The sequence below is a fragment of the Carya illinoinensis genome, chromosome 4 (genome assembly GCF_018687715.1).
Source record: "Carya illinoinensis cultivar Pawnee chromosome 4, C.illinoinensisPawnee_v1, whole genome shotgun sequence".
Classification (NCBI taxonomy): domain Eukaryota; kingdom Viridiplantae; phylum Streptophyta; class Magnoliopsida; order Fagales; family Juglandaceae; genus Carya; species Carya illinoinensis.
In genome coordinates, this window is record NC_056755.1 from 8060347 (window position 1) to 8132435 (window position 72089).

The following is a 72089-nucleotide window of genomic DNA, read 5'->3' on the forward strand; positions in this document are numbered from 1 at the left end:
TAGACCTCCAACAGTGAAGGTTCGGATAAAGAGTCAGAAGCTTCGTCAACAGAGTCGACGGCCTCTGATCCATACAGCAACATTTTTGGACATGACTCGGAACACTATCCCCCTAGGCTGGGAGATAATTAAATCATGCCCAAACGGCTGCCCTCTTCTCAACCCCGGAGTTTCAACTTTTTGGGGGTGGAAAGATGGTTCGACCATTACAAACGGACAGCACATTGAAGACAGAAATGCTTTCGGTGCTTTAGTCATTTCAGTTTGCTTCGATCATTACAAACGGACAGCACATTGAAGACAGAAATGCTTTCGGTGCTTTAGTCATTTCAATTTGCTTCGATCATTACAAACGGACAGCACATTGAAGACAGAAATGCTTTCGGTGCTTTAGTCATTTCAGTTTGCTTTCGGCACGATCAGACAACACATTGAGACAAAGATGCTTTCGGTGCTTGGAGTGCAGGAAAGAATATTGCACTTTCGGTGAAAGAAGACAAGACCACTTTCGACGAGTGCATGCTTTCTGAAAAGTGAATAGTAAAAAAAGTCACTGTTCACTTTTACTGTTCATCCCGTGATTTATGGGATCCTTTGATTGTAAAAGAGCTTCCTTCATCTATAAAAGGGCTCTTCGTTTTATTGGAAAAAACAGAACTTTCTAGCCGAACTCACCTTCAGCAAGAACTGCTTCCCATACAAGCCAAATTCACCTTCCTTCTCTTCTTCTCTTTATTTTAAGTTTGTGTAAGTTTGTTTAAATATCTACTTTCAATTAATAATATTTGAAAGTTTTAGTTTCATTATTTCTTTATTTTTCATATCAAGCATATCATGCATCGGCAGTCTACTACGACTCCAAAGATATCTGTTCATATTTAAATTCTTGTCATTTTCCTTCTATCATACACTTGATTCCGCTTTTATGGTATCAATATATATATATATATATATATATGAGCGAGAGATTCATCCAAAAGCAGCCATTAATTTTTAATTATATTGTTTCACGCGACTCATGAATGGTTGGACAAATTGAGTACTCAGGCCGTTGATCTTAACATGTTCATGCAAGCATGTAAATAAGCAACTACTGCCATAACTCATGTAAGGAAAAAAAATCTTCATAGGTAATTTGAGATTTGATCAGGGCCTAAGTAACAGAGAAAGAGTTATACACAGAATAGAGTATTCTGTAATATTTATTGATTTCCATATAAATATTTAAGGTAATATTAACTAAACAAATAACAAATACATGACGAGTAGGGTCTACTTCATCATGTGTCTCTTCTACTTGAAATTCATTAAATTTTGAGAATAATATGAGAATATTTTAATCCAACTTTGAGAGAGGACTTGCCTCCTCATGATAAAAGAAGTTACAATGATCAGATCTGAAAAATATTTACACAAAATAAGTACAGGTGACCTCAATTTTAATAATGTTTTGTTTGAAGGTGATGCTCAAGTCATAGCGAAAGCTGTCAACGTAGGGAAAGAGGACTTCTTTAGGTATGGTAATGTCATTGAAGATGTAAAGAGAATGCTAAAGGTTAGAGACAAGTGGAGGGTTAACTTTGTTTATAGAAAGGTAAATGTGGCTGCACGTGTTTTGGCAAAAGAGGCTTTATATTTACAATATGAAGTTATTTGGATAGAGGAGGCTCCAAGTTGTATAAAGAGCATCATAGTCAAGGAAAAGTCAGACAAGGAAAAGTCTTGTAGTGAGATTTTAGTTCAATGAATGAGTACAGAGGAATATTTTTTCAAAAAAGAAAAAAGTATATATATATATATATATATTTACAAAAGTAAATTTATAAATTGATTTGATTTTACGTGATGTATTAGATCAACTTTATATTAAAAGTAATTTTACAATCTAACGTATTACATCAAGATATATCAATTTTATGAATTTATTTTTATGTACTCTTTTTGTGATTAAAATATTCTTAGTTAAAAAGATATACATACCTCTATATATTATAGTGCGTAATATTCTTTCTCTATTGTCCACTGAGTCACTTTTACGTTTTTCGTGTTATTTTCTACTTTCTGTTTTTCATGCACGTCCTTTCTCAAGTTTTTAAATTTATATCATTTTCCAATTAACGCTGAACATATATATAAGGACGGTTTTTTCAACAATGGTATAAATAGTAAATATAAGTATTTTATACTTTCATTTCATAAAAAATGCATGCTGATTAATATTTTTAATAATGAGTTTTCTATTATTTAATTTGAATTCCTATTTTTTCATAACTGCTCTTTATTTAGAATAGAATTGTAAAAGAATTTGTAAAATGATGTTCTGTATGTATAATAAAACAATGGGAAATGCTCGCATGCCGCTGAGCGGTATTGCCCAAGTGTACCGTTTATATAAAAATATATATATAGATTTTTTTACTTAATGATTAATAAAATAATTTTAAGTGTATTGATATATTTTTTTATTTAATAATTAAGAAAGTGATTAAAAAATATGAAAAAAAACAAACTAGATGATACACCCAACGATATATTTGAGGCGGCATAGTAGACGCTCCCGGAAACAACTGTACAAATGTATAAGAAAAAACAACTATGCAAACTTAATTTGTTCACAGGAGAGATGAGATTAAAAAAAAAAAAAAAAAAAGACTCCAATTATATTTTCAAGCCGATATCAAAGACAGGCTTTTTAGTCATACCGCTATACGGACAACATGACTTAATTTACAATAAAACTCATTTTTAAATTTTATTTGCAGATTATGTACGTAAAATTATCATTTATCTCAAAAAATTTAGTTAATAAAAAAAGTTTAATTTTATTATTTCTTTTATATCTTAACATTCTTTCTCACGTATAGGCTAGATTCTCTATTAATGGATGGTTCAACATATAAAATATTTAATTAAATGAAATAAATTATAGAATCAAGATTCAATCTCAGATCTAATATCATATAAAAGCACTACTTATCTTAAAAATTTAAACCAATAAAAAGAATTTCATTTTATTATTTCTATCTTAAAAATAATATCAATTCAAAAATAATAACTATGCTCATTAAATTTACTTTAGACCTTTCTACGTTGACTCGCAAAACAAAAGCTTCCGAGAATTAAATGGATTAAATAGGTTGTCATGAAAGAGAAATTTACCACTACATCCTCCAAGAAGATACGGATTTCCTCTGTAACCTCTTCGACAGTCACAAATAATACGAGTAGCAAAGTTTCGCGACGTCATGATATTCGAACAATAATAGCTTGAGTACATGTATTCCCTTGCCGTCGAGTTTTTCATTGTGGGAAGAGAATAGAAAGAAGTATTGTCAAGCCCCCATTCCAATACCACTGGAACGGACATATTTGGATTCGGCTCTGTGAATTTGGTCTCAAACCAATTCTGGTCTACCAAAAATGCATACTTGCACTCATTACTACCATTATAGGGGGAAGAACTGAGTTTCGGCTCTATAATTGTAGAGAATGCTTGAAGATTAGAAGGAATTGAAGTTCGGCAACAATTTGTGGCGTTGCAATGACTTCCATTTGTGAATGGAGCTCTGTCACAAGGGGATTTGCACCCACCATATGAAACCGAGTCATCGGGAAAAACGGACCACATGGAGGCATAGTTGTTGCAACCCATGGCAACGAAGTTGTTGTTGTTGTCGGAGAAGATGAATGGACTTTTCTCTAACTCCAAATCCGTTGTATTGCTCGTGACACTGGTACAGCTTGAAAATATGGGATAGCTGACGCGAACTGTGCCTGGAAAAGCTATGTCAATCTCTAGCACCTCCAGGTCGAAGCTCTTCAAAAATGGTTTTGGAAATCCTCATAAGAGTCATTCAATGATCTGCAAACTATCTCAAACCAATCTCCGGCGTAGCAACCTTTTCCGATTCCAAAAGGGTATGGAATGATAACGTTATTCCCACAGTCTTCTGGACATGAAGTTCTGTTTATTACATTCGATGCTCGCGTGAATGCATTGACTGAGCAGATGGCTAACATAAGCATTCAAAACTGTGATGATCTGTTTTTAAGTGTATTTTCGCTGAAATAATTGTTTTTATTTTAATTAATATATCAGTTATTTATTTTAATTTATTTGCGTTTTAAAAATTGGTTTTTATTTAATTTAATTTATTTGAGGTTGTGTTTTATTTCTTTTAGTTGTTTTGTGGTTTTAATCTTTTTCGGCAGTTTGTTTCGTTTTCCCGGAGTGAAGATTGGACCTCATCTCTTTTCACATCATTTTCCTTTTTTCTCTTTTTCTTCTTTTCTTTTTCTTTTCTTTTCCTTTTCTTCTTTTTCTTTTTTTTCTTTTTCTTTTCCTGCTTCCCGCTCGACCGAACCCCCCCGTGCTCTCTCTCTCTCCTCCCTCTCCCTCACGCCGGCGTTCCCTTCTCTCTACCAGACCGCCGCCGTCCGGCCACCAATCGACCCCCCACCGGTCCCATTCTCTTCCCCTCCCTCCGGTGCACCACCCCACCCAAGCTCACCCCCAACCGGCCGGCCATTTGGCCGGAAAAAGCCCAACAAAGCCGCACTGTTTTGGCTCCGATCCGCCGCCGTCGCTCCACCTCTGGCCACCATTTCTTCACCACTTCATCACCGGTCCCTTGCCGTCCTAACCCACCCATTTCCGACCTCCAACGACCACCGGAACAGCTCCTACGAGCTTAGTTTCCGTTTTGGGTATTTCGGCCATTTCCGGCGATTCCGCCGCCACCCACGGCCAACCACCACTTCCAATAGCTTCACAACCATCCCTAGACCACCCCCTATCAATCTCGTGTCCTAGTTTGTCCCCGTTCAAAAGTGAGTTTTTCAAACCCACGGCCACAGTGAATTTTCACTGTGACGTTGCTTTTCCGGCGCCGTTTGTGACGCCGCTTGTTTTCTAAAATTGCCATATAGCGCTGTAAGTATTTTCCAAACTCTATTTTCAGATTTTAATATATATTGCTCATTCAATTATTTACTGTTGTTGGTTGTTGATTCCGGACTGAGTCCGAGGAGTTTCGGGGGTCGGATGGATGGAGGACGGAGTTGTCTGTTTAATTGTTTTATGTTGTTGGATTATTTTATTATGCATTGTTATGGCATTACATGGTGCATGCACGTGTGTTTGTGGGATTTGTGTGAAAAGCCTGTGTATTGGCGTGAGTGATTTTACAGGTGCGTGTGTATCACGAGCCCAAGCCGGGATGGGTTATTATCTCGGTGGAGCTCCTCTGGTCACTCGGGAGCGGAATAAACTGAGTGATGTCCCCTGAGTTGTCGAGAGAGATGACGGGAGCGGGGCTAGGGGATGCTTGGCTACGAACGCGCCGGGCGCGGAACCGGGCATCGCCCTACTCACCGACTCCGTGGCCCTTCGCTGGCGAGGGCTAGAGGATGCATGGCTACGCACGCGCGGGGCGCGGAACTGGGCATCGCTCGTTAGGTGTCACATGCGTGGTGGTACTCTGCGGTGTGACACTGGAGCCAGGGTGTGCGGATGACCCCTAGGGGAGGTCATGGTGCATACGGTTAAAATTGGATAATGGTTTATGAGGCCAAATGGGACTTTTGGCGTGGGCCGGATGGACTTCTGGCGAGATATTGGGCCAGATGGACTTCTGGCGAGATATTGGGCCAAATGGACTTTTGGCGGCCAAATGTGACTTTTGGCGTGTTTTTCGGAAAAGATATGTTTTTGGGTCAAATGGGTTTTTGGCGTGTGTAGAAAACTGGTGTTTTACGGGCTTTGTGCATTGGGCATGGTTCATGCATCTTGTTTGAGTTTAGTGTTTGGGTTTTACTTACCTGCGGTACCATTCGTGGTTCCGTAGCTTTTGGTGCAGAGTTAGAGGACGAAGAGGAGGAGGCTGAGCCCGAGGATGCGGCTCCGCCGGGTTGCTGATGCTATCTTTTATATTTGTTTAAAACTGTATTTGTGTTTTGTAATATTTTATCTATGTACGTTTTAAACAGCTTGTATTATGTTAAGAAAAATTCTGGTACTTAGTTATGACTTTCGTTATCCGCTGCGTGTTTCTCTGTACACATCTGTTGCCTTGCACACACTCGGCACCCGTCGATGGGATGGTGACCCGGGTTGTCACCATCCGGACGTCTCAATTTCTCCGTGTTCGGGCATGGGGATTTGGGGGCGTCACAAGTGGTATCAAAGCGGTTTGGTTCTGGGTAAAACCACATGTCCCGTAGGTAGTACCAGAATGTTTTTAAAGTTGTGTTTTTGAAAATTATGTTAAGTATAGTTGTTTTATTTGTTTGGGCTTGTTTGCTTGTTTTTATTTTATTTAGTTATGTTTTGGCATGCTGGTTTCTTTTGTTTCTTGCTGTGTAGTGCTGTTTTTGTTTTTGTTGGTTTTATGATGGTTTTATTTGTTTTCTTAAAGGAGGGTCAAGAGTGGTGTTGTGACAGAAATATGGGGAGACCAGGGAGACCAAGGAAAAATACTCAGGAACCATAGGACAATACCTCCAGGGATGACTCCATAGCCGAAGCAATTCGGCAGATGACGGAGTTTATGCAACAGAGTGTGAGGTCTCAACAGGCAGGGCCTTGGCCACCACAAGGACCTTGGCCACCACAAGGGGGTCCCTGGCCATATCAGGGAGGGCCTTGGATGTATCCAGGAGGGTCCAGTAGTATGGTGCAAGCCGGATGCACCTATGAGCGCTTCCTAGCGCATCGGACTCCACACTTCACTGGAAATGAGGATCCACTTCAGGCTGGAAAATGGATCAAAGATCTGGAGAAGACTTTTGAGGTGTGTGGGTGCACTGAGGCACAGCAAGTACTTTACGCCAGCTATCTCTTGCAAGGTACCGCTTCTGATTGGTGGGATACCAAGAGGGTGCTGTTGGAATCTGAACTGGGATCTTTCGCTGCGGTGACCTGGCAGCGTTTCAAGAAGGAGTTCAATGACCGCTTCTTTCCCGCATCGGTAAGGAAGCAGAAGGCAAGAGAGTTCTCCAATCTGGTCCAAGGGGGCGCGACAGTGGAGCTGTACGCCCGGAGGTTCATAGAACTTGAGCGGTTTGCTCCTCACCTTGTCGCCACTGAGGAGATGCGAGCAGATCGTTTCCAGGAGGGGCTGCATCATGACATACGCCGTATGGTGGTCAGCCATCGGATATCCACTTTTCAGGAGTTAGTGGATGTGGCCACCCTTATAGAGCGGGAAAATAATCTGAGTATGGGCTCCCCTCTAGGGCAAAAGAGGCGGAGTTTTTCTGGTGAAGGAAGCAGCTCGAGTTCGCCTCAGAAGTTTGTTCAGCGGACCGGAACTCGACCTCAAGCATCCTCAAGTGTTCGCATGGGAGGACGTATGCTTGTTTGTGGAGTTTGTAATAGAGCTCATGAGGGCGAGTGTCGGACGAGTAGCGGACCCCAGTGTTATCGGTGCGGCCAAGTGGGACATATTGCTCGGGATTGCCCCGTCAGAGTTCAAGGAAGCCGTGGAGGTAGACACGGTGGAAGAACCAACCCGAGACAAGCAGTGCAAGCCCGGGTTTATGCTGTCACACCCGGAGAGGTGGATGATGAGGCACCAGCGACCCATGATGCTGGAGTAATCACAGGTATGGATTAATTTAATTTTTAAGTTGGATTTAATTTTTGGTGCATTTGGTTTCTTCGTTGTTTTTTTTTGGATTTCATGGGTTGTGTGTTTGGTTCAGGAAGAGTCCGTTTGTATGAGTTTTATGCTTGTACTTTGTTTGATTCCGGTGCTTCACGATCGTTTGTGTCTTCCACGTTTGCTAGGGTGTGTAATTTGGTCACGGAACCGTTGCCGAAGGCTATGGTAGTGGCTCTACCCGATGGCGAGATGGTGTGGTGTTCCAAGGTTGCTTTGGGGTGCCCGTTAAATTTTGAGGGAAGATTCTTGGATGCTGATTTGGTGGTGTTCAAGCTGTTGGGTTTTGATATTATCCTCGGAATGGATTGGCTATACTGATATTCTGCGAGTATTAATTGCAGAAGTCGGATAATTAGCTTTCAGCTTCCAGATGGTGATTGTCTGGAATTTGTGGGGAGTAGGTTAAAAGAGAAACCGATAATTATATCGGCGATTTAGGCAAGATGAGAGATTGCATGGGGAGCGGATGCATTCTTGGTGCAGATGGTGTCCACGCCGTCTGAGAAGAAGTCTTTGGCAGACATTCCAGTTGTGGAAGAGTTCCCCGATGTGTTTGTGGATGACTTGCCCGGACTACCCCCTGTTCGGGAGATGGAGTTTGTTATAGACTTGGAACCTGGAGCGGCTCCTGTGCATAAAGCTCCTTATCGCATGGCACCGGCTGAATTGAAAGAGTTGAAGACTCAGTTGCAAGAACTGGTAGAAAAGGGATTTATTCAGCCTAGTACGTCGCCGTGGGGTGCACCAGTTTTATTTGTTAAGAAGAAAGATGGAACCCTCCGTATGTGCATTGACTATCGAGAATTGAATAAGGTGACCATCAAAAATAAATACCCTCTCCCGCGAATTGATGATTTGTTTGACCAGCTTCAAGGAGCAGCCGTGTTCTCTAAGATTGATCTGAGGTCGGGATACTACCAGCTGAGAATCAGAGACCAGGATGTGCCTAAAACTGCTTTCAGGTCGAGGTATGGGCATTATGAATTTAAGGTGATGCCATTTGGGTTAGCTAATGCCCCTGCAGCGTTCATGGATTTAATGAATAGGGTGTTTCAGCCTTACCTAGATTCCTTTGTGGTAGTATTTATTGATGATATACTGATTTATTCCCGAGATGTTGAAGAGCATGTGTATCATCTTAGTCTGGTACTTGAGAGATTGAGAGAACACCAGCTATACGCCAAGCTCAGCAAGTGTGAGTTCTGGTTGGAAGAAGTTAAATTTCTTGGGCATGTAATTTCCCGGGGCGGAGTGGCAGTTGATCCTAGTAAGGTAGAAGCCATTTTGTCATGGCCACGCCCAACTACAGTACGGGAGATCAGGAGTTTCTTGGGGCTCGCCGGTTACTACCGAAGATTTGTAGAGGGTTTTGCTCGCCTATCCGGACCTCTCACAGCTTTGACTCGGAAGAATACAGAATTTGTTTGGTCAGAGAAATGTGAGAGAAGCTTCCAGGAATTGAAGAACAGGTTGACAACGGCACCAGTGTTAGCACTCCCAGAACCGCATAAGCCATTCGTAGTCTTCAGTGATGCGTCTAAGTTCGGTCTGGGGTGTGTTCTTATGCAGGAAGGACGGGTTGTAGCCTATGCATCTCGTCAGCTAAAGGACCATGAAAAGAATTATCCGACGCATGATCTAGAATTGGCTGCGATTGTTTTTGCCCTTAAGATCTGGCGGCACTTCTTGTATGGGGAAGCTTGCGAGGTATTTACTGATCATAAGAGCTTGAAACATTTGTTTTCCCAGAAAAATCTGAATATGAGGCAGAGGCGTTGGCTGGAGCTAATCAGTGACTATCAGTGTGAGATCAAGTACCACCCGGGGAAGGCTAATATAGTTGCTGATGCTTTGAGCCGGAAGTCACATTTGGAAGATGAAGCCGAGCCGTCAGAATTGGAGTCGTTGCTTTGTGGGATGAGAAGGCTCCTTATAGAGAGTTCGCAGCAAGTAGTGATTTTGTCTTCAGTTCTTGATATTCGGGTAACTGATTTTGAAGAATTGAAAACTCTCCAAAGAAGGGATCCGAAGCTGCTGAACATCAGGAAAAGAGTCCGAAAATCTCGAGGGCCGTTGCACTATAGCATGGATAGTGATGGGATACTTCGGTTCCGAGATCGCAGAGTGGTCCCAAAGGACTCAGAGTTCAAAGAACGGATCATGGCGGAAGCTCATGCGGCCCCGTATTCAGTTCATCCCGGCAGTACAAAGATGTATCGAGACTTGAAGAAAAATTACTGGTGGGATGGAATGAAGAAGGACGTTGCATTATATGTGGAGAAATGCCACACGTGCCGTCAGGTAAAGGCCGAGCATCAGAGACCTGCAGGTATGCTCCAACCCCTCCCTATTCCTGAGTGGAAATGGGATGACATCACAATGGACTTCGTAGTGGGTTTGCCGAGAACACCTAGTGGGAAGAATTCTGTTTGGGTGATTGTGGATCGGTTAACGAAGAGCGCTCATTTTCTGCCTGTTAATAACACCGACTCTTTGGGTAAGTTGACCCGTTTGTATGTCAAAGAGATAGTGTGACTACACGGCGTACCAAAGAGTATAGTGTCAGATCGAGACCCGAGGTTTACGTCGCAGTTCTGGAAGAGTTTGCAGGCAGCTTTGGGTACTAAGTTGAAGTTCAGTACTGCTTATCACCCGCAGACAGACGGCCAGTCAGAGCGCACCATACAGACCCTGGAAGACATGTTGCGAGCATGTGCCCTAGAATTCTAAGGAAGTTGGGAAAATCATTTGCCGCTCATTGAGTTTGCCTACAATAACAGCTACCATGCGACCATTCAGATGGCTCCCTATGAAGCTCTTTATGGGAGAAAGTGTAGGTCGCCCTTGTGTTGGGATGAAGTTGGGGAGAGTAGGGTAATCGGACCCGAAATAATTCAAGAAATGCAAAGCCAAGTCCGGATCATCAGAGACAAAATGGCGGCAGCTCAGAGTCGCCAGAAAAGCTACGCTGACACCCGGAGGAGAGAGTTGTCTTTTGAAGTTGGTGATTGGGTTTATCTTAAAGTCTCTCCCATGAGAGGTGTTAAGCGTTTTGGTAAGAAGAGGAAACTAGATCCGAGGTACGTCGGCCCTTTTCAGATTCTGGAGAGAGTAGGGTCCGTCGCCTATAGAGTTGCTTTGCCAGATTATTTTGGGGATGTTCATGATGTCTTCCACGTATCATCCTTGAAGAGGAGCTTTGGACAGCAAGATCCACGTTTCGTCGACCCAGCAGGTATTCAGTTGCAACCGGATCTCACTTACGAAGTTGTTCCGTCGCAGATTTTGGATTGGAAAGAGCAACAGTTGAGGTCCAAGACGATACCTTTAGTTAAAGTGGCTTGGGGAGATCCGTTAGCTCAAGACTTCTCTTGGGAGCGAGCAGCGGACATGAGGGAGCAGTACCCGTATTTGTTCGAATGATGAAGGTATGTATTTTAATCTTGATCTCAGTCGGTTTATGAGCATTTATGTGGCTTGCTTTAAGTTGGTGGTTGACCCGCTATTTCGAGGACGAAATTGTTTTTAAGGAGGGGAGGATGTGATGACCCGATTTAAAGTGTATTTTCGCTGAAATAATTATTTTTATTTTAATTAATATATCAGTTATTTATTTTAATTTATTTGCATTTTAAAAATTAGTTTTTATTTAATTTAATTTATTTGAGGTTGTGTTTTATTTCTTTTAGTTGTTTTGTGGTTTTAATCTTTTTCGGCGGTTTGTTTCGTTTTCCCGGAGTGAGGATTGGACCTCATCTCTTTTCACATCATTTTCCTTTTTTCTCTTTTTCTTCTTTTCTTTTTCTTTTCTTTTCCTTTTCTTCTTTTTCTTTTTTTTCTTTTTCTTTTCCTGCTTCCCGCTCGACCGAACCCCCCCCGTGCTCTCTCTCTCTCTCCTCCCTCTCCCTCACGCCGGCGTTCCCTTCTCTCTACCAGACCGCCGCCGTCCGGCCACCAATCGACCCCCCACCGGTCCCATTCTCTTCCCCTCCCTCCGGTGCACCACCCCACCCAAGCTCACCCCCAACCGGCCGGCCATTTGGCCGGAAAAATCCCAACAAAGCCGCACGGTTTTGGCTCTGATCCGCCGCCGTCGCTCCACCTCCGGCCACCATTTATTCACCACTTCATCACCGGTCCCTTGCCGTCCTAACCCACCCATTTCCGGCCTCCAACGACCACCGGAACAGCTCCTACGAGCTTAGTTTCTGTTTTGGGTATTTCGGCCATTTCCGGCGATTCCGCCGCCACCCACGGCCAACCACCACTTCCAATAGCTTCACAATCATCCCTAGACCACCCCCTATCAATCTCGTGTCCTAGTTTGTCCCCGTTCAAAAGTGGATTTTTCAAACCCACGGTCACAGTGAATTTTCACTGTGACGTTGCTTTTCCGGCGCCGTTTGCGACGCCGCTTGTTTTCTAAAATTGCCATATAGCGCTGGAAGTATTTTACAAACTCTATTTTCAGATTTTAATATATATTGCTCATTGAATTATTTACTGTTGTTGGTTGTTGATTCCGGACTGAGTCCGAGGAGTTTCGGGGGTCGGATAGATGGAGGACGGAGTTGTCTGTTTAATTGTTTTATGTTGTTGGATTATTTTATTATGCATTGTTATGGCATTACATGGTGCATGCACGTGTGTTTGTGGGATTTGTGTGAAAAGCCTGTGTATTGGCGTGAGTGGTTTTACGGGTGCGTGTGTATCACGAGCCCAAGCTGGGATGGGTTATTATCTCGGTGGAGCTCCTCTGGTCACTCGGGAGCGGAATAAACTGAGTGATGTCCCCTGAGTTGTCGAGAGAGATGACGGGAGCGGGGCTAGGGGATGCTTGGCTACGAATGCGCCGGGCGCGGAACCAGGCATCGCCCTACTCACCGACTCCGTGGCCCTTCGCTGGCGAGGGCTAGAGGATGCTTGGCTACGCACGCGCGAGGCACGGAACTGGGCATCGCTCGTTAGGTGTCACATGCGTGATGGTACTCTGCGGTGTGACACTGGAGCCAGGGTGTGCGGATGACCCCTAGGGGAGGTCATGGTGCATACGGTTAAAATTGGATAATGGTTTATGAGGCCAAATGAGACTTTTGGCGTGGGCCGGATGGACTTCTGGCGAGATATTGGGCCAGATGGACTTCTGGCGAGATATTGGGCCAAATGGATTTTTGGCGGCCAAATGTGACTTTTGGCGTGTTTTTCGGAAAGGATATGTTTTTGGGTCAAATGGGTTTTTGGCGTGTGTGGAAAACTGGTGTTTTACGGGCTTTGTGCATTGGGCATGGTTCATGCATCTTGTTTGAGTTTTATGTGTTTTTATCTGGTAGTGTTTGGGTTTTACTTACCTGCGGTACCATTCGTGATTCTGTAGCTTTTGGTGCAGAGTTAGAGGACGAAGAGGAGGAGGCTGAGCCCGAGGATGCGGCTCCGCCGGGTTGCTGATGCTATCTTTTATATTTGTTTAAAACTGTATTTGTGTTTTGTAATATTTTATCTATGTACGTTTTAAACAGCTTGTATTACGTTAAGAAAAATTCTGATACTTAGTTATGACTTTTGTTATCCGCTGCGTGTTTCTCTGTACACATCTGTTGCCTTGCACACACTCGGCACCCGTCGATGGGATGGTGACCCGGGTTGTCACCATCCGGACGTCTCAATTTTCCCGTGTTCGGGCATGGGGATTTGGGGGCGTCACAAAAACGGTGCCATTTGCAATTCCATGATCATCTCTTTCTATGATGATTATGATCAATTATCAAGGCCAAGGCCTCGATAGGCCTCGATCGATCGGTTTTATATCTTACGTAGTGCTTGAGATATTTCAAAGCTGGAAGTTGCCTTAAGGCCGAAGTTAGTATGAAAGAAAGTTCTCAGACGCTGGAAAAAATTAGGCTTTGAAATGAACTTGTAAAACCAAGTCGTGTTCTCACTATACCTCTAGACTAGGCTTTTTTATTTGGGGCGGAAAAGTCTCTGCTGCAAAAGTCCAGTACGTGTTATCCTTGTATTTGGGAACTTTCTCTGTGTACCGTCTCTGATCATAAGTTCGTAATTACGCATCTCTGATCTACCCCGCACGTCATCATAACTACTTCTGATTAATATGTAATACCTCTTTAGGGACGAAAATTTTGGTCCCAAAATATATAGATTTCGTTTCGAAAGATTTTTTGGGACGAAAAAATTTCATCCCAAGGTCGTTCCAACATCACTGTCCCAGAAGATATATCGGGACGAAAATCACAATTTCGTCCCAAAATATATCTTTTGGAACGATTTTGAAATTGACCGTTCGATACAATTCGAACGATGACATTTTTTATCACGGATAAAATTCTTTCCAGAATGGCGTTCGAATGCTTCTCAGTTACCGTTCGAACGTTAATGTATCTTTTGAACAGTTATCAAGATATGTTCAAACTATCAATAGAATTACGTTTGAACGTTAAAGGAACAGATCGAACGGTAGAAGAGATCAAACGGTGCTGATCAATGTTCGAACGCTATAGTAATGACCTGCGTTTGAACGTTTTTTTGAGCATCTGGTATCGTTCGAACGGTTTGGACATTAATGTTTGAATGGTACATTATCGTTTGAACGGCCTACCCATTAATGTTCGAACGTGACACGATCGTTCAAACGGATATTATTTTTATTAAAACCAATAATTATAAAAAAACTAAATAGACATCCATAATATTTGAAAAACATAAATTAGGAACTGTTTAATTACTCACAAAAGTTTTATAATAAGTGCGAAGAAATAAATAACCATGAGACTAGCATTGTTCATACATAATTAGATAATGTCATAAGCTAGACGTAAAAAACTATCAGTTGGTTGGAGGCCTGTACTGTTGCATAAGCTGTTGCATTTGGAGTTGCATATCTCTCCTGAACTCTGCTTGTTCTTCTTCATGTTGTTTGAGGCGTATCTCAATGTCTCATTGTCTCGCCAATTGAGCCTCTAACTCTTGTTGTTTTGCAACCAATTCTTCAATTCTGCAATTTGCATTCTCTTGCGCTATAGAGGCAGACCCGGAAGAAGAGGAAGAGGGAGAAGGTTTTACACAGCGACCCAAACCCCTCAAATATCCTAAACGTTCACCCAGAACTTGTGTAAAAATCTCAATATCATTATTTCAGGAATTTTGATCTGACGCAGATTCAGCACGCAGGGCAACCATTTTATCCTACACATAAGATAAAGAGTTAATATCATCATAAATATTCAAATATATTTATTTAAAACAAATTATAATACTTACATAATTTTCACGGGCATCAGGATGACTCCACTCTCCATTACGATTAGTATGTGATGCAGCATATAATTTTGTCAGATCATAATTGGCATCTGAATCTTGCTATAATAAAGATTTGTTAAGATATAAAGTCATTATGATTCATATATTCAGTTAACTATATACAAATAAAAGAATAGCAATACCAATTTCTTAGAGAGGCGGTGGAAAGATCGTGAGCCTGCATGATGAGTAATCTTCAATTTTGATCTATTTGTTTTGTTTATAGAACTTCGCTCCTACATAAGAATTGAAAATATTAGAAAACGAAATTAAAAATAGGACGACTAAAATAATTTAATTAATTATACCTTATATGATGGATCCTCAAACATGTCACAAAGTTTTTCCCAATCAGAAGGTTGCACATCTTGAAAAGGAAATATAAGATATGCCAATATTTAACATGTATCAAATAAACAATGCAAGATATGTTAATTAAGTATTTATATTATTAAATAATTAGATAGTTGTTTTATATCTTTCAAAATATTTTATTAATTCTAACTATTTGTATTTTAATTAACATTCTAGTTAATAATTATAACTATTTGTATTTTAATTAACATTCTAGTTAATAATTATAACTATTTGTATTGTAATTAACATTCTAGTTAATAATTATAACTATTTGTATTGTAATTAACATTCATTTTATTAATTATAATTCAAAATTTATATTTTAATTCAAATTCATTTGATTACTTTTAACTTTTAAGTATTTAAGTATTATTAAATCTAGATTATTTGTATTTTATTTAAAATTCATTTTATTAATTCAAAGATTAAATATTTTTTTCTTATTAAAACAAAACTATTTGTATTAACCTATAGTTGAATAATTCAACTATTAAATATTTAAGTATTATTAAATCTTAGATGATTTGTAATTTAATTTATTCTCATTTGATTACTTTAATCTTTTAAGTATTTAAGTATTATTAAATGTAGATTATAAATAATTAATTTTTAATTCAATTCCTGCATTTAAAGTGTTAATTATTTTAACACTGACCAACATAACGTTCAAACGGTGCTAGTCACCGTTCGATCTAAGGACATACGTTCGAAGGGCACACGAATACCGTTCGAACGGATTAATTCCAGATTACAGTCGTCTTCAACCTCCGAAAACCTGAATATTTACAGTCCAAATTACATCAAAAGACAGCAAACTATATGACGAACTCATTATAGCAAACGAAAACACTTATATAAAAACTAAAATGAGAATATATTTAAGGAGAATACCTGATTTGGAGAGATAAACCGAAAAATCCACCCGTACCCAATGCCCAAAACTTAAATACTCTTCACCAAACGGTAAAAACAATCTCTTAATCCGAAAATATAAGAAATTGATAGAAGTTAGTAATATTTGAGGACTGGATTGAAGAATAATGGCATTGGTTGGAAGAAAATTAGCGTGGGAGTGACTGGAACGAGTGCGAGATTGTGAGGTTCTGTCGTGTAAATGTAGAACATTGACGTTCGAACGGTTATTTAATGAACGTTCGAACGTCAAATAGATTAGCGGGAAAATTTTCCCCCGCTAATTTTCACGTTCGAACGTGAAAATTTCTGTTCGAACGTTTTCTTATACGTTTGAACGGTTATTTTAAACCGTTCAAACGTCAAATTAAAATGTTGCTTATTGTATTTTTTTTGCACTATACCTTTAAATATAATAACTTGTAAATATACTATAGTTTAGAGACATAGTAATATAACTATATAATATATAATCAAACATATATTATATAGTTTAGTAACATATATAGTATAAAATATCATATTACATCTAGTATTATAGTCAAGTACATATATTAACCTATTATATATAACATATATATGGTATCATAGCATAGGGTTATATGTATCACATGCATATATATAGTGTTTATTATATTATATTATTATTATAATATTATTTAATAATAGGATATCTACTATTATATATAGTGTCATCTATACTACTAGCAACTAGAGTGTATTATAATGATACAAAAGCTAAAATTGAGCATATATAATGTCATTTATAGTGCTAGAATAGAGAGTGTCATCTAACTGCAATATAGTATGAAAAATATACTAAACAAGTCATGTAATACATATACTATTAAATATATATATATTAGTTAATATCACATATAATATATATGTTATATAAATATATGAACATAGTTTCATGTATATAGTAGTCTATATTATATTAATTATACTATATAATATAACTTATACTATATACTATATGATATTCAATAGTATAATATATTTTAATTAAATATAATATAATATATACTATATATATAAAAAATTACAAATATAAGATATAGTGTTTAATAATATATAAGTGCATTAAATATATTGCATTTAATATATTTAACAGTTAAAATATATTATAATTGAATTAATTATTATATTTAATATAATTAATACCGAATATTGCATTTAAATAACATTTATTATCATGAAATTTGGATTAATTAGGGAAAGGCATTAATGTTCAGTTACCGTTCGAACGGTATTAGGTAAGTTGATACGTTCGAATGGTATTAACTTACCGTTCGAACGTTACATGAATTGTTCGAACGGTTATTGTCAACTTATTTTCCAATACATTAATATTAGAAATCTAATATTTTCCAGTCTTTTTTTAATATTATATTTATAGTAATATTTATCTAATTAATATTGATATTGAGAGATATATTTATTAAAAATAATGTTGTTCATAATATCAAATATTATTAAATTGCTATTTGTTTCAAACTACTGTAAATAGTTTTTTATTGTATTTTTCTTGTTAATGTTATATATCTAAGTTGTAATTATAAATTTCAGGTTGATTATAATGTTTACTTCTAGACCGGCACGTAAGCGACGCAGTATTTAAGTATGAAATAGTATTGTTTTATATTTTCTAAACTAATTCTTAATTTAGATTATTCATATTATTTAATTAACCAACTTTTTATAATTACTAGTTAATCTAAATATAATTTGGCAAAAAACTTAAAAAATTAAAACCCTGGTCACCGTTCGACCGCTTCAAATAACGTTTGAACGGTGAATATGCATCATTCGAACGTTTATAATTTACCGTTCGAATGGTTTGTCAATTTTCCTCCAAAATAATTTTGCCTATCACGCCAATATTACTTTCAAACGGTAACAATTAAACGTTCGAATGGTTAATCATTAACGGTCGAATGGTTAACTTATTTGGGACAAAAAATTTCGTCCCTAAGAATAGCATTCGAACACGTTCTAACGGTCTGGCATTCCGTCGTTATTTTGGAACGAAATTTTAATTTCGTTCCAAAATCTCACTTTTTGGGATGATTTCCAATTCGTCCCAAAGCAATTTCGTCCCAAAAAATGATTTTTGCTGTAGTGCTAGGAAATATACTTTCGGCAGCACATTAATATTTTTCAACTAACAAACTCTAAGTGCATGCCTACAAATAATCCCCCTCATCTCAAACAAACCACAAGTGCATTTTACCTCACACTCATCTTCGTTATAGTAAACTGAGTAATGAACTCTTTTGATTTGTTCATCAAATGATATTTCATCCAACACATCAAATGTTAAAATGCACCCCTGTGTGCTTACCAACCAACAATTACAACACATTAGACCCATAAACTCTCTTTGGACCTCCTTAAACTTTGCATTTGTATAGACTTTTTGAAACTGCTTCTCAATGTTGAAAGGGGAGACGCAGGGGATAGTTTGGTTGCTAGAATTGAAATCAGCCGTTGTCTCGACCTCCACTTTCTTTCTAAGAGCATTATCGAATTGGTCGACAAATTCCTTCAATGTCGTCCCAGCATGGACATACCCATCAAAAAATGCATTCATACTTTCAGACCTTTGCGTTGTGCTCATACCAGCCCAAAATACACTGTTCAGGAAAACAGGAACCCAAAAGGACCTTTCCTCATATAAGGACTGAAGCCAATTGTTGCCGAGTAGATCATACTTTTCAAGTAGTTGACCCCAGCTCTCTTCAAAATCTATGGTGGTCTGTGAATCATATAATGCCGAATGAATATCAGTCTTCAACCCAAGGTTGAATTTGGCATGCGATCCTAACTTCTCAGGAAGTTTGCGCATGATATGCCATAAACAATATCTATGGCGAGTTTCAGGGAATACATACGCAATCGCATTCTTCATTGCTCTATCTTGGTCGGTTATGATAGACTTCGGCACCCTACCCTTCATGCAATCCAACCACATCTGGAACAACCAAACAAAACTATGTGTGTCCTCGCTTGATAGCAATCCCGCCCCGAATAGTATGGACTGCCCATGATGATTAACACCCACGAATGGAGCAAAAGGTATACCATACCTATTTGTTAGGTACGTTGTATCATTCGATACAACGTCTCCAAAATACTCGTAGGCGGCTCGACTACGTGCATCAGCCTAAAACACATTCCGTAGCCTTCCCTCATCATCCACGTCCATATTAGAAACGAAGCCATCATTCTGATCTCTCATTCTCTTGAAATACTCATTAAGTGCATCACTACCCCCTTTGCCCAACCTTAAATATCTAGCTTTGTCAATGTAATTCCTACAATCTTGCTCTTGAAAAGCTAGATTCTCATAACCCCCCGCGTCAACAACAAGAGAATAAAAGTTCTTATTCATTCGTATACCGGCTCTATCATTCAGCTCCAAGATCCTTTGACTGTATTGATCTAGGTGTTTGTGAGATTGCAATAGTCTACTTTTCTTGGGGCTCACAGTAATATGGTTGTGAGAATTCTCAGTAGTGGTGAAAACCCATTTCCCATTTTTGTTCAGCGCTGCATTTACCTTAGCCTTATAACCCGTTTTAGTGGTTGCCCGTGGCTTCAAGATATTACTGTTTGGCTTAGGATGGTACTTTCCACCACGGGCACAACCAATGATCAGATACACAGGTTTCCCATCATCATCTCTTTTAGTCCTCTGTGTCCTTACACCAAAACCCTCTTGTTTGGCATACTGCTTATAATACGCCACAACCTCTTTCTCACTGTCAAACTCCAACCCGGATCTTGGTGGTTCAACTTGTACCTCATCATCCCGGACAACAGTGGTACCCTCCAAATCTTCATTTATGTCAAAGAACATTTCTATCAATGGAAAGATAAGGATGAATTAGCAATAATTCAATATTAGAGTCATTAAATAAGGCAAGCATATAAAACGGTAATACCATCAGCATCATGACAACTTCCAACATTTTCTTCAAATTCATCACTATTTGGTGTAACTGACGCAGGGGGCGTTTCTTGCCTCAAGTCCTCTGGATTACTCGAAGACTGGTACTGAGTATAATAGCAGCACGACATTAGAACAAATCAGCTATCCTCAACCAAACAAATTAACATGTACATTTTAGGAATTTGGGTAACAAACAGAAATATACCCGGAATGAATCTTCAACTCTAATAAAATCTTCCAGATTACTCGCCAGAGGGTAGGGCATATGGTGAGGATGCTGCAAGTTTTATGCAATTAGTTAGATGTATGAGCACGTCAAATACACTTTATTAAAAATTCTATCATCAGCCTACCTACTCACATGGTCTAAGTTTGGACCTCCTAAGCCATCATTTTGATGCATGTAAACTAGCTGTGAAGTCGACGTTGAAGGCTTGGGTGCCATTCTAGCTTCCTCTTCCCCCATTACACTAAAATTAAGATGTCTTCAAATTATTTAAAGTCGATGCACATGATGTCAAAGCGGATTATATGAACATTAAACACTCACACTTAATAAACTGTTTCCATTTATTGCATTTTAACTCTTTAGGTTTATAAGATAGTTATTAATGCAATGTAATTCAATAACGACAAAACTCCAACACAAGTTTATCTCTTTTACCTTTAAAAAATTACAGAAAAAATTAATGTATACATTTTGTAAGTTAGGTTCTGAGATTAGTATTGGCAAATTCAGGATGTTCTCAGTATTGGCAACTAACCCAACTAACCTATAAGACTTCAAGTTAACACTAACATTATAACATATTGCATAAATGGAAGTAGTATGATACGAAATATAAGAGTAGCATTCGGCTTAGAACTTCTAGTGATGACCACTGCCTAGAATATATATATTTTTTATAAATCTAAACACAATAAATCAATAATTAAAATTTTGGTAAATACTCAGAAAGTGTGCAAAATAACAAACAAACAACAATTTTTTTAAAGAGTATTACACAATAAATCAATATAGACTAGTTTTAAAAAATAACTAGATAGTGTGCAAAACTTCAAAGGTCTCAATAATATCCCAGAACCTTGGTGCCAGATTTTAATGTGTACAAAGTCCCATGATACTAAATCTTATATCAAATAAATAAATAGTTTATATTTTTAAATAATTTTTTCGAAGATCTTGCTATATTGAGTTACAAAAATTACAATGAGACTTTATTTTAAATTTGTTGTATTAAATACAAATTCAAGAACTTTTATTTAAATATTTTAAATAAAGCCTCATTTTATTTTATTAGAATTATAATGATTCACTTAAATTTTACCTTAAGTCTCAATTTATATTAAGTTGTCCTAGATGCAACCTAAGCCACTAGCTCGCTTTGAGGGTAGCAAGGTTGCTTTGAGGGTGGCAAGGTTGCCTTGAACTCCTTGGTCCGATCTTCAATTTTTACTAAATTTTGGAGTTTGATTTTAAATTTTGGAGTTTGATTTTAGATCTTAATTCTAAGTTGGAGCTAACTTGACTTATCTTTGTAAACAAAACCAAACAAAAAATAAAAATAGAAAGAAAAACGATTAACAAAAAAAATTGTTGTGAAGATCCCAATCATCATGACATATAATAGAGATTAGTGTTTTTTTTTTTTTTTTTTTAAAACAAGCCAAACTGAGCATTTTATTATCACCATCAATCATTATAGAGTTATTCTAGTGCTACAATATTACAAATTTCTCTTGGATAGTCTTCCATCCATACACATTTAGTAGCAAGACGTACAAATTAACGTGGGAGGAGCAGTAGAGATGTAGAACCACACGAAATGGAAATTGGGTAACATAACATGATCGAAAACATTTCCCCCGGCTTCCCTCCCACACCACAAATACAACTTATATATATTACTTTTTAGCTTTTTGTCTACACTAAACAGAGAGCACCTTTATTTTCTAACGAGCATGCATTTCCCTTACAATGCGTGCAAAAGATTAGCAAAATTAGTCCGAATGCGTGCAAAAGATGAAAACACTGATTCTCAATACAGGAAAAAATAAAAAAATAAAAAACAATGGAACGAGCTACTTGAAAGCAGAGGACGAAACCAGACGTCAAAAGCCATGCAACATTGTTTTTTAACCATGCCCTAATCCACAATATCTACCTCACAAAACCCAAAACTCATCTCTGTGTACACAAGATAAACGTAACCATATGGGAGTTCATTGGTATAAAAATTTTTTACCTTCGTATGAGCAGCGGTGGCGCCGACGAGGGAGGGGCGTGCTTCGCAGATTCAAAAAACCCACCGGTTGCTTTGTTATTTGGTTTCCCAAGGACCGGCAGCTCTGTACAGACGAAGTACTGTGCTCGACATTTCTGGGCGGTGAGACGGCGTCGTTGGTGGTGCTGGGCGGAGGAACCTGTCACGCGGGCGACGAACGGGGGCTTTCGCGGGAGGATTTCAAAATGGAAAAAGCAAACCGTACTGACCCTGATTGAGCTGAAATATTGCATATTTTAGCTATTTAAAACCAATGTATTTTAAATTCATCATGACATTATTATTGGTTTTAGATGAAAAAATAGTTAATAAGCATAAATACGAGTTGCGATTTTTAATTGATTAATATCATGTTTATGCTTAATTTTATAACTATGATTTAATGGAACAATATTTCCTCACATATATAGTTTATTTGTGATAATCTATTTTTCTTTTAATTTATGTTTTTTAGTATTCTTTTTATTTTCAGTTCAAATAAATCCAATTGGAACTGTTGACGATGAAGAAGAGTACCGGAAGTTTCTTGTTTCTGTTCTACATGGTGGAGATGGTGATGATCAGCCAAATCAAGAGAACGAAAATTTTGATGATGAAGATGAAGATAATGATGCTGATTTTGAGATAGAGCTTGAAGAGTTGCTGGAGAGTGATATAGATGAATGTAATGGGAATAAAACCCAAAAGGAGAACATGGGAGCTGGACGACGGCCAGAGACTGCCCAATATAAAAAGAAGCTTTCAGAATCAAGATGGGGAATGGTTAAAACCATATACATGCAGAACCACACATTCGGACAAACACTCACACGATGCACTCACATGCAGAGCAGGACCCACTCACACAATGCAGCTCACATGCATCACTCGGACAGCAAAAAAGTAACACCAACCATGCAACAGCAACTCATTCGGATCACACCAAGCTGCAGAAAGCATTCAGACAGCAACCATGCATGGGACCCAGACACACACACCACAGCACTCCACTCACACGCTGCAGCACTCACACATGCACTCGGCTGCTGCAGCACTCACACATGCATGACAGACATTCATCATTCTGTGAGCCACGGCTGGACGGAAAGGAGAAAACGTGGGAGAGTGATGAGTGGAAAATGCCACAGCTGAACGTGGTCATTAAAGAAAAGAAGAGAGAAAGGAATTGGAATAATCTGATTGGAGGGCAGCCAAGTGATTAAAGGAGTGATGAGAAGGAATCGGTTTGGTAGAGTGCATGAATATAGAAGTGATGTGTGGGGTTGGTTTGGTAGAGAAAGAAAGTGCCGAATGGTTTAAAGGAAAGAAAGGATCAAAGGCAGCAAGTGGAGTAGTTGGCTAGGATTAATTATTCAATGCATGATTTAAGAGGGACCAACCGGTGGGTGCAAGATTAAACAACCAATTAAATGATTCTTCAAAGCAAGTGGAGTGGTTCGGCTCTTGCATTTTCTTTTGCTATAAATTGAGACCGGTTGAGGAGTAAAGGGGGGAGTCGGGAGTAGCTTAGAGTTTTGGCTTTGAAGTTTGAAGTTTGTTTTGTTTTCTTTCATTTTGTAGAGTAGCTTAGCTTAGGTTTTATTTATTTTCCTTCATTTGTTTTCTTTTTCGTTTAAGCAAAGAGTGGAGTAGTTTTCTTTTTCATTCAATTTCCTATTTTTATGATCTAATTTTCATTTTAGCTTGAGTTTTATCTTAATATTATCATGGATAATGTTTGGAGTTGTAACTTTTATTTTATTTTATTTTCTTTTCAGTTTTATGTTATTGTGTGGTTTCATTGTATTTTATTTTTATCCTGAACAATATTTCTATAGTATTTGTAATAAATATGTTTGGCTAAATTTTCATACTAAGGTTAGAGGTGAAATTTAATGATTTACATATTGTTTCCGAATCGACATAAAATCTATTTTGCGAGCTTGATTGATTGAAAGATTTTATTTGGGTAATTTGATTATCTATATACTCGTCTTGATTCATTGTGATTTCTGAATACAGTGAATGCTTGAGGAATCCCTGTGGTATTCAAATAGATTTGTAAATGATTTAATTAATCAATCATTCACACTCAATCATAAGCATCTGTTTTTCTTAATCTTAAATGCTAAATCTTCCAATTAAACGGAATCATTATTCTAGTTTAATTGAAGTAAATCAATCGGAAACAATATTATAAATTATTAAACGGATCCTCGAAACCTTAGGTTTTTTTTTTTCCATTCGTTTTATCATTTCAGTTTGATTCATTTGATCAATTTCCTTCATTTGTTTTTTTTTTTTTCGTTTAAGTTTTTGCATAGCAAGTTTATCTTTCTTGCACTTTCTTTTGGTTTTTTCGTTCGGCTACAGCAGTAGCTTAGCTTGGAGTTTATTACTTGCTTTCATTTTCATTCGGTGTTGCAGCAGCTTTATTTCATTTTCGTTTCAGACAGTATCTTTATTTTTATTCGGCTGTTTCTTCGTTTTATTTTTCATGGTTGATCTTCATTCTATTTTCTACAATTTACGTTTCAGTTTTTATTTTGTCATTACTCAAATTGGATTTATTTTTTTATCGCCAGAAACATCGTGTGTATTTAATTTTAGAAACTTGGGTTGTGGAATGAGATTTAATTTATTTTTGGATTCTAGATCGATGCAATATTTTGTGATTGATTGTTGATTTCACTGTATTACTAGTCGGATTTAAATTAAAAATAGATTACGGTTCTTGCTCTTGTTTTGTTGTTGACGTAAGGCACAACAAAAGCTTGAATGGGACGTGATTTGTTTTGGATTCAGAAAAAGGGATTGAAGCTTTTGCTCTTGTTTTGTTGTTGACGAAAGGCACATCAAAAGCTTGAAAATTATCAAGGCTTCTCTCGTTTGTTTGTTAATGTGTGTTCGGCTAGTAAAATAGAAAATCCCTTAGGAAAATATTGCAAAACTTGAGCTTAACCGTTTTATCTTCCATTTATCAATGCCTTGACTGGATTGGTAATCGAGAAAATTATCTGGAATCCGAAATAAAGAGAGTCTCATACCCAACCCAAGCGTTCGTTAATTTGTTTTTCCAATTTCAATTTCGATTATCTTTTTGCATTGCATTTTAATTTTATTTTCATCTCTTATAATCGACACCATGTTACCCCAAAAATCCCGTATATGCTCTGATAACCCTTTGTCCCTGTGGAATAAGATCTTGGACTTATCCTTGATACAACTTGACACTTCTGCACTTGGAAGCACATTCGAAGTCGAGTCAGACCCCATCAAAAAATGCACGTTTTGACTTTTTTTTTTTTTTAAAAAATATTGGATGCCACGTATGGTGTGCAAGTGTGCTCTGCTATAGTTGTGGATCCGTAGTATTACTCATCAGCCAAAGGCCTAACAAAAGGTTCTAAGCAAAATAACGTTAACACCCTTTGAACTCAGCTATTTACACTACAGCATAAAAGGATAACAGCAGCATGTTTCAAGTCTGGATTGGTTATACAATATCAAAAATTTCATCTCATTTTATCTCAATTCATCATTATAATTTTTTCAAATTCTCATACAAAATATAATAAATAATTTAACTTTTTCAAATTTCAATACAAAATTAATATTAAAAAATTATATTATAACAATATTTTATTCATTAATATTTAAAATATCTCATCTCATCTGTGTAACCAAACGGGGTCTCAATTCTTCATGCTATAAAATCCTCCCGCAAGATGGAAAATAGATGTTGTCTATTCCCAGCTTGGAGAGATAGAGTAATAGAATATGAGATGGTAAAGTTTTAGTAAAAATGTCAGCCAACTTAGAGGAAGTGGCAATATGAACTGTCTGAATAGAGCCGTCTTGAATCTTGTCTCGTATCAAATGGCAATCTAGTTCAATGTATTTAGTGCGTTCATGAAACACTGAATTAGCTGCTATATGAAGAGCGACCTGATTATCACAATAAAGAGTAGCTGCTTGTGGATGAGAAATTTGGAGGTCAACTAAGATGTATCTTAGCCAAGTAAGTTTAGAACAAGTGGTGGCCATTGCACGATATTCGACTTCTGCCGAAGAACGAGAGACTATGGTTTGTTTCTTTGATTTCTAAGAAATAAGATAATTGCCCAGTAGAATGCAATAACCAGTCACAGATCTGTGAGTGTCAGGGCAAGAAGCCCAATCTGAGTCACAGTAAGCTCGCAATTCCAAGGAAGAACTAGCTGAGAAGAAAATCCCTTGACCTGGAGAGGATTTGACATATGTCAGAAGCTTGTGCCCAGCATCCCAGTGTACATTAGTTGGCTTATCCATGAATTGGCTTAAAGTCTGGACGCTATAACTAAGATCTGGGCGAGTAATTGTTAAATATAACAACCTTCCAATAAGTCGTCTGAAAATAGTAGGGTCATCCAAAAAATTCCTAGTTTCCTTGTTGAACTTAACATTCCAATCCATAGGAATCTTAGAAGGACGAGAACCAAGAGTTCCTGAATCTGCTAGGATGTCTAAAGCATACTTGCGTTGGCAAATGTAAATGCCCTTAGAGGACCTGGCCACTTCAATCCCAAGAAAATATTGCAATGAACCAAGATCTTTTATCTTTGATCTTGAATTTATTATGTAAGAAATCTTTAAGAACAGCAATAGAGGTCATGGAAGTGCTGGCAACAACAATGTCATCGACATAAATAAGAATGGCTGTAAAAGATTTAGCTGTATTAATGGTGAACAAACTTTAGTCAGCTTTCGACTGTTGAAAACCAAAGTCAATATGAGAGGTAGAGAATTTTGAATACCACTATCTTGAAGCTTGTTTAAGTCCATACAAGCTTTTAAGCAATTTGCACACTTGATTAGGACCTCCTTTGTTGTAACCAGGTGGCTTGTGCATGTAAATCTCTTCTTGTAAATCCCCATAAAGAAAAGCATTGTTCATATCGAATTGATGCAAAAACCAGCCTTGAACAGCAGCAATAGAGAGTAAACATCGCATAGTTATCATTTTAGCAACAAGAGAGAAGGTTTTAGTATAGTCAATTCCTTCTAGTTGTGTATACCCTTTAGCTACCAACCTAGCTTTGTTCCTTTCTACAGTGCCATTAGAATTAAATTTCACTTTATAGACATATCGGCAATCTATAGCAGTTTTACCAGGGGGCATATTAGTTAATTCCCAGGTATTGTTTGCCTCCAAAGCTTGTAACTCAGATTCCATAGCTTGGCACCATTTAGGATCTTTCACAGCTTGAGCATAGGTAGTTGGTTCAAAATGGGTGGAAATGGAGAAAGAAAAAACTTGAAAAAGTGGAGAAAGTCTCTGGTATGAAAGGTAATCAGAGAGAGGAAAAAAAATACCTGGTGTGTGTTGGCACCTTAGGGCAAAATTGAGTTGGAGAGTTAAGTTGGACCTGCTCACAATGAAACTCTTGCAGATATTGAGGTGCCTTTCTAGTTCTAAGAGACCTGCGAAGTGGAGCAGAATTTGGTATAGATGGAGTAGGAGTAGAAGGATTACTAGCTAAGTGAGAAGTAACAAGAACAGGAGAAGATGAAGAAAGGTCATGATGGAGATTGGAAGATGCTACAAGAGTGTCTAAGAAAAGGTGAGGAAAAATTCTGTTGAGTAGATATGGGCTGATCAATATGGTGGGAAAAAAGCCAAGAAGGAGAAATATCATTTTCAGAGGAAGAAGGAGAACTAGAGTTGTTTTGAAAAGGAAAATTTGATTCGTGAAATACAACATCACGAGATATGAAGAGTCTGTGATTATCAAGGTCCAACAACTTATATCCTTTGACTCCAAAAGGATATCCAAGAAAAACACATTTCTTTCCTCTAGGATCAAACTTCCTCTGGCCTTGAGACAAAGCAGTAGCAAAACAAAGGCACCCAAAAACTCTTAAATGGTTGTAGGAAGGTTTAGTGTCAAAGAGAATTTGGTAGGGACTTTTGTTATCTAGTAAAGGTGTAGGAGTTCTGTTGATCAAATAAGCTGCAGTTAAAATACAAGTATTCCAGTACTTGAGAGGAACATTTGACTGAAACTTCAAAGCTCGGGCAGCATTCAAAATGTGTCTATGTTTTCTCTCTACAATCTCATTCTGTTGTGGGGTCTCTCCAATGCTTCTTTGTTGAATAATACCTTTACTAGCAAAAAATATTTGTCATTTGGAACTCCCCTCCATTGTCACTTCTAAGAATTTTAATTCTAGCCCCAAATTGAGTCTCAACAAGATTATAAAAAGACTTTATACATTGCCTAGTTTCAGATTTGGTCTTGAGAAGATACACCCAAGTACTTCTTGAGAAGTCATCAACAATGGTAAGGAAATACTTCAAACCATCATAAGCAACAGTGGAATAAGGCCCCCATATGTTGCAGTGTACCAATTCAAACAAATATGATGATTTATGATTATTGAGAGGAAAAGAAAGATGACTTTGCTTTACAAGATGACAAACAGAACAAGGCATTTCATTGTCATGATCAACACTATTTCTAACAATAGGATCATCAATTAACTTCAATTTAGGATTAGAAAAATGGCCTAGGCGACAATGCCAAAGACCAGAAATAGATAAGCTATCTACGCCAGCAGCAGAAGCAAAAATATCTTTGTCAAAAAACTTTGAAAACTTGTTGGAAAGGATAGAAGGACCAACAGCAGTCTGCAAAAGGTGATAAAGTCCATGCTTAACTTCACCCATCCCAATCGTTGTCCAAGATATGAGGTCCTGAATAAAACAAGAGTCAGAGAAACAAACGACATAGCATGTGAGTGATTCTACAAGTTTCTTTGTTGATAACAAAATGAAAGTGAAAGAAGGTACACAAAGAACATCTGTCAAGACCAAAGTGTTTGAAATTTGAACAACACCAATGTGTGTTACTGGAACATCATTGCCATTTGGCAACTTAACAGTGTATGGGACCTGTGCAGTCACTGTGGTCAATAAGGAGGTGCAGCAGACCATGTGATCTGTTGCACCCGTGTCAATAATCCATGGAGTGTTAGCAACATTGGAAGATTGATGAGTATAAACTGATAAACAAGTTGGAATACTAGAGAGTTTGGAAGAATTTGAAGGACCTGCTCTTGGTTTGAAAATTGCTTGTACATTATTGGTAGAGTGTGGAGTTTGTGAAGGATCCTTTTGGTGAAGAAGAGCCAACAACTGCTGATATTGCCCCTTGGTTAAAGCCACTTTGGCTTCATCATTTTCCTCTTGATCAGCACTCACTGAATTGGCAAAAACTGCAGTGTTCTTTGACTTAGCATGAAGCTTATGCCAAGGAGGATACCCATGAAGCTTATAACACTTTTCCATTATATGTCCAGTCATATTGCAATGAGTGCATATCGGTGCTTTAGCATTCCCAACCTTAAAACAATTTTCAAACAAATGTCCTAAAACCTTACAATAAGTCCAATAAGGCTTGTTTTGTTTGCAATTAGTAGCAGGTTTTGCTGAAAATTTGTTATTTACATAATTCCTCTTAGTGTAAAGAGCCATAGAGTCAGATGTGGGGGCTTGAGAAACCATCTGATGTTGCCTCTCTTGCTGTTGGACTAAGGAAAACACCTTGTTGACAGGAGGTAGGGGATCAAGTAGCATAATCTGATCTCTAACATTACTGTACACATCATTTAATCCCATTAAGAACTGAATCACACAATCTCTCTGATATCGGTCCAACAGAACCTTCAGCTTTCCACAATCACACTCAGGGATAGAATCATACACCAAGGGTTCATCCCACAAAGTTTTAAGTCTACCATAATAAACACTGATTGAATCTTGTTCTTGCATCAAACCAGCCAAAGTCTTTTCTAATTGAAAAATTCTAGGACCATTTTGTTGAGAATACCTGTCTTGTAGCTCCACCCATAACTCCCGTGCATCATCCATGAAAATAAGAGTTGATTTCACCTGGCTGCTAACTGAGTTCTGGATTCATGAGACGACCAGATCATTACATCATTCCCAAGCATCCAGTAGAGGGTCCTCTGGCTTCATGGCTCTCTGAAAATCTCCATTGATAAAACCAATTTTGTTCTTGGCCATAAGAGCTCTATGCATAGCTTTGGACCAAGGAACGTAGTTTTCAGTGGTCAAGAGATCAGTCACTAAAATGATTATTAGGTTATCTCCATTATCCAAACGGTAAGGGTTTGTAGGGTCGTTAAAATTTAAGAAGCGTGAAGAGGGATTGTTGGTGTCTGAATCTCGCTGTGATGCCATGTTGGAAAAAGCAGAAAAACAGGTGCAGCAGCAACAAAGAAAAGAAAATTGTGTATTATGAGAAAATGCCCTAAATCGTATTGAAGAAGAAAAGGGCACGAAAAATCTTATCTACTGAGAGAGAGAGAAACAGAGTATATCAACTAAAGGCCAAACAAAAGGTTCTAAGCAAAATAACGATAACACCCTTTGAACTTAGCTATTTACACTTCAGCATAAAAGGACAACAACAACACGTTTCAATTCTTCATGCTGTAAAATGATGCCAATTCGAAATGGGGTGGGTTAGTTTAGGAAGGCATTTTCGTGCATTTTGGCGCCCGAATGATAAAACACCAATTGCATCGAACCACTTACATTGCAACAAATTGTTTAATATCGCAATAAATTTTTCGGTTGTAAAAAGTGAAATAATCACTGCAAAAAGCTAGTTATACATTTTCACTTTTTACTTAAGTGGGGTAGAGCGGAGGAAATGCTGGCCTTACCCACCCTCCGCTCCCGCTAGGGGTATTCCTTGTAGGGTGGGGCGGACAGGGGTGGGGTAGCGGGGCGCAGGCTCCCGCTGCCCACCCCTAATCAGAATTACTGGAAAATATAACTTATTGCGGTGATTTTATTTTCAACAATACTAAAATCGTTGCAAATGATCTTTTTCTTGTAGTGGTGACAATTCCTCTCAAGAAATAAATAAACAAAAGTTTCATGTTTGTTTGAGAGTCCTAGTTGATGTTTAATAGGAAAACAAAGTATATATAGCAGTTTATAATTTAGAATATATCATAGCAACAGCCACAAAAAAAAAAAAGATTAGGATACCCATGAAGTGCATGCTAGCTAATTGCATACACAGTACTGCGATGTTGCTACAAAAAAACTGCTTAGTTATTACTAGTTATTTCTTGTACAAATGATTATTTCCTGCTAAAATATTGAAAATCATGACTATTTCTTACTAAACATTAGCATGAAATTATAGTAATTTTTACATAAAATAACTGGTAATAACTGAGCACTTTTAGTAGAAAATAATTATTTTCATAGGAAATAACTAAATAATTTTCTTGTAGTGTATTAATGGTAAGTAGGACATGTGCATGATGTTATTGTTTGGACCTGAACGATTTATAATTTCTTTTACCAAATAATCACTAAAAACAATCTTACTTTGAAATTACTTTTCTGTTGACTAAAATTATTAAAATGAGGCTTTATGCATGAGATCATAAGTAGGTATACAAAGAGGCACGTACGTTACACGGGAGATCAGACTAAAATGTATTTTTACTTAATGTTAATTGATCAATATCTATGTATTTAATCTCCTCTGCATGATGATGATCAGTACTAGAAGTGTCTGTCTGTGGTGCGTGCAGTCTAGCTAGCATGCAGTGCCCTTTATTAAGACAAAAAATCCACAATTGAGTGTGACCTTCGAGAATCGAGAGTCAAGTGGAAGTTAGAAATTTAGAACGGACAATATTTTTCATGGACTTTGTCAAGGCCAGAGGTTGAGAAGGAAAGAGTATGTTCTATGATTGGCCCTCGTGAAATGAAAATCAAAAGATTATTATTTTTTATGATATTTTCTTGGTACTTTGTCAAGTCTAGAAGTTGAGCGGAAAAGGATACGTACACTCATGTACAAGATGCCCCGGGCAAGAAAAACAAAAGATACTTCATTAATTATCTTGTTGTTTAATCAACAAACCCCGATCAAGCCCAAAGAACTTAAAAAAAAAAGATCCATGACTTGCAAAAGTTTAATAACCCAAAGTACGTACTACACAGCCCTACTAAAGCCTGAACGAATAATTATATCAGCCTATAATCACCTGTTGAAAAAGTCTTTGCTTTTGTAAACATAACCTATTGGCCGGGTGACTTCTAAAACAATCAAGGGTGTCTAGCTGATAAAGGCCGTCGTGGTTATCGAAGTTGGGGATATTGAGGTTGTACAGCCCACTTTGCCACCTTATGCTAAGGATGGATTACCCCTGCTACAACCTAAAGCGGTTTTAGGTTCACGATGGGTACAAAGTGCAAGTGGGCGGGTCAAGGAAGTCTTGATTCGCTGGAATATTTTACCAGCAGAAGATGCCACCTGGGAATCACTTTCAACTATTAAGGAGCAGTTTCTTAACTTCAACCTTGAGGACAAGATTCTTCTTGCAGGAAGGGTGAATGATACGATTATGCATGAAGCAACGCCACGTAGGAGCATGAGGGCTACTAGACCAAACATGTAGCAAACTGACTATGTAGCTTGACTTGGCAAGCTGAATCTCCAATATTATATTTCCATGTTTGGATGCTATTTTATTTTCTTGTTAGTTGCTCTTTCCTTATACTAGATTATTTTATTTCCTTGTTGGTACTCTTACTTTATTCAGACATTATTTAATTTCCTTTTGATGTAATCGGTTTATAACAAACCGTATAACTTTTTGGAGGAGTTTATGCAATCAGTTATTCAGAAAATCTTGGTGTTCTCAATAATGTGAATTGAGAGAAGGTCTCTCTGCACCGTGAGCAGAGAATTCTGGTGTTTGTACCTATCATGACCACACTGAGTTTTAAACCCATCTTTTGCTAAATTTGTTGCTTGTGCAAATGCTTAATTCATTGACCACAGTAACAAAATTATCTGAAACACCAATCGGAATGTGCAAAAAGTATTTTCTGTCTAATTATTGTTAAAAAAGATTTTGCTTCTAATTCATTCGGACTTTTAAAATTTCTCTTATTGTTTATTGAAATTTCAATTGTTTATAAAATGATAGATCAATAATGCTACTTCATCACTGGAAGCTTACTGTTTGTATGACCTTTTTGACATACGTAGCATCACTGCGAGATGACACTTGATTCATTAAAAAATTAAAAAATATTTAAAATACAAACACAGAAGGTGTAGATGGAACTTAAGGTTTTAATCTTGAATGAAAATGCTACTCCATCTAAGGATGTAGTAAAAATAAATTCACAAACTAACTTGATTTAATACAATATATTTACTTCATAATAAAAGGAACGTTACAATATATTTACAAATTTATTTTTATAAAATTGTTTTATAAATAAATTAGTATTTCTCTTTCCCTTATGAAATTGTTGGAGAAGACACATTAGATTATAAAATGTTTACATATATTGCATTTTTAGTCCATCTTTTACATCTTTGACCCGATGGACTAAATAGGACTTGATGGAGTTGCAGGTTGTCATACAGTTTCTTTAATTGTCCCCTGAATGGTGGGTCATGGCTTGTGCATGCAGATATGCAATGACATATACCTAATTATCTGAACTTGTATATTCTGCATGATCAACACAGATTATATATCATGATTTTTAAAAAGAGGACGGTACTCCAATTTAATTGAATACCCTCACTTAAGGTGGATGAAAACTGTAGTTACAGTTAGATACCTAAGGTTACATATAAGCTTAAAATTCCAAAACCAAGTCTCAAAATGAACTGTATTAAAACAACTCAATTAAAAGAAAAAAAAAACACTTTCCAAAATACAACGAACCAGAAAAAGCATGCTTAACAGAGCATTTTGTGAAAGCTATCTAACTTCTTTGTAGAGAAGGAAAGATTGTTGATCAAGTAAAGAGCATCTCCCCGAAGTTTCAAGATGGTTTAAAAGCATTGCCAGATAGTCCCATAATTGGTGAGGTACCTATTGTCTCTAAAGTTTTTAAGTTTTTAGTTTATTCGGGGAACTGGATTGATTCTTGGAACGACATTTGCAAATAACTAGTTGCCTAATGATCCGTTATTCCTTCCTAAATGGGGCAAGATCCATCTTAATTTGTTTCTTCAAATTTACTATATGAATATATTTATTTACTTAGGGGATAAATTGGTTATATTTGTAAATGCAAAAATTGGCTAGGATGAGATGACTAAATGATAAGGTTTATCTTATCATTATATTTGTAATTGTTGGATGAATGTAAAATAATTATCGACTTTATCTCTAAACAACATTGAGTATATCTAGAAGTCTTAGAAGTTGTTTAGATAAGTCATTTATGTAAAAATTGAGTCCATAAGGATCTGTATTTATGCAGAATAGAAACTGAACAGAAATCAGTCACTGCAAAAGAGAGTTATGGCGAAATGCCAGCAATCCGTCAGGAGACGTCTCGTGACAGATTCTATCTATCAGCTAAATCTTACTGAAACTTGAACTCTTTCCAGATTGTTTATTTAAGAGATCCTATTGGTTAGGATATGTAGAGATTCAGATCTATATATTTTATAGTGCACTTTTTAGTGCATATTTTGGTGAGAAAATTTCTTAGTGAATTTTCATATTTTTGATCTCTCTTTGAGTGTGATTGTGTTTCAAGTGTAAAAGATCATTGATTGGATTTCAGTTACTGGAGTTCTAGGAGGAGAGGCAATATTTGAAGATTGCTAGAGGTTTTGGCTGCTATTGTGGTAGAAGACAAATAGGTCGTTTGTTTGGGTAAGGAAGAGAGTCAAATTGCAAAGGTTTTGTAATTGATGATTACTTGTAATTGATTTTCTAATAATAAGATTGACTTTCCTGAGTTTGGCTGCCCCGTAAGGTTTTACCTTTAAAGAGTTCTTTAAGGGGTTTCCCTTTATAACCAATCATTGTGTTATGCAAGTTTTCTTATTTTCTTTAAGTATTTGATTCGTTTAATAATCATAATATTGAAATTTAACCAATTTGTTTAAAAAAATTGGTAGACAATTTCATGGTTTTACAGGTGTACATTAGGAATTTTAATCGGCATTAGAGCGTGGTTCACTCATCCGAATGTGATCTGTGCCCTTGTCGATCATGTCGACGTCATTATATGTCCCACCACATTTTGATGAGGAAGTGAGAATTCATACGTTTATAAGGAACCAACTATTGCTTTAAAAACTATAAAAAAGGATCGAGATAACTTTTCTGATGAAGAGAATTTAAATGATAAGGATATAGATATCATAGCAAGAAAGTTCAGAAAATTCATGTTTAATAAAAAGTCAAGTGGAAAGCTAAAAAGAGGTAAAGAATTTTCTGCTAAGAAAAATGAATCTGAAAATTGGAATAAAGATAAATACGAGAAAAGGGACAAAGTTGAAGTTTCATGAATATTCTTGTTATGGTCACATAAGAATTGAATGTTCAAATTTCAAGAAAAGTAAATGAAAAACAATGAATGTCACACTTAGTGACAGATTAGATTCTGAAAGTTCAAATTCATCATCTAATTATAAAAAATCTTTTGTAGCGTTTTCTACTATTGTCAATGATTTTCCCGATATTGCACTAACAAAATTTGAAAGTGATTGTGTTTACAGTGATTCGGATGTATCAGTTGTTGATGTTGATCAAGAACTAAGTTTATAAGAAGCCTACAATAATGTGTGTAAAGAAGTGGTCAAATTAAAGAAACTCACTAAGAAGCTATACAATAGGCTTACTGCTATGGAGAATGAGAAAGATAATCTCTCTGAGGTATTAAAAATTTCTGGTGCTGAAGTATCAAAATTAAAATATCAAAAGGCTACACTAAAAAAAGAGTTGGAAAAGTTTTAGGAGTGCCAGGAAAAAACAGCAATACAGAAGTTAGAAGAGATGTTGAGTTTTCAAAAGGTGGGAGTAGTGATAAAACTGGCTTAAGGTATACGACTTCAGAAGGGAAAGAAAAACTCGTCTCATCATTCATTGCCCCTACATCTAAAGATATTGTTTTTGTTAAATGAAGTCAAGGTAAAAGTGTTCAAAATTATGCTTTAGCTAAGCCAGTTTATTCAAAAAATATGTATGGTAATTTAACCACAAAAACAATGAAGAAAGGTAAATATGATGGGAAATAAAATTCCCACTTGTCATAATTGTGGTGTTGTTGGTCATATAAGACCACATTGCTTTAACTTGAGTCAAGTGCAGAAAATTGAAGGTGAAAGAAATCTAAAAAGGAAAGGAAAGAGTCTAGAGAATCAAGTTTGTGATATGAGTCAACAAATCAACTTCTTAAGTCTCAAACTTGGTGAACTAGCAAATTTTTGCTTTCAAAATAAAGAAAAGATCATACAAAGTGGTGTTGATGAAAAAATAGGCCAAAATTTAAAATAAAGTTGGTGGTCAAAGAATATGCTATGTCACATTAATTGATAGGACTAGTTGCATGTTCTTGCATTCTTTATATTATTGCATTAGTCTAGGACATGCATTTTTTTTCTGTTTTGCTTTTATGTTTCTTTTTTTTTTTAATTAAAAAGATATATTTATTCTATTTTTTCTGGTTTGGTTCAAATTTTTTAAGGAAAGTGTATGCTTGATATGTCAAAATTTGAGCACTTGTGTTCTCACATGGTAAATTCTTGAACCTATGCATCTCTTTATTTTGTGCAATTCACTTTGTGCATACTAACCCTATGGGTCATCTTGTGAAAGTTCATTTACAAAGCACTGTGAGAAGCTTATATGTATGCATATAATAATTAAAATTTATATTGTTTAATGAGATGCTCATCATAGAGGGAGTTCATGCCTTGAATTGACTAATACTAGTTAAATCTAGTACATTAATAAAGAGATCTCCTCTTACCAAACACAAATAATTGATCCATATAGAAAAAGTAGGTGTTAAATCATTGCAAAAAAAGACAAACACCATACACGAATCTATTCTCTTAAGTCTTTATAGAAAAATCGTTGCTCTATTTATTATGAAAAAAGATTAGCAACAAAAATGGACGCAAACTAGTGTTTGGAGGAGATACTCATATATCTAGGCCCTAGCATAAAGTTTGACTTTTAAAGTGAGTAACAAACTCTTGTGAGCATCTATGAGAAGAAAATATTCAAGAATAATATTATAAAAATTTATTGAAAGGAAAAATAAATAAAGAGTTACCATCTTATATAAGTTTACTCACTCACACACTCACATGAACTTTGATATTGATGATCTTATAAGGAATGGACATCCATGGTGATTGTTGCAAATAAGAGAGTGTACTCTAATGAATTTGTTTTGTGAGTGACACTATGTTTGATTTGAGATGCTTCTAAACATGTTATTTTCCTCATTGTTTATATATATAAGAAAAAGATTAATTTTTTAATTTTTTCTTATTTTTTATTTACTTATTATTTTATTTAAAATAAAATAAAGTGATGAAAATATGAAATATAATTTTTGGTTGGGTAAGTGTTGTATGTTGGTTTAAGTCTGGGACTTGGTTTCTGATATATTAATATAAGTCCCAGTGGGACTCTATGGCTCTAGGCACGCGCACGGTCCTTAGTTACTTAAGTGACTTAAGTCACACGTCCAGGCCCGAGTTTATTTCTCTAAGTCCCCCGATACACCGCTCACGGCACTCTCCATATACGAAGCCCTAGTTGCCCTCATCTCATTCACATCTCCGTCGATTTTCTTGGGAGAAATACTTGGTACCGAGTATTTTAGTATACGATTCTCCATCATAGTAATACTCCTATTTTTTTTAAATCTTTTTCCTTCTCTAAGTCTAGGGCACGGTGCATATATATGGAGATTGGGATTTTGGTTGTTGTTTTGTGATGTTGGGGCTAGAATACCTTGGATACTTGAATATTTATTCATACAAGATTATTTTATGCATTTATTTAGGACGATTTTTGAGTGGGTTCTTGGCCTTTGTCATTTGGTTTTCATGTTATGCCCACCAAGTGTTTGATTTTTTTTGTCTCAACCAAGTTGTCTAAATCATTTGCTCATTGTTTGACATACTCCTCATACATCAGGTGCATTTAATCCATGAAAAGTTGAGACACATGAGAGTTATTCATCATGTCGTTCTTAGTGTCTTTATCTCGGCACACATAAGTGGTATATATTCTCTTATGAGTTTTGTTAGATTAGTGGGAAAAAGGGGGAGTATTGGAAGAGCAAATTGAAATATTTTTTTATTTTGGTATTGTGAAATTTTGGGGGAGTTTGAGTAAGTGTGTGGTTAAAGGGGAGTTTAATGAATTTGCTTAAATGAATTTGTTGAGGGGGAGTTGAATGATATTTGTTTATTTTTACTGGACATAAATCTGATGTTGAACTAGAACATGCTTAGACTTTGAAATAGATTTTAAATCTTGTGAATGATGATAGTACTAATCTTAGTTACTGTTCTATGTCATTATTTTTTTTTTTTTATTCTTGATTATTTGCAAGGAATTTCTACTTGGTTTCTGATTTGTAGTTTGTACTTTTGACAGGTTTTATATTACATTCATCAAATTGGTTTTGTCACCAATCCACCAAAGGGGAAGATTGTAAATGCAAAAATTTGTTAGAATTAGATAACTAAATGATAAGGCTTATCTTATCATTATATTTGTAATTGTTGGATGAATATAAAATAATTATCGACTTTATCTCTAAACAACATTGAGTTTATCTATAAGTTTTAGAGATTGTTTAGATATGTCATTTAGGTAAAAATTGAGTCCATGAGGATCTGCATCTGTCCAGAACAGAAGTTGAATAGAAATCAATCACTGTAGAAGAGAGTTATCGCGAAATGTCAGCAATCCATTAGGAGACGTCTCATGACATATTCATCCGTCAGCAGAATCTTACTGAAACTGAAACTCTTTCCAGATTGTTTATTTAAAAGATCCTATTGGTTAGGATCTGTAGAGATTCATATTTGCATATTTTATAGTGCACTTTCTAGTGCATATTTTGGTGAGAAAATTTCTTAGTGAATTTTCATATTTGTGATCTCTTTTTTAGTGTGATCGTGTTTCAAGTGTTAAGGATTGTTAATTGGATTTTAGCCACTGGAGTTCCAGGAGGAGAGGCAATATTTGAAGATCGCCAGAAGTTCTAGCTGCTATTGCGGTAGAAGACAAACAGGTCATTTGTTTGGGCAAGTAAGAGAGTCAAGTTGCAAAGTTTTTGTAATTAATGATTACTTGTAATCGATTTTCAAATAATAAGATTGACTTTCTTGAGTTTGGCTGCCACGTAGGGTTTTAATTTTAAAGAGTTCTTTAAAGGGTTTCCTTTCGTAACAAATCATTGTGTTATGTAAGTTTGCTTATATTCTTTAAGTATATGATTCGTTTAATAATCATAATATTGAGATCTAACCAATTTGTTCAAGAAAATTGGTAGACAATTTCATGGTTTTACACGGGTATATTGAGAATTTCAAGATTGCCTATAATTTCTTTATTCAACTAGGTCAAAACATCTTGTAGATATGCTTAAAGATTGTCATGTTTTGATAACTCATTTGTGATGGTCCTCACTACATGATTGAACTTAATATATGGTTGAGATAGACAAGCATGCTTAGGTTTTTTCTTCCTGATCTTATCTATCTCTGATTCTTATACTTCTTGATGATATGTATTGCAAGAATAGGCTCTTATTTTGGAGGACAATGTGAGAAGCATGGAATGTTAGTACGTGTAGCAGGAGATAACATAATGATGTCTCCTTCGTTTTTTATCTCCCCCCAAAGAAATTGACGAGGTAGGCTAGAGAACTAACCTTCATCTTCTTAGAAGATCAATAAGAAATAAGGAAAGTCTAATGTGTCTTGCTCACAATTTGATTTTGTCAAAGAAAAATTTTTCTAGTGGATTATTTAGGGAGATATTGGAAGGAATAATAGACTTGTGAGCATTGGGCTCCATTTGGTGATGTTGAGATGAATTTAATATGCATTTGCAATTCTATTACTATGAGAAATTTCTTGGAATCAGAGATTGCTAAAGTTCACTCACAAAACTCTATTGTTAACTCCTAGCACTCTGTCCTTGCTGTTGCTGATTATACATTTGCATTATAGACACTTATAGACTATTTTCATAAGGAAAACACATTGAAATTTGTGACTAAGAAAAAATCACCACTAATGAAAAAATGGTCAAAATAAACGAATCGAGTCTCTTTTGGATTATATGACTGACATGCTATTGCAACTTATTCTTCCTAAATCTGTGTCCAGTGCATTATTACATTGGTGTGAAATGGTAATTCTAATGATTTTCCAATATGATTTGAAGTTTTTGAGTCTTATGAAAATCACATCCTGAAGTTCTGAATTGCTATAACTTTCAGCTAATTAGCATTTACAAAAAATCATTAAGGGCTACTGAAGAGAGGGTGAAGAAACTCAAGTCTCAGCAGAAAGTTGGTGGTAATGCCGAAAAATCATCTTGCTTCATGTAAAGCAACATCAATTCTTCTTTTGTTATTTATTAATTCTAAACTACAGTAAACACTTAGAGGGTAATATGTTACAGAAGATACGTTTTTGTTTTTTGATTTTTTTTTCTTTTTTTTTTTTTTTGAATAGAGATAAGATCCTAGAGCAGCTTGAGGCCTCATTTTATTTATATAGAAAAATAAATGCTTATGAAAATGAAAAGAAAACTGGATGTCTATGCTTTATACTAACATAAGATGAAGCTTACAAGATGAAATTGAACAAACATTTATAATAGGACACAAATCAATGTGTAATATCACTTAATGATTAAGTAGATAATAATAATGATTGTGAATCTAAAGATGAGGTCACATCATATTGCTCTGATATTTCAGTTTCGACATCTTCAATCTCTCCATATTTTTGCTTAAGGTTAGAAGCTCTTTGCGACATTTGGATGACCTCCAATTCCATTGCAACTTCTCTCATTGTAGGTCGTTTCCTTCCTTTCAAGTTCAAGCATCTTTTCGTAAGGTTTGCAACCGTAATGATTTTTTCTTTTTCCGCTTCCTTCAAAACTTGACTATCAAGGATGCCAAATAAATTGTTCCCTTCCATCGAACTAACAAAAAATGTAGCTAAACTTTTAGTATCTCTCATTCCTGTTGATGAGATAGCTTTTTCTCCCGTTAAGAGCTCAGCAAGAACAACACCAAAACTATAAACGTCACTCTTATCCGTAAACTGGCTTGACTGAAAATACTCAGGGTCTACATATCCAAAAGTTCCATGTACTAGTGTGCTTAGATGAGTTTGATCGATATTAACATATCTTGAAATTCCAAAATCTGCTATTTTCGCTCTATACTTCTCATCTAAGAGGATGTTTGTAGACTTAATGTCACGATGGTAAATGGGTGAAGAAGCTGCTGAATGCAAGTAGAAAAGAGCCCCTGCAACTTCTATAGCAATTCGTAAACGCATATCCCATGTAGGTGGAAACTTCTCATTTTGCCCATTGAGATATTGGGCAAGAGTTCCATTAGAAATGAATTCATAAATTAGAAGCGGAACTTCCGTCTCTAAACAACAGCCAAGTAGCTTAACCACATTTCTGTGATTAATTTTTGAAAGAATCACGACTTCATTTATGAATTCTTGAAGTTTCTCTTCATCTATTATGTTGGACTTTTTAATTGCAACAATTCTTCCATCTGCCAACATACCTTTGTAAATAGTGCCTTGTCCACCATGTCCAATTATTCTATCTGCACTAAATTGATCAGTGGCCTTCTCCAATTCCTTTGAATTAAATAATTTGATGTTCTCAACATTGTCTTTGTTGTTTGTAGATAGTTGTTTCTCTAGCAGTAGTCCACCATTTTGTTTGAAGAATTTCTCCTTGCGTTTAACCCTCCTCCTTTTCTTTATCACTTTGTATGACCACCATCCACCGAAAATCAGAAATAATACACCAAGACTTGTGCTAACACCTATTTAACTCAATGAAATAGATAGATGTTACTCCTTGCACTAGTGCAAATGGTAAAATAATAAAATTGCTGATTAGAAAGACATTTCTATGAATGCTAAAATATTGCCAGACAAATTATGTTGTGCACAAAGTAGGTTCACGTAAACCTTAATTATTTGCATTGAAATGAGTTTGCCAATACTATATATATATTGTCATTTTTAAAAAAAATTGCTTAATTCTTCGTGATTAATTCCTGTTCTTTCTTTCCTTTTTTATTGAACTTATTAAATGAATGGAATGAAAAGAAACTCCTCTGATCTATTTCAAAATTAATATATTGCAAATTATAGGACTGGGAATTAGATATACCTATGATTATGAAAGGCTTCTTGCTCTTATAATTAGAAGGGACACAACGGTAATAGCCTTCAGTATTTTCACAGCGTTCTTCATATGCACATCGGTTGAGGTGAGCGCTTGCACATTCGTCAATATCTGCCATTGTAATCGAATGTATTAAAATAGAAATATTCTATTTCTATGATTTGATGTATTTCGTTATATTGTAAAATTATTTTTATTATAAAATAGATCATCTGATAAATCATACGAAGTTATGTTAGTAAAAAGAAAAGACAGTTGGAAATTAGTCTAAAAGCAGCCATTTATAATAATATTGTTTCGGGCGACTCATGCATGGGCACAGATCGAGTACTCCAGTGATCTCCGAGTCCCAAGTTAATTTTCATCTTAATTAGGTGTGCATCCAAGCGTGTATATATACAAGCAACTACTACGTATAATTAAATGGAGTATCCTATAATTCTATAATTCTTTGGTTGCTCGAATTTCAAGTAGAAGAGAAAATCATGTGATACGTATAATTAAATGGAGTATCCTATAATATTATTATTTATTGATGTCCGTATAGATATTTAGGATAATATTAAATAAATAACAAATACAGTAGATCGAGTTCACTAATTCATATGTCTCTAGCTCCTATTTGATATCATTAAATTTTGAAAACAATTAAAAAAGATTATAATCCAACTTTGAGATCAGAGGGCTTGTCTCCAAATAAATACAGGTATCTTTTGCAAAGTCATACAGTTATATATATATGATGGCTGACGATACCTGCTTGGGTTGAATGGTTTGTGGTCATATTCGAAATCTAAACAAATGAATTAGTAAAAAGATGTGTACAAACTTCGTTAATAGGAAAAAAAACAAAAAAAAAAAAAGGGTACTATATAATACATTTACAAGCTGATATGAAAGATATGTATAAGTTACACAAAATGACTTAGAGATGTTTGAGGATTGAGATGTGTTAAGAAATTTGTGAATAGAAGTGAATATTAGTAAAATGATTTAAGTTAAGATGTTTTATAGGTTTTGGGAAATAAGAAAAAGAAATTGAATAAAAATTTTATAAAGTTAAATATTATTATAATATTATTACTATTTTGGAATTTGAAAAAGTTATATAGTTTTTTGTGTTTTGTTTTGAAATTTAGAAAAATTGTAATGATTAGATGAAAAATTTTAAATGTTTGTGTTTGAGAATGAAATTATAAGAAATTTTTAGATAATAAAAGATAGGATAGTTTGTATTCCCAAACAAATCCTAATCCCCAATAAAAATCATTTTTAAAAAGATTATAAATCATGTCAATAAAAAATTAACTATGCTTAAATTTATTGGACACCTTTTTAGTTTCTATATACTTTAAGACTTGCAAATCAAAAGACTTCAAGAATTTAATGGATTAAATAGGTTGTTGCGAAAGAGATATAATATACCTCGACATCCTCGAAGAAGGTAGGGATTTCCTCTGTAGCCATTGTTGCACCGACACCTAGGAGCACTAGAGTCTCCAATCCTCGTGATCTGTGGTCGAGAACAATAATAGGCCATTGAGCTATTGTATTCCAATATTGCCGTCAAGTTTGAGTTTTTCACTGTGGGAAGAGAATAGAGAGAAGCATTGTCAATCCCCCATTCTAATACTACTGGAACAGACATATTTGGATTCGGCTTTGTGAATTTGGTCTCAAACCAATTCCGGTCTATCAAAAATGCGTAGTTGCACTCATCACTACGGCCATTATTTTTTGGCTCTATAACTGTAGAGAATGCATGGAGATGAGAAGGGACTGCAGTTTGGCAACAGTTTGTGGCGTTGCAAAAACTTCCATATGTGAATGGAGCTTTGTCACAAGGGGATTTGCACCCACCATATGAAATCGAGGGATCGGGAAAAATGGACCGCATGGAGGCATCGTTGTGGCAACCCATGGCAACGAAGTTGTTGTTGATGTCGGAGAAGAAGAAAGGAGCTTTCGCTAACTCCGAATTATTTGTGCTCTCCATGCCATTGGTACAGCTCGAAAATATGGGATACTCGACGCGAACTGTGGATGCAGTTATGTTAATATCCAGCACCTCTCGGTTGAACTTCTTTAAAAAGGGTTTTAGAAATCTCGGATCATAAGAGTCATTTGATGATTTGCAAACTATCTCAAACCAATCTCCAACGTAGCAACCATTTCCAATTCCAAAAGGGTATGGAATGCTTACATTCCCACAATCTTCTAGACATGAACTGTTTATTACTTCTGATGCCCGCGCGAATGGATTAACTGAGCACATGATCACTAACACAAGCATCCGAAATAATACCATTTGCAATTCCATGATCAAGATCTCTTTCAATGATGATTTTGATCAAGATCTCGATCGATGGATTGGTTTTATATTGTACGTAGTACTTGAGATATTTCAAATCTGGAAGTTGCCTTGAAGGCCGAAGGTAGTTTGAAAGAAAGTTCTCAGATACAGGGAAAAAAAAAATTAGGCTTTGAAATGAATTTGAAAAGCCAAGTCATGTTCTCTCTCTCGAGGCTAGTTTTTTTCTTTAGCGTGGAAAAATCTTTGCTGCAACTGTGCAGCTAGCACGTCTACTTTTGATATTCACATGTAGGTCGCCTATCCTCTCGGCCTCTCATACCTGATCTTTAGTTGGAATATTGAATTAAAGACCCACTGTACGTACGTCGTATATATATATATATATTCATGGTTGGTAGGCCGCCGGCTCTATTAATACGTACTAATGATCCCGGGAGGTTTAATTAAGTCATAATATTTGACTTTAAACTCCGAAGTGACTAATAAGCAAGAGATAGTTAATTACGATGATCATTACAAAATTTAGACGTTCCATCTAATAAATAATTATTATGAAATTTATCACTTAAATATACTTTTATGATAATATTACTACTTATTATATATAATTTAGGCTTATCATGTTTGACCCATCTTATATAAAAATTTTAAATAAAGAGAATTAATGGTGTGGAGATAACCTAATGATCTCCCAAGATCTCTCAGTAGCCACGGCCCTTTAGGTGGATTAATTATTTCATTTCCTTTATTAATTAATATTTTTTTAATAAGTCGAATTAATCCGCAGCCAATCATACTGATTACCCATCAACTGAATGTTAGAGACTTGATGATTAATTTTCTATCCACGGCATTCCTTTTTCTTTCTTTTTATTTTTTTGTTTTTTTTTTTTTTTTAATTTTTCCCGGTCAATGCATTTGCCTGTGATGAGAGTTTGAACAATGATACAATCTATTCGTGTCGATTATGTTCGAAAGTCTTCACGCGTTTGGTCCCAAGTTAATACAGTGAAATGTGTTGACCAGGAAAAAAAACGAAAAAAAACAAAAGAAATGCCTAGAAAATTATTAATCATCAAACGCGTTTGATAGACTTTGACATTTTGTCTCCTCTGTTACCTACAAACTATATATAAGAGATGTTAGGAGATATCAGGTCTCATATCACTAATTTTCTTTATTTAAAATTTTTTTTATATATATAAATTGAGGCAAATATGATAAGCTCAAGTTATAAGTAATAAGTATCCAAAAATAAATATAAGTGGTAAATTTCTTAATAACTTTTTATTCAATAGAACTAAATTTTGTAATGATAGTAATAATTAACTATATATTTGGCTAGTTTCAATATATCTCATCTCAACATTCAAATATCACTGAATAAGATCAGCTCGACTACACAATTTTCAACCGGATATACGCATGATCTTGCACGTGAAATCGTTACTAGTATTCTAAAAAAATTTAATATATAAGTTGTTTTCCATATATCAAATATCAAAGTCTCAAACAAACATAGAACTTTCGTTTATTTTCTTAGGAGAAAGCAACACGCTGTTGGGAATTAATAATTTTCATTTATTTGATCTCGTGTTGGACAATTGCAGCAAAGATTTTTCCACAAGAAAGAAAAAAAAAAAAATTCTAGAATGGTTGCTTTTGGACGAATCTAATCGTAGTGTCTCTCTTTTTTTTCTTTTTTTTGTTTTTAATATATTTATACACATTACCATTGTGTCCCTGCTAAGAACACCAAGCCTTTCATAATCATAGATCTGTGTTCCTTCTCATGGGTCGACGAAGCCACATTCTTATAAAGGGGAAATATAAATTAAAAATGTGCATAAAAAGTAAACGTGATAACATTAATTATGTTAAGAAAACTTATATACATACTCTTTCAATATAGATTACCCTGTAATATGTAAGAAAGTCATTCTCCATTTTATTACAACGACAATAGTTAACTATCCAGAAATAGATATTTTTTTTAAATGGGTCGACGAAGCCACATTCCTATAAAGTCGCCTTAATAATACAAAAAGTCGTTGTAATAAAAAATTAATAACAGCGAAAAAAACTGTTATGACAATATAGAATTACACAATAGGTTATTTGCGGCCATATTTTTTCCCGCAGCTAAAAATGGCCAGAAATAAATGCTTTTTGCGGCCTTTTATTTTTTTAAATTGACACAAACATTTTACCAGAGTTTAAAAATAGGCTTTTTGCAACTATATTTCTGTCGCCGGAAATAAAAATAGTTGCAAATAGTCATTTTTCTTGTAGTGCATGAGATATGCCCATATCATTTCATCAAGTTGGTTTATCTTAAAATCTCATAGTAGAGGACACAAATTACCAAAGATCAAGTTCTAACTTAGCCATATTAACCTTTCCAAGTTGGACTTTAGATATTTTAGGAGAGCAAGATATATACATAGGAATATCGTTGAAGTTCAATATATATTAGCAATAGAAACGAGCTGATCAGCTTGTGAAAAATCCTTTTTTTTTTTTTCTTTGAAAATTGATTCAATAGTTATTGATTTGCCCATATACAATATTATAGCGGGATGAACTAAATAAAAATTATTAGTATATATATATAATATATATTTATGTATGTATGTATGTACATGATCATGACATACACACATACATGATCGATATATATAAACAACAAATAGGCATAATGTATTTTCTTATTATTATAAACAACAAATTAGTTTATAATATATATACATGCATGCACATACAAATAGGCATGTATGCAAGCATCGATATCATTAAATGACGCTCCAAAATAGAATTTCTGGTTCCACCATGGATTACAATAATAACATGCTAGATAATTTTTTTTACTTGTGATGGGCTTGCAGCCACTAATTTAACGAAGGGTCAGCTCACTATTGCAAGATCCCGATATCTCCTGATCCTCCTCGACCTTACTGTGAGGTTTTTTCCCTCTCCCCTCCAACGGAGGACTAGAGGGCCTCTTTTGGTCTTAAGAAGCAGACGATGTGACGCTCCCAAATTCCGTTTGGGATCGGACGGACATTTGAACCGTCGAGACATGCAACACAAGGTTACCTGCCCCCGTTCATGACATATAAGATGTAATGTTCCTAACATGCATCTAACATTATGCAATATTCGCAGCGGATAATTTTTTCTTTAGCAATACTATGCACCAAATTGAAAATATCCCAAATGCTTAAAACATACTTCATACATAAAGACCCATTGAATAGATCACAACACTAGTCCAAAATGGTTATGATCCAAAAAGTACTAAAGATGCAACTCCATTGTACAAGTAGTAATTTACGTTAACTACTATATTAACATTGACGTTGCACCGTCGCTTAGTCAACTGTGTCTAGTTGATCAGCTCCTGATTCTCCTTCAGGTCCTGTAACAAGATCTACCATTCGGGGGGAATGGTAGTTGGGACTACCAAAGTGAGATTTGATTACAAATCTCAGTAAGTTAACAAAAAACTTACACACAAGCTAATGATGCATGCATGACAGTAAAAGCATAAATGCATAATCAAATTCATAAGTAATTAAAGCATAACTTGGCGTACAACATAGCATAATTGTCATAACTTAAATTGAAACATGAACTGAACTTGACTTGACATGAACTTGATCTGAAACTTGACTTAACATGAAAAATACATACTCCACAGTTGTTGTGGCCCCATGTATTCTACGTGTAAATACATACTCCACAGTTGTTGTCGCCCCATGTATTCTACACAAACTTGACTTAACATGAAAAATACATACTCCACAGTTGTTGTGGCCCCATGTATTCTACGTGTAAATACATACTCCACAGTTGTTGTGGCCCCATGTATTCTACGTGTAAATACATACTCCACAGTTGTTGTGACCCTATGTATTCTACACAAACTTGACTTAACATGAAAAATACATACTCCACAGTTGTTGTGGCCCCATGTATTCTACGTGTAAATACATACTCCACAGTTGTTGTGGCCCCATGTATTCTACGTGTAAATACATACTCCACAGTTGTTGTGACCCTATGTATTCTACACAAACTTGACTTAACATGAAAAATACATACTCCACAGTTGTTGTGGCCCCATGTATTCTATGGAAACTTATTCTTTAACTGCTTAAATACATACTCCACAGTTGTTGTGGCCCCATGTATTCTACGTGTCGTAATTGCTGTGTCTCACGTAGTGTATGCGTCACAATTGCTGTGACCCCATACATAAGTAATCAAGATGAAACGTGACTGGAATACGAAATGACTGAAGCCCTGACATAACATAACGTGACTTGAATATAACTTGAAATACATGATCAACTTGAGATAGAAAAATTTCGTAACATTGCATAACATATAATAGACAACATATTTAACATGACATACTTGCAACAGTGAATATTACATGACTTGACATACATGTAATAGATGGCATACTTAGCATGACGTACTTGTAAGGTACAGTAATACATAACAGAATATATTATGTAACAGATAAAAATTGACAACAGAATAAATTCTGTATAATAGACAATTACGTGATAACTTGGCATGGCATGACATATATGATAACACACATACATACACTGTAGTTCCTTTACTTAGCACACATACACAGTAGACTGCTAGTAAGTTAAAAGCTAACTTACCTCGATCTCCGCGTTTCTTATAAAACTTCAAGTGCGACCACGAGGAACTGTAATTAGTGATTCTAAAAGTTAGAACTAAATCACTAAATATTTGAAATATGGAAAATACTAACTTAAAGAGTAAAATTTTCATTTTACTCTCTACATGTGGGAAAATGACCGTTTTACCCATAACTTAAGGATTTTGTATACTAACTCCAAAAGTTTCCAAAATTTACATTTCTCATGTAAATTTTGTCCTAAACTTAAATATTAACTCATAAAAATTAAAAACAAAACACAACTATGAAGAACACACTATGGCCGAAACATCCATAGGCCATTTCCCTTATTTTTGTTGCAATTCCTTCCAACTTCAAAACTCATGCTTAAACCAAAATTTTGCAACAAACATCTTCCAATCCTAAGTTCAAAACCATACTAAAAACATCCATTTAGAAAAAGCTAATAATTAACACCAAACTTTTTTGTAAAAAGATCCAAGCACTTGAATCACAAGTTTTGACCTTAAATCAAAACATCTCCAAGAATTTTAAAAATCAAATCTTACTTCTAACATATTCATAATATCATCCTAACATCAACCATGCTTTAAATTATCAAAATAAAGTCACCAAAATCACAAAATAACATTTGGAGTTTTTGGTTTTACACTTAGTCCAAAAACAGGAACTTTTTCCTCAACTAGTTTTGATAAATCTCTTGATCTATGACTTATAAATATATGATCTTCAAACCAAACCATTACATGGTTTAAAAAGATGTCCTAAAACATATACAAGCTTCTAATTCAAGATCACATGGTTAGAAATTAACCAAAACATAAATTTAGCCAAGAATATCCACACTTTGGCTTATCTGAATATCTCTTTGCATAAAATTTCATATCTTTGAAACTAACATCAAATATCTTCAAAATAATAATATAACATGTATATAAGATGTTTAGGATCCTCCAATAAAATTATCAAAGTCATTAGAATAGGTTTAGACCACCAAAGAGTTAAACTTTCTCAAAACAGAAACTGTTTTTCCTCTTCCAGTTTCTAAGTTTCTAAATCTAAGAAAATCTTTCATCAAAACCTTTAATCATGCAAAAATCCTCAACCAATAGTCATATATACATGTTAACAATACTCCATAAAAATTTCGGACCAATATCTATCCATTAGCTTGGTCAAAAACTCCAAACTATAACATATTCTCCAGTTTACCTCCCAGAATGACCTTTCTATAGTTTATACAATATTTTACTGACCAAATGATCTTCAAATGGGGCAAATAAGATATCCATGTAAACTAGACTCAAAAAGGAACAACTTATATGAAGAAGATTTTATGATAAAACACTTACAACAGCTTCGAAATTGGCGTGCAAAATACCTCCTAAAAGCTGTCCGAGAGAGAGTGTTTGATATTCTTTCAATGGAAAGTGTAAATGAAGATAATTTCGTGGGGAGAGGTGGCTGGAGATAATTATGGATGAGATATGGAAGAGATGAGGCTGGAGTTGAGAGTTGAGTGTAGTTTTCTCCTACCCAAAATATCTATAAAAGATTATCTCATAATATTCTATCCAATAGTATCTACAAAAAATCAACTTAAGATATTTTTATCTAATAATATCTATAAAAAATCAACTCAAAATATTTTTACCCAATAATATTCATGAAAATTACCTCAAGATATTTCTTTTTATTCAATAATATCTACAGTTTTGAATAGACGTTTTGTCCGAAAATATGAAAAAATGTTATTGCGCCATAAAACTTTAAATAACCCTCCGAGTCTAATGGCACAAACCATAATACATTTTGACACTTCTAACTATCTTCAATAATCAAAAACACACTTCTGATACCATAGTAAATAATAACACTAACTATGTAGTTAGACAAAAACCTATACGATTAATGGATTCGTGAAAACTTATGGGGTTTTCACAAGGTTCCTAAAGTTAATAGAAATTTCACAATTGAATTTCTAACGGGCTGTTACAGACGACCCCCTGGATGTGACCACCACTAAAATAGGACCAATTTGAAGAAACCAAGAACCGATCGATGTTGGCTCTAGTTAGTAGGGCGTCGGTATGGACTTCCTCTTGATGTGTCCCCACCTAAGCATAAACTGTTGTCAATTGGGCTCACTCCTGCCCAGTTAAAGTCATGCAAATCTCCTTGTCGTCTAACACAATTCTCCAAATGGCACGAACAGGAAGCTCAAGGTGAACTACCTCTTCGGCAAGAAACTCTCAACCTTGACTCGACATGAAGAATAATCATTTCAACCAGTTCCTGACACAAGAAAAGCAGGTTTTTGGAATCCCTATAACTCGATTGGGAACAGAAGCTCCACAGATTGCCACACCCCATGCATAAAAAGAAAATCCCTGGAGGTTAGGCCAAAGTAATCTTCACCTGCGGTCTCCAAAACCATATGCCAAACAATGTAGTAGGACATCAAGATCCTCCACGTAATAGGGTGAAATTGTGACAGAGCCACTTGGAGGAAGTCCAAGACTTCTTAGACAAGGTGGCAACAAGGAAGGTCCAATTCATTAGAGAACATCGAAGGATACAATGCCACCTTGGTGGCAAAACCATCTGAATTGATGGCCCACTGACGGGCCACCGGAATCTCTAAATCCTTAGAGTTAGAGTTAGGCACCCCGAAAGAAGATTTCACTGGCCTCAGGTCAGTGGTGGAAGTGACAGAGGCCTAGTGGTACCCCTTGAAACACTAAGAGTCATCCCGAATCTCAAGAGGATGGGATTCAGGTTTAAATACACGCCTGCATCGACTAGGCTACCCCAGAAAAAGAGTGACACATGTCGGTAAAAGTGAAACTACGGGCAATAGATCCAGCAATTTCAAATGGATAAGGAAGCACGAGATCGAATTGTCACACACAACCTAGACATGGGGAAGTGAATAGGAGCACACAATGGACAACCCACCCGTCAAACATTACAAACCAATGAGACATCGTGGGTCTTTAAGAGAGAGAGAGAGAAGAAGATGAAGAAAGAGGGGAAGGAGAAGAAAAGAATGAGGAAATTTCACCACACACGTGGTAGGAATTTGTGCGGTAATTGGAATTGATGTTTACACCCTACCGAGCTAGGCCAAACTTATCCCAAGAGGCCCAATGACCAAACATTAGTTGGCCCACAAGTTGGGTAAAGAAGAAGAAGGCCTAGGGCCTGCACGGGAAGCGAACTAGTGTGGAAAGTTGAGACACCAACCTTTCTGACATGACCCTACACATGCACGTAGTGACAGGGCCACATTACATTTAAGGACCAGATACTGAACATGGACAGATATCAAAACAAGGCACAAGATGCACGATAAGGTGCCCGCACTCACCAACTTGCCACAGGGGACACAATCAGAGGAAGCCACACTGCGTTAAAAGCGACAACGTGGTACTTTGTGCAGAAGATGGCCACCTTTGACATGGGATATAGAGGACCACCTCGGCAAGGGGTATAAAAGCCAAAATCTAGGTTAGAATAACTCCTACATTCTCTCATACACAAAAATTCCCTCTAAGGATCAACAAAGTGAGTTAATGTGTTTCATCAACTTTGAGCTCTCATCTTCCTTGTATCGTAGGTGATCGAGCCCAATGATCGGTATGTGAAACACATCATTAACACCATTAATGTAAGATTTGGGAGAAAATGTAATAATAAAAGAATCGTTAAAATACTAACCTCTGGTCATCGTTGATCAAGTATTTGCAGGAACCAATTATTTCTGAATTGTAAATTCTCGTAGATTTCTATATGAAGAGTGTTGGATTGAGGTTTTCAGCTGATCTGTTTATTTGCATTAATGTTGTGACTGATAGAGACACATAAAGTTATGTAGATAGGTCAAGATCCATATTCACAACTTTCTAAGAGTTGTTTTCTTCCGCAAAGGAATCTAACTGTTTGTTTTCCAATAAATAATATCTTAATTTTTATTCTAATAATCTATAAGTTAATGCCAATAAAAAAATCTTTTAAAAATAATAAATATATATTTAAAAGGGTATGACACGACAGCTTTAAGTCTTCTACAATACTTGTTCTTTCACATCATTCCAAAAACAACACTAAATTAATATTACCACGGGGCGAATGAACTCAAACTTAGGGGTAGCAATATGTTACACGACCCGTTAACCCAACACGAATATGACATGATATTAACAAGTTAGGGTTTAGTCTTAACGGGTTCGGGTCAAAACGGGTTGACCCGTTAAGACACGATTGCTTAACGGGTTGATAACGGGTTAACCCGTTATAACACATTAAGAAAGTTAAAGTTACAATTATACCCTTTTACCCAAAAATAAAATTGTTAGAATTTTAATTTCGATATTTTTCTTGTTTAGATTGTAATTTTGGACTTGTAGTTAGTTTTATGATTTTTATAGATATTGTGATTTTAACATTTATATAAAATTAAGCTAAATTTAATCAGGTTAATTTCGGGCCTATTCAACCCATTTATATAAATAGTTTGAAACGAGTCTTGTTTTTTCATGTTAACTTATTTCGTAATATTCATTAATGGGTCAAAACGGGTTAACATGACATGACTCGTTATGTTAATGGGTCGTATTAGTGTTTGAGATTTTGACACGATAAGCTTAATGGGTCGGGTTAGGGTTTATCTATATAGTGTAATATATATGCTTTGACACGACACGAACACGATCCGTTAACACGATTTAACACCCCTACTCAAACCTTGCACCATCACACCGTCCAAGCAACCTACTTTTTAAATATATATATATAATTACAGGTTAATAAGCTTTTTTCAAGTGCAAAATACTTCTCTATTTCATATTCCATCTGTTTTCAGCTTATTTTCATTCAAAGATTCTATGTCGTTGTTGCTTCAGAGTTCATCGTCTTCATGGAACTGTAAATTTATCATAAATTTACTTGGAAAATAAGTTTATTTGCTATTCCCAATTTTTTTCAAGCTTTCTGAAGGAACTACAGATCATTATATATTTGTTTTAAGTTATCATTCCTTCACCAACTTGTGTCCCAATCACGGGCTTTGATAATCCCAACAACACACATTTTTCTGGCCCAAAAAATAAAGATTAGAACTCAAAGGTGAAAATAGTCATACCAGTCCAAGTCGCAGATTTCAAAGTTGAGATAGGCTAGGTTTACGAAGGGAGTTACTATAAAATTATATTAGAAATTAAAACAAATCAACTTTAGAATCTAACACAATCAAATTATAAAATATGTTTTTGTAAATTGAACATTTTCCTTTGAAGTTATGATGGCAAAAAGAAGAATCAACATATTGACTACTCATTGCTTGAAAGTCAGATCCACAGCAACTCTAGTGAGAGAAGCTCCTCCTTCTCTCTAAAGATAAAAGGTGTAAATCATCCGAAAGGGGGGGGGGGGGGGGGGGGGAAGCTACAGCTTCCTCCCTCCCTTCATCCCCTCCACTCCTTTTGTTTGTTTATGCTTTTTCCTTTTTTGAATAAGTGTTGGTTGGCAGTGACTATGGTGGCCGAAAGTTTCATTACACGATCAAGGATTTTGAAGCCGTCTACCACTTTTTTTCACTCGGACGTGATGATGGTTTTTTGTGTGATGGAGGTGGAAGGTTTGGCCGTCTACCATTTTTACTTCACTCGAACGTGATGAAGGCGTTTGGCACACGATGGAGGTGGAGGGCTTCGATTGACTTTGTTTGGCTGTGAAGTGCATATTCGATGCAAAGAGGGACCATTATGGAATCCACGTAGCTGGGCATGGTGGAAATGGCGAGCGGCTTCAGTGTGAGTAGACCCATGGTTTCATGAGCTCATAAACTATGGTTTTTCATGTAGTTTGGGGTGTACTCCCGTGGGTTTCTTTGACTCTGTTTTATCCATGGAAAATAGAGGTTGTTTGGGAGGCACGCTGGAATACATGAGGTTTTAAGGAGGTTTTTGGGAGTGAAGTTATGTAGAACTCATGATGAATTTTTCTTTTGGAAGGTGGTCGGACTGGGGGTGACGCTGGTTTTTCGTTTCTGCTATTTTTTCATTTCCGTTTGCTTTTTTGTTCTTGCTGTTTTTTCATTTTCGTTTGCTGGTTTTGTTACAGACAGGTTGTATGTTGCTATTTTCAGTGTTTAGTTTCTTTTTTAGACTCTGTTTTAGGTGGTTGTAAATAAGGCCTCGACGGCAGTGGACAGACGGGAGGAGTACCATCCACCCTGCAGCAGTGGTTCTAGGACGGCTCAGCTTGCGTGCAGCAGTGTTTCCAGCAGCAGTGTTTCAGAGTGGAGGTGAAACACAGTTGTACAGATGGGCTGGCTAGTGGGTACAGGCTGCTGCTCAAATGAAATGGTTGGCAGGGCATGATGCATGGCATGTACAGGTTGCAAAACGGTTGTCAGTGGGGGGCAAAACGTGCATTGCTCAGAGAAAATGCAGAAGAGCTGTCGGGGAATACAGGACATGTGCCGTGAGGTCTTGTGTTGTGTGGTCATGAGTGGTAGTGGATGGAATATTAGATAAAGTATTTTTAAAAGTCCACGTTGGGGGGGCCATTAGTGTTATACTCGAGTGAGGTGATGAGCTGCTTGATCGGTCACAATCCGGGGTAAGAGCTAATCGAGAGTGGCGGGCGATGTTATGGCTGGTGGTCGTATGGACGGTCTTTATAGGGTCCATACGAGAGCTGGGTGCTCGTGTCGTTCTGGGCTCGTGCAGCTGATGCCTGCGATAGGTGTGCTGTCAGGGTTTAGGCCCGTGCTTGGAGTTCTAGTTTATGTTTGATTTACATGGGAGTTTGCTTTTTAGTTAGTAATTTTGTAGATTTAGGTAGTTGGACTTGGGGTCCATAGTAACAACGTACTGTACTCCGCCTTCTTGGGAGGATGGAGGGGGTCTTTTCTCTTGGATTAATACAGAGTGCTCTATCTCTCGTTTAGGAGAGATTTAGAAGTTAAGACAATATCCGCTACCACGAGTGCGGGGATGCTTCAGAGCTGATGCGTAGATTGGCTTATAGTCTGGATTTTCCTGTATTGGTAAGTCACACTTGTAACTTCGGTTTATTGAAAGAACTCAATGTTCTATTTTCAAAAAAAAAAAAAAAATTATTGACTACTCGCATGGTTTATAGTTTATATTCGGTTTGTTGGTTCTACACATATATCTTACACAATAAAACTTATATATTGTCGTGGTATAATGTGATTCAGAAAATTATAATTTTTTTATTATAAAATATACATGACATGTTACTTTAAGTCGCGTCAGAATATACATTTTTTTATTAAGTAGCCAAAAAATAAAAAAAATGGTATCAGCTGCATGATATTCTTTCTAAGCTCTTTCAAACTAGATATACCAATCATTCTTCGCATAAAAGACTAAAAAGAAGGGTTAATGTTTTGAGTATTTTTTGCTTACACAATAGACAAAGATAGAGCTGCAAGGTCCATCATGGTACAGTGCTACTTTTCAATCCATGATAAGTAAGAACATCGTACAAAAGTAGATCGATAAATATTTGTGCACTTGTATGAATAATGGCATCTCCCAGTTTTAAAAATTAAGTATACCCACGAGGAAAATTCCGACTTAATTATTTATTTATTTATTTATTTTAATTAAGTTAGTTTTTTTTAATCTTAAAAACAAATGGAGAGATTAAAATTAATAGCATCACTTATTTTAATGAGACTTGATTTTGAATCGATGCATTGTTCTTGAGAAATTCTACTTAAAATTTCTTCTGAATTTGTAATCGAGGATTGTTTGATTTGTGTCCCGGTAATGATATGGAAACTCCAACTTGCAGATTGCTTGTGTGTAATTGATTGTAGAAATGCACATTCTGTGTCAATTTATCCATGAACTCAATTTCTTGCTTTTCATGCTATGAAATATGAAATTGCAGGCTATTAATAGTCATTTTTCGTTTTACTTTTCTTTAGTGTTAACTTGTTTTGGATATTTATAGATGAGTAATGAGAGGGATAAGCTCCAAATCCATCAGGTTTCGCAAGTCTATTGTAAAAAAATAGATCTAGTGAAGAAAAAGTAAATTTTTTCACACTTTCTTCCTTTTTTTTTTCCTTTTTTTTTTAATAATAAAAGACCTACTTGATACTTATACATTCAAAACTTGTATATATCATTATTCCTTATTAGGTGTTCTCCCTACTCTCTATATTACCTATAAAAGTATAAGAATAATGTTAGGAATAAGTTTTAAGTATACAAATTTTATACAAACCTTTTATAAAAAAATACTCATATCAAGGAAAAGTATTTTTATAATTTTCCACATTCTTTTATAATAATGTTCATTTTTTGTTATAAAATAAATGTGTGAGAGTTTTATACTTGGATTTTTATATATCAATATTTTTAATATAATGTTTATATTACCAATAAAGAAAGAAAGAAAAAACGATAGAAAAATCCTGAATTCTTTTCCGCTTCTAGGCATATAACATGTCCTGAAAAACTAAATCCTTCAATGTAACCGGAGAAAGGATAACTCTCTTTCTGTCGTTTCCTTCCACGTATTGAACATCTCTAAAGTGAAAAGTCAGTTTGCAATTTTTTTTTTTTTGGAGTTCAATAGACTTTTTATTGTTGCGTTTCTTTTCATTTTAGCATAGACTAGGAATCGGGATAATCACCATGTTGTCGTGGGCTCACAATGAAATGAATTTAGTTTTGGACACTCACTCTCTGCCTCTCTCTCACGGCCTATAAATAAGGATAACCAGCCCATTGGATTCAGAGCCATAGCATGCGAGAAGTACCTCCTCTCCAAAAACAAAACTGCGCACACCATTTTCAAGATTTCAAGAGAAACGAGAAACGAGAAACGAACCAATCTAGTTGCACATACTATAAATGAAATGGGATAACTTAGAACACATTTTTATTTTTATTTTCCTGAAGACGCTAGTTTGTCTCCCAAATGTGCACCTAGTGCATTATGCTATTTTTTACTTATTTTTAAATGTTTACAAAAGTTACTACTAATATTTGTACGTCTTTTTTTAACATTTAAAGTTACCATGTGCCACTCCTATTGGCAATCCTTTATTGAAGAACAATCACTCACCTTCTCTTTTATTGAAAATTTCGACGAAGAGGCTAGCAAATGGTAAGTGTCCAATCATTCTCTAAAAATTTTACTCGTTTGGTTATACAACTATTTTATAAAAAAAAAAATCATAATATTTTACTGTTATTTATAAATAGTTTATTACTATTTACAAATTAGTCATTATTATTTTTTTTATTCACAAACTATTTCATTATTATTCACAGATGATTTAAAATACTCTTAACATCTGAACATAGACGAATATTTCATAATTTTATAAATAATAGTAAAATAGTTTGAGTTAAGATATTTTATTAGGTTTTAAAAAAAAATATTGAATAAAAATATTATAAAGTTAAGAAATTATTTAAATATAAATTTTTAATATTATTTTGATTTTAAAATTTGAAAAGTCTGACGCTTTTAATATTTAAGGACGAGGGCTTCTCATTTTTTCTTTTCATCTCCACTGCTCTCTCTCTCTCTCTCTGTTACGTTTTCAACCTTCAGCCATTCCATCCCCTCACTGTGAGCAACTCTGCCTATTACCATTTATATTGAAAAAAAGCATGCATGATTAGACCATCTATACATTAATCTTTTGGCAGTAGATTAGGAATATTGGATAAGACAAAAAAAAAAAAAAACAAATAGTTGATTAGGAATAATTAAAATATCAGATTCTATTAATTTGGCCTTTTAAAATCTCTTAATTCCCTCTTTGATTAGTGGTTTTGGGCTCATGAAATCTACTTATAATCTCACTACTGGCATTCAGCATCATACAAGTTGGTTGTTAGGATGAAATTAATCAGGCCAATTAAGAGATCACAGACCCAGTACCATGGCTTGCACATTCACTCAAAAAATATATATCTTGTGTGGGTCATGGGTGCATCCACGTTTCAACGTGCTTTAATTTATTGTGGGTCATGGGTGCATCCACACGTTTCAACGTGCTTTAATTTATTGGGTTGGTGCATGGGCATCATGTTGGGGAGATATATGTGTCTGTCATGGGCATCATGCATGTCTATCAATCAAAGTTTGCCATTGGATAGCTAGATCCCCTATGGAAGTATGACATGAAAAAAAAAATTAGTACGAATAATCTTATAAAGAAGATGGTTTTTTAATCCAACCCAGAGACAGAGAACAGTTTTTGAGTAGTCCCAAAACATGCCTAGGAGACTTTCATGGGTAAGAACTAATTAAACAAATTAAAACGGAGTTGGGGGAGAGAAAAAAAGGAATGAAGACAAAGTACATGCTGATCATCGAGAAAACTAATTAAATTGTATTGAATGCAGCGTATTCTCTATATATCAAAATGAGCTCTATTTATAGAAGAGCCAACTGAGATAGATAAAACAAAACTAGAATAGGCGAACTAGTAATTTCTAACAGCGTGGAACTTCTAGTTTGAGTTCGAGGAGTATGTCTGCTTTGTTGCAAGCATAAAGGACATAAAAAATGTATGATTTTTATGATTTACTGTTAATTCTGAAACTGTAGCGTGGAAAACTGGAAGGCAGTCAAGAGCTGCTTAGAGAAGCTTAGACCATAAAATGTATATGTTTGCATGCTTAATTCTACCAAAAGATATATATCAAATACAATCCATGTTCAATGATACATTCATGGCATTATCTTGAAGATACATATATTCAACCAAAAGATCAAATTATATATGTAGCCCACAAGATGAAATTGGGCAAATATTACGTCTAGGAAGTTTTTATTCGCCTTAATATTTAATACGATAATAATGGTTCAGCATCTAAAGACGAGGTCCTGCCGTTGTCCACACTTGCAATTGTTGATGTAGAAACAACATTATACTGATCGAACATTTCATTCTTGAGTACAAGTAACTCTTCAAAGTTTTGCGGCATTTGCAATATTGCCTCCAACTCTTTTGCGATCTCTTTCATGGTAGGTCGTTTCTTTCCATTCAAATTCAATTATTCAAGTACCTTTTCACAAAGTTGGCAACTGCAATAATGTATGAATGGTACATTATTAATACGTGAAATAATATTAATGAAGGATACATGATGTATCAGTGATTTGTATCACTGACACAAATTTTCACTAAAAATAAAAAATTATTTTTATTTTATGTAATTTAAGTGTAAGTTATGTAAGTTGGTATCAGATTTTAGGGCGGTGTATTAACCTAACCCAGCTTCTAGGGCCTCGTATTTGCTCACTATATATCATTTTTGTGTCACTGAATAAGTAAAAAGTGATTTGTGTCAGTGGACAAATTGGTGCAGATGTAGCTTTTTACTACTCTGGGGTTCTAGAGCCTGCAACATGATGTGTTTTATGATTTGGTGATGCGGCTCTTAAAAATATTATTTCAAAGTTAATTATTACTTTTTAAAATTATTATATCAGCTTTATCAATTGACCTTTTTTTAATAATATCTTTTAAAATTATTATTATTATTTTAAAATTATTATTTTAAAGTTAATTGTTTTTTTAAATTATTATACCAATCAGCTGGCCTCTCTTTTACTAATATTTTTTAAAATTTTATTTTTATTTTAAAATTATTATTTTAAAGTTAATTATTATTTTTTAAAATTATTATACCAACTTTATCAGTTGACCTTTTCTTGTCCTTTGACAAAGTAATGCAGATGCAGCTTTTCACTGCTCTATAGTTCTAGGGCCTACAACATGATGCATTTTATGATCTGATGATCTGGGTGATGTAACTCTTAAAAATATTATTTCAAAGTTTATTATTATTTTTTAAAATTATTATACTAGCTTTATCCGTTGGCCTTTCTTTTACTAATATCTTTTAAAACTATTGTTATTATTTTAAAGTTAATTATTATTTTAAAGTTAATTATTATTTTATAAAATTATTATACCTATCAGTTGGCCTTTCTTTTACTAATATTTTTTAAAATTATTATACCAGCTTTATTGCTTATTTTATTTATTTTGTTATTTTGTTTCAACTCAGGTTCTAGGCCCCGTGTGGCCCCTGTGTCAGGTGATTACATCAATTCTGTTTGACTTTAAGGAATTTTTATCTCAAACATAAAATTCTCATCTCATTATTACAATTTTTTCAAATCTCCATACAAAATATAATAAACAATTTAACTTTTTCTTAACTTTTTCAAATTTCAATACAATAATAATATTAAAATATAATATTTTAATATTTAATCTTAAAACTCAAAATTCTCATCTGAGAATTCTCAATGGCCAAGCAGAAATTAGTGTCAGTAGGACTGGATTTAAATTTAATTGTTTGGATGGTTTTTTTATTTACTTTCTTTTTTTATTTAGTTCAGCTAATAAGTTTAAATAGCACCCTATAGAATACGTTCGTGATTATTTCTCTTCCCGGGGAGTTTTAGCATTTGCTGTTCTATGGGTTGTTTGCATTTGCTGCTTTATGGGTTGTTTTATGGTTTACGGTTACTTTCTCTATGTATTATTTTTATGCTGATTCTACATTTCTCTGGATTGATGGTTACTTTCTCTGTGTACTATATTATTGATCACTGTTGAGAAAACTAAGCTGGCTGTTCTTTTTGGATTGTTTTATTTTCTATTTATTGTATGTAGTATTAAATTGAATTTTAGCATTTACCATTTTATTGTACATTTTAATGTTGATAATTCTGTGTTGGTTGTTTTATAGTTTATGGTTATTTTATCCATTTGTTATTTTTATGCTGATTCTAAATTCCACATTTCTCTGATTTATGGTTTACTTTCTGTGTGTACTAAATTACTGATCACTGTTGAGAAAACTAAGCTTACTGTTCTTTTTGGGTTGTTTTAGGTTGTATCTTACTTTATGTTTTATTAAATTAAATTTTAGTTTCACTCTTTTGTGGACTTTTCATCTGTCTATTAAATTACTTATAACAGATTTCAAACAAAAAGAAAAAACCAAACAAGTTCCAAAACGTACAAAACAAGTAGTTCCTGTTTTGATACCAATCAGGAGATAATATCTCAGATCACAACAGTTCTCAACTTTATTATTCATTGAGTTGATTCTTATTCATTAATTTTCAAATGCAGTACAAAGCAAATTATTTTTCATTGATTTTCACATGCAGTACAAACTACATGATTTTTCTACAAATTTTTATACACATTTAATAAGTTGTTTACATGCAGCACAGAGTAGATAATTTCCATACGTACTTTTATATACATTTAATAAGTTGTTCTCAATATGCCAGACCATAGATTTTCAACAACAATAAAAAAATAAAAATAAAAAAAACCCAATGGCCACAGCATTCTGTCACCCAAGTATGTGCGTATGTGCAAGTGTGAGAGATAGAGGCAGATGTATAACTTCATGTTATACTGAAGGCTGTCATAACCAAAGTGATGCCCCGCTGTAGAGAAACCATCGCCAACGGATCCAAGGATCACAAAAGTCCTTTCAAAAAAAAAAAAAAAAGGATCACAAAAGCCATCAACAGCGTAACAAACAACAATGCTGAAAAAAAGAATATATATATATATATATACCATCAAAGATCATAAATAACTAACTGTATATATGGGGAGGTGCTTGAATAATTGAATTTATGTTTAAAAAATATATTATTTTAATCTATAATGTACACAAATTGTAGAGCAATAATTAGTCTATCATTTTTCTTCTATAAAAGTTGGCTACGTACGTACGTGATGAGCTGTCTCAAGTCAGTTTCAACGGTAATGGTCAAAGAAAAGAAAGAAGAAGATTTCAAAATAGAGAAATCCTTAGGACCGGTCGGGCTGTTTATACTCAAATAACAGCCCGCCAATCATAAACTGCCACGTAGGACTTCCACCGAGTAACTCGTGGACCAGCATCTGATGGAAGCCCCCTGCCCTCATTTGTAACTGAGGCCTAACTCCTCGTTCACCCTGAAGCCCTTCTCCCGAACGTGGAAGTCCCCTCCCCTCGTTCACGTTGAAGCCCTCTGCCCTCCCTCATCCCTCCCTCACGTTGAAGCCCTAAGCTTCTCCCGAACGTGGTTGAGTCCCCTGCCCTCCCTCACGTTGAAGCCCTAAGCTTCTCCCGGTGCAACAAGGAGTGTCCCAAACAACTTTGTTGTGTTCCTGAGAAAAACAGAGGAAGAAAGACGAAAACCGAAAGAAACACTTCTAGTATATATCCCACAGAAAATGCGGCTTTATTTTTTCAATTTCCCAGCAGCCGCTTCAGAGTCGGTTTCCAGACTGAAAACACCGGGAAACACAAGGATCCAAATTTTTAAAAAAATTCGCCTCTTTCATTTCCCACACTCTCAGAAGTGAAACATAGCATATCAAAAATAAAAAAACAGCTCCAAAACAGGAAAAGCAAAATAAGAGGAAGAGAAAGTAGATCTGAAGACTTACTCTTGATAAGCAGAGAGAATGAACAGAGAGGCGAAGAGGACTCTCCCGACGAACGAAACAAAGGCCATGTCGATACCAAAAAGAAAGATAACAGAGACCGCAACTCCGCTGTTCGGTTTGTAAATCTCGAGACAGACACGGGAGAGATATTAGGAGAAGAAAAAGGAACGGCGTCGTAATGAACACGGAGAATCGAGGGGGTCTGTTGCTCGCTTTTTGCCGGCTGAATTGGGTCTGAAAATTTCGACTCTACCGCTCTGCTTAAGTTAAAGAGAAATCCTTAGGTGAATGGTGAATGGTTTCGGACTCAAATGGTCTCGTCCCCGATTTACTTCGGCGTCGGTTTCAGACTGCGATGATTGAGTCGGCGTCGGGCTGAGATAATTTCGTCTGCGACAGGCTGCGATTTTGGCCGTCCGTCGGCGTCGGGCTGAGGCAAATGGCAGAAGGGAGAAAACCCTTGGCTCGCGATCGTGGGAAAATTTTCAAGAGTCACACTGAAGCCTTCTGATTCTCTGCTTCACGGTCTATGGGCTATTTACAGCTTTCTCCTACGTGGCATCAGCTGATTGGCGGGCTGTTATTTGAGTATAAACAGCCCGACCGGTCTGAAGCGTTTCTGTTCAAAATAATTAACGCTGAACTTAATACTAATTAATGATTGTTGGGAAGTTTAAGCATATATAATTCAGATAAGATGAATAGTAATAAATTTTTTTAATTAAAATAAGATAAAATAATTTGATAAAAAATATGTGTTTGGATAGTAAGATAAGATGTGATAGTTTTTAATTTTTGAGATTTGAAAAAAGTGTGGATCCCACTATTTAAATTTTTAGCCAAATTGTATACTGTTCACAAACTGTTTACTGTTAATTTTTATTGTTCATTATTGTTTATTTAAGTAGATATTTTTAAAATTTAGAGATAAAATATAATATGTTTGGATTAAAAAAATATAGTATGTTTGGATAGAAAAAACAAGGTTCTTGTCCGTCACCTTCTTCAAAAGGTCGCCGACTCGTCCCAGCCTTCCAGAGCTGCTTCCTTCAGCGCTGAATCTCCCGGGTAAGAGCGAAACATTGAAACAGTAGCCTTGAGGATTGCCCAATGATTGATGCCCAGTCCCATTGAAGCCTCTGTAACTTCCAGCTCCGCCTCTCAGGCCTCCTCGAGGCCTAGCCCTTCGACGCCCACTCGTAGATGCCCTCCTTAGCTTCAATAAGTAGTCACTTCAACGCTCTCTTCTGTTGCTTGCGCCTCTTGGCATCCTCATCTAGAAGCTAGACACGTTTCCTCATGTGCTCCACCTCGTCGATTAGCTCTTTGCACTGGGTGGAGAGGACATCCATTTGCTGGGCCGCTTGCTTTAACTTATAGTACCCGAACTGACCCAACGTCGCAAGCTCCCGATTGGCCTCCTCCAACTCCTCGCCCATCATTTGTGCCAACTAATCCGCAACCCACCATAAGGAGCATAGTTAGAAGCTCAGAGATGAAGGAGAAATGACCAAATGAATTGAGTAGAGTGCAAGGAAGCATACCTGGGCGAAGAAGGGTTGCAGCCTCTGGGCCGCTCGCTCGATGGCCACGGCCTGGGCCTTGTCAAGATCCGAAGCAGGGGCTTGGCTTCCCCCGGTCCCAGTAGAAGAGGAAGGGCCAGAACCACCCAATTGTACAGAGGGGTTCGACCCCCCCCTTCGATTTTGACTTCCCCATGGAGAAGCTCATCGGATGAATCGAGGCCACCTAGGGACGTAGGCTGCGAACGCAACCCTACGTGGGAGGCATAAAAAGACCCTATCTTGGATTCTCGAGATTCATTATCGTCGCTTCGCTCCACGATAGAGGGGGGCTCTTGGGAATCTCCTCCCGACCCGATTTGCTAGGCTCGACATAGGAAGGGGGGGGAACTGTCTTGGTGTTAGGAAAGCAGTCCAAATAACTTCTTTCTAGTCTCTAGCATCAGTGAAGGAGAGAGGAATGTCAAGGAAGACCTCCTGCTGTTCTTCCTGACCCCCGGCCCTGGTAGGGGTTGAAGGGGGTTGGAGGAGCCCTCTCACACCTCATGTTGTTCTTCTCCTTCTTCGTCTTCTTCATCCTCTTATTCTTCACCCCCAAAAATGGTCGGGGAAGTGCCGTGGGAGGCGACCAACGCTTCCTCCCGACTCCTAACCTCGAGCGCAGTCCTTGAGGCCTGGTGGACGGCTTCCTCCTCTATGGTGTCCTCGGACACAAATGGCTCAGCTCCCCCGACCCCACAGGGAGGGGAATGAGTAAAGGAGCTAAAGAAGAAGGCCTGGAGATCACCTTCATCTTCTTTCTCCAGGAAGTCAAACGAAGATTCAATGTACGGCTCAGCAAAGGCAGTATGTTGGCTTGTCAAAGAAGAAGAAGGTTCGACGATGGAGCATGACCTTCTTGGGAAAGACGTCATGCTCCCCCAGGTTGAGGGGATCAGGATCTCTAGACACATGAACTCCCACCCCCTTTGCCCACGAACTTCATATCCCCGAGACGCCCTAGCATAGCTCCCAGTCTCCCTAGTTGGGCTCTGAGAAAACGAAGGACTACTGCCCATAGCCCCTCTTCGGGGGTGTCTCCAGCACTGCTAGGTCCCCGCACTTCACCACCCCTAAGCCCCCCAAGGCCGATCGTGATAAACCTTCGGCTGTTTCCCCTTGCCGCCAGAAGACCTTGAAGCACACTTCTGCCCCTAGGGCGAAGATATCTCACCCAAAAAGTACCGGCCAGTCACCTACGAACAATCCGGAGCGCATAGGTACTCCCGTATGTTGTCATCATAGAGAGCCAGGTCGGTTAGTGACTCCTTAGGGTGGGCCTTTGCCCAAGCAATCACGGTGGTGAGCCGAGCCTCCTTCCTCCAATTCAGCTTGATACAAAGGCTCTGGGAGGAAGGGAGGAACGCCCAAATAGCCCAAACCAGATACTCTTGGAGGACCTCCTCCCCCACGAGATACTCTCATCCTGAGCCCGACATGAAAAAGAATTTTCGATTCTAGTCCTTTAAGCACGAGTATTGCTGCTCCAATTTAATGATCTTCTGGTCAGGGATACTAGCCTGGAAGCTGCATATGCTCCACTGGAGATAGTTCACTTGGTAAACGGACAAGAACTCTTGAGAGGTCAGGTCAGGGTACCCCTTCGCGATTGAAGTGAGAGCCTTTCTATAGATGATGCAACAGGATATAAGAAGCCACCAAGCATTGGGGTTAAGCTGCGCGGGGGCCAATCCCAAGAAGTGAAAGACTTCACGACCCAAGCAGCAACAGGGAAGGCACAGGCCATTGGCGTACATAAGGGGATAGAGTGCAACCCAAGATGCCATCCCATCAGATTCCATGGCATGCTGCTCTGCCCCACCCTAGGGACTTCAACGATTGTTGAGGAGGGGACGCTGCGCTTTGACCAAACCACCCAAAGGTTTGCAAGTGTGACTGGTGACACCCAGTTCTTCCCCACGAAGCAAAGGGGCTTGGGCTTGGAAGAAGCATTCGAAGCCATGGAGTCAATCAGAAAGAAAGAGGGAAGTGGCGCCTAGAAAGTAGGGAGAAGTAGAGAGGAAGGAGGGAGGGGAAGGTCTAGGAGGAGTAAGGAGTTCTAAAGGAAAGAAAGGGTACACAACGGCAGGAAAGGAGCTCGAAGAAGGACCGACAATGAGGTACAAGGAAACATAGGGAGAGAGGGTATCAGCAATGGGGGCAACTAGAACGAGGGAGGCCCGAGAAACGAAGCAGCGCTGACAGTAATGATACCAGCAAAATTGCATACGAATCCCAACTAGTGCGATCGGCATGAGTGGCAGCTATCGTGTTGGCACGAGCTAATGAGTTCCCTGGGACGTGTGATGGGGAGCAGGTGACCTGTCAAATCAATCGAAGAAAGACAGAATGGCTACAAGAATCAAGAATGTGCACCCTTATTGGAAGAACAAGTGGCCTCAGGAACTCAACCGATGGCTGACAACGCGAGAATGGTAAAAGGGAAAGTAAGGAGAGCGTGGAGGGCATGGGCCAATCTGCAATCGAGAAGAAAGAAAGGTTTGGGGTCGACCCCCACCGCCAGAAGCTGAAGAGGCTTTGGAAGGCCAGGCCCTCCCCCCCCCCCCCCCCCCCCCCCCTCTCTCTCTCCTGAAGTTGGTTGGTCGCGGGAGCACGTTCGAAGAGGTAGGGCGAGGCACATTGAATTTCCACCACACGATTGTGTTAAGAATTCGTGGGGGTACTTTGAGGAAAGATCCCTCCTGGAAGAGGCCCTGGCCTAAAGAGATCGAGTTGCAGAGGTTTTGAGCCCCTTAAACGAGGACTAAACCAGGCCAGGGGCCCAAGACAGAAGTCACGCGCAAGGCCCATGGCAAACCCTCTCATCAGAAGAGCCCAGGCACCAGACCCGGCCTGGTCAAAGAGCCCATCATGGAGCCACGATCACCCAGGGCCTTGGTAACAGACCAAGCCCTGCAAAGGGGTACATGGCCAACAACAACCGCATAACACAGGCAGCTGAGTGTGTCCAATCGTGGGCAAACCAGGATAGGGACACGCCACATTTAATGAGTTTCAAGGAGCTTGAACACGCTACAACGTTCAGGTGCTGTAAGGCGGCACGACCTCCTCCTGGCACCCTGCCACAACAGGGGGGCAGGTGATAGATCTGACCCTAGCACGACCTAAAGGGATCGAGTCCAAACTAGGTATAAATATCCCAATCCCACCTTGGGGGACTCTATCTGCTCTTTCTTCTTCTTGGTTCACTTAGCTTTCTTCACGACTCAAGTGTTCTTAATTGACTTTGGCATTGGAGGGTCCTCGGACTTCATCGAAGCCCACTCTTCTTCCTTCTTGAAGATACTGAAGTTTGGGCCGTTGTGGCACTGCTCATGTCGGGAAACATGACATCAACAGATATACTAATGAATTTAAACTAGCCCATAGCTCAACAAACATATAAACTTCCCACTCAATTGCTGAGGCCTTGTACTCGATCTTGATCTTGGGCTGTGACAATTTATAATCGTGTTATTCTAGGTGCTGCTAAGTAAACAAAAGGCTTAGGTATTACCTTATTCTATATTTGTTATAGTATGAATGCAATTCGCTATTGTTATAAAATAATAATAATAATAATAAATAAATAAATTCCTTTGCATCATGAGTGGAAGCGAACGCGGTGCATGCAGTCTAGCAGCGCCCTTTACTAATTCAAAAAAATCCACAATCGAGCGTGACGTTCAAGAACCGAGCGTCAAGTGAAACTTAGAAATTTAGAACAACCTTTTTCATGGACTTTGTCAGGCCAGAGGTTGAGAAGAAAAGAGTTATATGCTCTATGATTGGCCATCGTGAAAAAGAAAATCAAAAGCTTATTATTTTTTATAATATTTTCTATGGACTTTGTCAAGTCCAGAGGTTGAGAGCAAAAGTCTAAGTACAGTACTGTACACACGGCCCGGGGGAGAAAAGCAAAAGATACTTCATTAATTATTTCGTTTTTTAATCAACAAACCCAAAGATTTTTTAAAATAAAAAGATCGATGACTTGCAAAAGTTTAGATAACCCACAAAGTCTTTGATTGATCCGTAAACATAAGCTATTAGGTGATACTTCTAAAACAATCGAGTGTCAAAGTAATCTTTATTTTTTATTTTTATAAGAGGTAAATTTTATTGATATAAATGACATAAGTATAATCTTTGCATACATAAAATATACAGAAGAAACACTTAAATACATTCTAAGAACGATAGAAAAATAATCTTCTAAATTAGTTTTTATAGTCCTATTTTGAGCTTAATTTTTGTGATGATTTCTAAATTTTTGTGATGATTTCTAAGAAGAGAAAAGCACATCATGAATCTTTGTCTTGGGAGATCGGCTCATTATTGATGATTTGGAACTTCTTCAACAAAATGAGTCTATTTATTTGAGGTCAAGTTTGCATATATAGGAACTGTTGTTAGAAGTCTATGATCATGTATTTATAGGTGCTTTAGACCGAATAAAAACATGTGCGCGCAAAGAATTTAATAATTTGTCTATCAAAGTTTGCCATCGGATAGCTCTAAATATATATATATATATATATGAAAAATTTTAAACATAAGCTCATACACTATACACTACACATTTTTTTTTTAATTTTTTTTCTTTTACCAAATGTTTGGTATATGGATAATGAGGAGAAAAAATCAATTAGTTTAAAAACAATAAATTTAAAAAAATTTAAAAAATAAAAAAAGTGAGGTGTGTGATGTATGGGCTTATGAGTGCAAAACTCATTAACCTTATTATTAATCTTCCATATATATTTGGAACCATAAAAATCCCATCAATTCGAACCCAAAAGTTTCGATTTAAGTTAACAAGATTATAACTTAGGAAGAACATATTATATATAAGTTTTGATTTTTAAAAGGTCGCCTTTGATTAAAATAATTTGGTGTGTCTTAACATATTTTCTCGCTAGACAAGGAGATCAGAGTTGCTTGCTCCCCTATGGAAGTAATGACATGAAAAACAAATTATTACGAAGTCTTATAAAGAAGATGGATTTTTTAATCCAACCCAAAGACAGAACAATTCTTATTTCTTGAGTAGTCCCAAAACATGCTATTGACCGCAGTTTTTGTCAACAGTCTGGAAGGGAAGAAGGATCCCACCCTAGCACGCAAAGGTGGAGTTGGGCCTAGAAGGACGCTATGTGGGCCCCAGTATGCTGGGCCTAGACGGGTGCTGTGTGGGCCCTAGCTGATCCAATGCGGTTGTATGGAGTTTGTGTGTATGTCTAAGATGGTGAACAATAGATAAATCCGTTACTCTCGCTAAGTGCAAGCGAGGAGCTCGACTATGTAGGAGATAGGCTTGACCTTGTAAAGTACGAGCACGGAGCTTGCCTGTGCAGGAGATAGGCTCAACCGTGTAAAGTGCACATGAATGATGGCTGGGAGTCCAGTAACCTATCCGTCTGATTAGGCGCCTGGGAGATCGGGCTTTCCTTGACCTTTCCTGAACAGGGTGCAAGCGCAAAGCTCAGCTATGAAGGAGATAGGCTCAACCTCGTAAAGTGTGAGTGCAAAGCTCGACTATGCGGGAGACAGGCTCGACCGCGTAAAGTGCATACGAAAGATGGCTAGACAATCTAGCGACTAGCTCGCCTATTCCGGCGCCTAAGAGATTAAGCAGCCCCTGACCTTTCCTGAACAGGGGCGAGTGCGAAGCTCAGCTATGTGGGAGATAGGCTCAACTGTGTAACATGCACACAAAGAATGGTCGGGCAGTCAAGCGACCTGCCCTTATTCAAGTGCTTGGGAGGTCGGGCAATACCTGACCTTTCCCAAACAGGGTACGAGCGCAAAGCTCGACTATGCGGGAGAGAGGCTCAACTATGTAATATGCGCAAAGGATGGTCGAGTAGTCAAGCAACCTGCCCACTTATTCAGGCACCTGGGAGGTTAGGCAGACCCTGACCTTTCCTGCCTGTTGACTTGTTCAAAGGTGGCTAAGCAGCACATTAAGGCTAAACTCGCTCCGAGTCCTCAGAGGAAGCCGAGTGGCACTTTAAGGCTGAACTTGCCTTAAGTCTTTGGAGTAGGTTAAGCTGCAAGTGAAGGCTGGCTCACACAAAATCTTTGGTAGAGATAGAGCGCCGCATACACCAGGCTTGCCTTGTTGACCCTCGAGTTGGCGAAAGGGGTCGAGTGGCATGTAAGGCCGGGCTAGCCCAAACACTCTAATGAAGGTCGAGCGACGCATAAGCCTAGCTTACCTCGTTGACCCTCGTACTCAATAAGAGGGGGCCAAGTGGTATGTAAGACCGAAGTCGCCCAA

At 36.7% G+C, this 72089-nt stretch overlaps 2 protein-coding genes across 2 annotated transcripts; both read right to left on the reverse strand.

Annotated features, from left to right (window-relative positions):
• Positions 1 to 19416: 19416 nt before the first annotated feature.
• On the reverse strand, positions 19417 to 20671 carry LOC122306216 (protein FAR1-RELATED SEQUENCE 5-like). The gene is made up of 4 exons (XM_043118653.1): positions 20567 to 20671; positions 20411 to 20482; positions 20198 to 20309; positions 19417 to 20114 (listed from the first exon to the last, which is right to left on the reverse strand). The coding sequence occupies exons 1-4, from the start codon at positions 20669 to 20671 to the stop codon at positions 19417 to 19419; spliced, it is 987 nt and encodes a 328-aa protein (XP_042974587.1).
• A 20440-nt stretch (positions 20672 to 41111) lies between these two features.
• LOC122306860 (wall-associated receptor kinase-like 22) lies at positions 41112 to 45298 on the reverse strand. Its single transcript, XM_043119383.1, has 3 exons — positions 44187 to 45298; positions 42747 to 42872; positions 41112 to 42393 (listed from the first exon to the last, which is right to left on the reverse strand). The coding sequence occupies exons 1-3, from the start codon at positions 45079 to 45081 to the stop codon at positions 41228 to 41230; spliced, it is 2187 nt and encodes a 728-aa protein (XP_042975317.1). The 5' UTR covers positions 45082 to 45298; the 3' UTR covers positions 41112 to 41227.
• Between the last annotated feature and the right edge of the window lie 26791 nt (positions 45299 to 72089).

Excerpts from the sequence above, each read along its gene's own strand:
- LOC122306216 (XM_043118653.1), bottom strand. The coding sequence starts at position 20,671 with ATGGGGGAAGAGGAAGCTAGAATGGCACCCAAGCCTTCAACGTCGACT. Across the intron at positions 20,483-20,566 it reads GAGGTCCAAACTTAGACCAT|CATCCTCACCATATGCCCTA; the intron begins GTGAGTAGGTAG and ends TAAAACTTGCAG. Across the intron at positions 20,310-20,410 it reads GAGTTGAAGATTCATTCCGG|TACCAGTCTTCGAGTAATCC; the intron begins GTATATTTCTGT and ends TATTATACTCAG.
- LOC122306860 (XM_043119383.1), bottom strand. The coding sequence starts at position 45,081 with ATGGAATTGCAAATGGTATTATTTCGGATGCTTGTGTTAGTGATCATG. Across the intron at positions 42,873-44,186 it reads CCTTCTTCGAGGATGTCGAG|ATATTGACGAATGTGCAAGC; the intron begins GTATATTATATC and ends TTACAATGGCAG. Across the intron at positions 42,394-42,746 it reads GAAGCCTTTCATAATCATAG|GTGTTAGCACAAGTCTTGGT; the intron begins GTATATCTAATT and ends TGAGTTAAATAG.